We start from the raw sequence: 65,510 nt of genomic DNA, 5'->3' as shown, positions 1-65,510 counted from the left end.
TAGGAAGCCGGGGTCATACTTAGTGCAAACCTGGTTCTAAATGAATTCTTATGTGAACCCATGACTCCTCACACAAGAGGTTTTATAGATAAAGAAGTTGAGGTCCAGAGATAAGTGGCTTGGGGCAGAGCACATGACTAGCAAGAAACCCACTGAAACTTAACGCTGGTAGCTTGGCTTCGTCACTGTACTGTGTTGGTCCTAATTTGTCCTGATTGGTGCAGAGGGTGGGGGCCACATCTAGAGGTCCCACCCCTAAGCCACCACTGTCAGATCACTTCCTTATTACATGTGTTTAGTGTGAGAACCTGTGACCAGCCCATGTAATCTTGTGGCTTTATGTCGCTGAAACACCACGCCCCCCCCCCCCAACACCGGCATCTTTACACTACCTCACATTTGATGACAAATTTGAGAAGGAGGAGGAGAGGAGGGGGGGAGGGAGAAGAAGGAGAAGGAGGAGGAGGAGGAGGAGGAGGAGGAGGAGGAGGAGGAGAAAATGATGATACAGACTGATATTTCTCATAAGCTGAAGTGATTCCTCTCTGTTTCCAGGCCACTGACTAGATGACAGGTTAAAATATATATTCTTGATGGAAATGAAAAAAAAAAAAGCGTGGCTGGGGCCGGCCTTCAGTGTTGTTGGCATGAAATTAAATTTCACGTTGTATTATACACGTGAAGACTTATCATCATCAGCTTGGCCAGGCAGATATGACTGAGTGAGTTATGTTCAGAGAAATAAAATATGGAATAGGGCAATAATAGAGATTAGAAAGTGTAGCACAAATCTTAAAGGGTCTTATTAATAAAAACAAACCTGGAGCCAGGTATTGGGGTGAACGCTGAAAGACCAGAGAGACAGAACCAGTCACAGATAACCTTACCTCGCCAATTCCTCAGCTGATCCTGTTTCCTCAGACTGAAAGTCCTCTGAGTCCTCATCCGAATGTCTCAGCTGAACTGTTGCTCAAAAGCCTCAAAGCTTAACCGGCTCTAGTTCCTGGTCCTCACACCCTAAATACCTTTCTGCTTCTGCCATCACTTCCGGGATTAAAAGCGTGAGTCACCATACCTGGCTATTTTCAGTGTGGCTTTGAACTCACAGAGATCCAGATGGATCTCTGCCTTTGGAATGCTAGGATTAAAGTGTGTGAGTGCCACCATTTTCTGGCCTCTGTATCTAGTGGCTGTTCTGTTCTCTGACCCCAGATAAGTTTATTAGGGTGCACAATATATTGGGGAACACAATATCACAAGAAAGTTTTCTGTTTTTAAGACAGCATCTTTCTGCATAGACCAGTCTAGTCACACTTTTGTGGTCCTGCCTCTGCCCCCTGAGGGTTGGGATTGCAGGCCTACATCACCATACCCCGTGAGATAAGACAGAATTTTAAGAAGCATTATATGCTGACATTTTTGGATGAGTATGCTTGGTACTGCTGCCTCTTCTGTGTGTTTGACCAAAGGGTTCTGATGTGTCGGGCAGGTCTAGAATTCTGGAAACTCCCTAGTAATTTCATCCTCCCTTGGGTCTGTCCGTTCTGTTCTGTGTGCTGGTCCTCAGGCCTTGTTGCCAGTGGGAGAAGTGAAATGTAGGTCAACCTCACAGACCCGAATGTGAAAAGACAAGTCTCACCCCGTGACTCTGCAGGTTAGCCTGGGCCCCCCTCCCTTCATCTCTGCTCCTAAATTGCTTCCTGGAGCTTACGATGGCTGCTGCTCCCACAGAGGGGGGACCCTGAAAACCCAAGGGGAGATGAGAGGGTCTCTCTCAGCCGAAGCCCCCCATTCTAAGGTGTGACAGCTGCCCGAGCAGGACTGGGTTTAATGGCAGTCCTCAGAAGGTTTAATGGCAGTCCTCAGAAGGTTTAATGGCAGTCCTCAGAAGGTTTAATGGCAGTCCTCAGAAGGTTTAACGGCAGTCCTCAGAAGGTTTAATGGCAGTCCTCAGAAGGAAGGTTTAATGGCAGTCCTCAGAAGGTTTAATGGCAGTCCTCAGAAGGTTGTTCGGGGCCGTGAATGAGCAAATGAGCTGCTTCGAAGGGGAGATGGGTCACGGAGGGGAGCCTGGAAGAGCCCCTCCTGTCAGCCCACCCTTCTTGTGGCAGCCACCTGACCAGGCAGCAATGCCTCAATACTTGGATGAAATGTCTTTCTGCCTCACCCTCTTATTCCTAGTTTTTGCATTTGGACAGTGTCCCAGGACTCAGGCTGCTTTCTCTAATACTGAAGTCCAGGAGTGATTTCAGTCCAGCCGAGCTCTCTAACCTGCCCCTCCCCCCACAAGAGCTGTGTGCTCTTGTGCTCTATGCTTTGTCCCTTTTATTAAAAAAAAAAAAAAAAAAAAAAAAAAAGCCGGGTGGTGGTGGCGCACGCCTTTAATCCCAGCACTCGGGAGGCATAGCCAGGCGGATCTCTGTGAGTTCGAGGCCAGCCTGGACTACCAAGTGAGTTCCAGGAGAGGCGCAAAGCTACACAGAGAAACCCTGTCTCGAAAAACCAAAAAAAAAAAAAAGTCTTTTTTTTTTTTATACTTTTAATTTATTCTCCAGCAATTCCATTTCTTCACGGAATTCTATCTTCACATCTCCTATTTTCTTCTCACGGAATGCACATATCTTCTTGGAGTTGTTTGGACTCACTTAGAATCATTCTCTTGAATTCTGGAAGTTCTTCCAGCTCATTTTCACTGGGCGCCATTACTATGAAATTAGTAACTTGGAGGAGACGTGTTGGCCTGTGTTTTTCATGTTTCTGCATGGAGACTTGTGCATCTGGAGCTAATCTGTTGGCTGTGCAAGCCTGTGCCCCTTGCCTCCTCTCCACACTCCCCTCACCTTTCTTCATTCAGTGGACGCATTTGCAATGTTTCTGAGACAATGAAGTCATGTAGGGTTTGTCGTTTTCCTCCGTGGGACTGGTATTCAGAATTGTAGGCTCTATCTCTAGTCTTCCTCCGAGAGTCCATTATTTCCTCTGTAACAGTCACTAGCCAAGGGTCAGCACACCCTTGGCTGGCCCTCACCTCCTTGGCTCTTTGGTGTGGCTCTTTGTACCTGGGTTCCCTACCCTGGGTCAGCTGTGGCCTGATCCTGGCTTCCCTGGCCTTTTATACCTATTGTGGGACTCCATGCATCTGGGAGCCTTATCCTGACTTAGGGGGCCTTCACAGCCCCCAGGTCTGTTGTAGGGCTCCTGGCACCGGGATGCCTCCCACTAGACCAGCTTAGGCCTAATTCTGGCTTCCTTAACCTCCCACACCTGCTGTGGGACTCTGCCACGGTGGTTGGTGGTTACCTTACCCTGGCTTGGTTCTGGTCGCCTCCTGGGGTCCATAGCTTCCTCTACATTGTCTGTGCACACCTGGGGCCTTCCCCTGGGTCAGCTCTAGCTTCTGCCGGGTCCATAGCTTTTGCTCAGTTTCCCCCCACCCCCACTCGTACCTTCTATTCTGAATTTCCCGTTGTCTCTTTTCACCTCCTCTCTGCTTTGCCCCTTGGAATCCAAAACCAGGAGATAAATTTTCTTTCAGTTACAGAGTCATAGCCTGTGAGACTTCCTCCATGAATATCTCCTCACGCTGCCTGGCCTCCTGAGCTCTCTGTTTCAGGCTCTGACAAGGAATTGCAGTGTGCTGTGAGACAATCTCAAGGGGCAAGGAGCCTGGCATTTCCACACACTGTTGGCATGTCTGAAACTCTGCCCGCTGTTTTCCACTGCTCTGGGGTCCAAACTGCCAAGCCTGGCTCCGCCTCAGAAGTCAGCACTTGCCCAGGACTTGGAATAAATGGGACACACCCTTGAATCCCTTCAAGTTGGATTTGCACACATATTTCTCTAGCACATATAAAAAATAATTGACTGCTTTTCCTATCAACCAGAGTGGGGTTTAGGGAAGGGGAGGGCAGATATATATATATATTCCGGGAAATGTTCTTGGTTATAAGGTTCTGCAAAGCTATTCTCCAAGACAGAATAAACTATGCCTGAGAGAACAGAAAAGGACATATAAAGGACTCACAGGTGATCCCTGTGACTGTCTTAATCCAAAAGCCCTCCCACTGAACTTACCCCAAGAAGTGCCAGACTCCAGGAAAAACAGGCACTCCAATGGTTGGAGTCTGTCTTCCTGAGGAACCCTGAGGTATCGCGGGTTGTGGGTTCGGATTTTGCACCACCCTGGGTTTCCTTTGGGATCTTGAGCAAATCTCCTTTCCTAGTCTACTTCTAACGTAAGACCTGGCTGTGCAGCTGAAATCCCTGGGCAGCTGGTAGCACACACTGGTACCCAGGGAAGGTGATCAGTTTTGTCTCTGATGAAGACTGGATTGGGTGGCTGGAAGAGAGAGTGTGTGTGTGGGACAGAGAACAGGTGCTCACAGCAAGAGCATTTCATGTAAAATGAGGCTTTAGGGTTGGGATGATCAAAGGGCAACAGATATGTTTGTTTGGTTTGTTTGGTCCAGGTTTGATGAGGAGATGGGGAGAGAGGCCCATGTTGTCCATCAGTAGTCGCAGAGGAAGATAATTCTCAGAATAACCAGTCAGGAAGACGCCAATCCTCTGCCATATCGCTTTCTTTGCCGGATTGCTGTCTACTTCAGTTACTCGTGAATCGTGGCGACATCTTCAGGGTTGTGCAGGCTTCAGGTCATCAGAGCGAGGAGCAAACCATAGCTTTCCTGGTCACAACACTTCAGCTGCTGCCTGTGCACGGATCTCTCTTTCCCATTTATTCCCACTTCCTCCCCTCCTTGTCCTTGCTGAGAGCCACAGACACTAGCCGGAGTGTGGAGATTCTGACAACTTCTGCACAATTACCTGTGTGTGGACAGATATTCTAAAGCCAAGGTCAGCCTTAGAGAGACACGTCGGCATTTGACCTTCTGTTTTTCCTAATCCTTGTAGAATAATAAACTCCTGCACAAGCAAGTTCTCCTGGTTTAAATACTTACTTACGATTAAATACTTCAAGTGGTGATTCTGCTGTCCAGAGTCTGTGGGCAGCTCAGGGGGTCAGGCTTGGTGGCAGGCACCCTTTCTGGTAAGCCATCTTGCTGCCCCCAGCTCCAGGGACCGCTCTTGCTTTAGCACAGATCTCTAACAGAGTAGTCTTGTCTTTTCACTCCCTTTCCCCCCTCTTCTTCCTCCCCTCCCCTCCTCTCCCCTCCCCTCCCCTCCCCTCCCCTCCCCTCCCCTCCCCTCCCCTCCCCTTTCCTTTCCTCCCCTCTCTTTTCTTTCCCCTGCAGCATGGAGGACTAAACCCAGGGTCTTAGACCTGCTGGCCAAGCACCCTGTTCTGGCCCAAGAGCAGCATTTCTTGTTCAAATCTATGAACCAGGTTGTGGTCCCTATTTATCCTCAAGGATTGCTCAAACTTTGTGACTCAGAAAAGAAAATCTTTTTTCCAATATTTTACAATCTAGAGAAAAGGTATTTTTCTCTCTCTAAGATTTCAACATCCTCTCTTTCTTTAAAAAAAAAAAAGATTTTTCATATCCTCAACTTACCAGTATAATGGGAATATTCATTCTGTAGGCCAGGTGAGATTGAGGCTAAAACAAAAAGTACTTTCCATATTCCCCTATTCTAGTTTTGTGTTCTTGTTCCTTAATAGGGATCATCCCCCTCCTCCTCCATCTCTCCTTCCCTCCTCCTCCCTCCTCCCCCTCCTCCTCCTCTTCTTTTTAGACAGTTCTCACTATATAGTCCCGATTGGCCTCTTGCCTCTGTCTCCTGAGTGCTGGGATCATAAGTGTGTGCTACCACATCCCATTTCCTTTGGATTCTTGAACCTTCAGGTCACTCAAGATGCAATTTCCTATCACTGTTTTGAAGCCACCTTTGTGCTGGGTGGGGAGATCACAGTTGACTGTGACTTCTTGGAGGGTAGATTTAAAAACTAGTTTTAAAAAATGTTTCTAGGTCAACCTAACTGCTCTCCTTTTGGAAAATTGACAATTGGAAAGACTTAATGGCTGGACCCCTGCACTCGGAGACCAGCATTTGTAACTTGAAGACAGCATGTGTGGAGGTGTTACCTCCTAGGCTGGTGTACAGGGCTTCTCTTCCTCTCTTACGACTCCCAAAGGTTTAGTGAAGTACAAAAGGGTATTCAGAGCAATAGCAGTACTTATGCCCAACATAAGCTGTCTCTGAAATGCTCAATGCAGAGTCAATTCTAAATGCCTGTGTTTGTTCATCCCTGTTCTCTGCACACGTCTGCTGTGTGACTGTCTGGGGGTTTGTTCACGTTCTCTGCACACGTCTGCTGTGTGACTGTCTGGGGTTTGTTCATGTTCTCTGCACACGTCTGCTGAGTGACTGTCTGGGGGTTTGTTCATGTTCTCTGCACATGTCTGCTGTGAGACTATTGGGGTTTGTTCACGTTCTCTGCACATGTCTGCTGTGTGACTGTCTGGGGTTTGTTCACGTTCTCTGCACATGTCTGCTGTGTGACTATTGGGGTTTGTTCATGTTCTCTGCACACGTCTGCTGTATGCCTATGCTGTATGCACTAAAATCTGCTTACATGGCGCTTTCCTAAGTCTGTGTAGACTTAGAAACAGTGGGAGACAAAACAGGCCTAGCCCTCAGTCAGGACATTTGGGAGAGAGTCGAAGGAAGAGTGAGTGAGTGCTTGGAAAGGACACAGACCCATCACCACAGGGTCAAGATGCCACCTGCACTGGGCCATGACTCTCCTTCCCCCAAACGTTTCACTACAACCATCACCCTCCACATTCTTTTCATATTTGTCCCTGAGGGCTCGAGGAATCTTGTATCAGAAGCCCCAGGCCAGCAAGTTTTCACCTTGGCCTCACACACCAGGTTTACTTCAGAATTCTCCCTCTCCATCCTCCTGTAAGATCTTTATTTATTTATTAAACAAATTCACCATTGCTAAGATTTTTTGATTGGGCATTTATTTTGCAGGTGTGTGTGTGTGTGTGTGTGTGTGTGTGTGTGTGTGTGTGTGTGTGTGTGTAAGGACATGCTGTGGCGCACATGTGCAGAGCACATCTTCAGGAATTCTCTCCTTCTACCTTGGGGGTCCCAAGGATCAAACTGAGGCTGTCAGCCTTACTGGTGGGGTCTTACCTACTGAGATACCTCACTCATTCCAACATTTATTATCTTATTTATTATTGCTGCATGCATATGGGGTGTGTGTGTGTGTGTGTGTGTGTGTGTGTGTGTGTGTGTGTGCACCATAGCACACCCGTGAAGGCAGAGGACAATTTTGGGGAGTTGGTTCTCTTCCTCTACTGTGGGATCCAGGGGTTGAACTCAGGTCATCTGGCTTGCATGGCAGACACTTTTTCCATTGAGGCATCTTCCTGGCCCAACCTGTGAGACCCCTTTGTTACCACTTCCTGTTTTCTGAAGTTCTCTTTGTAAAACGGCACAGTCAACAGCCTCTGACCCCACAATTCCTCTCTTGCAAGCGGCCCTCTCCCGGCAGGCAGAAATAACACTGCAGCTTCAGACACTCAAAAGGCTCTTCATGATTTTCCTGGGTCAAGAACATTTCTTCTGGAGCACTTGGATTAGCCTGAAGGAACGTTTGTGTCCACGGTCCCCACCACACTTAATCTGCATGAACTGTGCTTATTGGTTGTTAGTATCAAATTTCTTGTTATTCTCTTTGTCTCTTGCTCATGTGAACAATTAATTTTCATTTTTTAAAATTTACTTATTTTAAGACAGAGACTTACTATGCAGCCCATGCTGGTCCTGAATTGGTGGTTCTCCTGCCTCAGACTCTTGAGTACCAGGATCATAGGCATATGTCACCATGTTCACCTTAAGTAATTTTTAAATTTTATTTATTTATTTATTTATTTATTTAGGTGTTTTTTTGTTTTTGTTTTTGTTTTTTTTTTCTGAGACAGGGTCTTACTATGTAGCTCTGGCTGTCCTGGAACTTACTATGTAGACCAGGCTGTCCTTGAACTCGCAGAAATCTGCCTGCCTCTGCCTCCTGAGTGCTGGGATTAAAGGCATGTACCATCATGCCTAGTGTAGTTGAAGTAATTTTAACAGACACAGTTTCCTCAGGTATTCCTTATACAGAATGCTAGAATTTAGTCTGATTGCTCTTGTACTTATAAATACAGAGAATGAGGAGGTGGTCCTTAGAGCTCTCAGTAAGGAAGGCCGTATTTGTACAGTGCCCATCTCATGCCAACTCTACTCTCAGCCACTTTCCTTGGTAATATCAAGGGAAGCAATCATTTTTGTGGGTAGAATAAGTGCCACTTATTGAATTACATGCTTTCTGGATCACTTTTTATAACCACCGCTACAGTTTAATGATGTAAATCCTACTCTGGCTTGTGGATGAGGATACCAAGCCCCAGTGATATGATAACTCAGTTATCCTGCTGATTAGTCTGGAACCGGGGATTGAATTCACAAGGTCTCATTCCCACTCTCAGCCACCATGATGCTTACGTTTTTGTCAACTTGACACAAAGTGGGGTCATCTGGCAAGAGGGGACCTCAACTGAGAAAATGCCTCCGTAGAAACTGGCTGTAGCATATCTGTGGGGCATTTTCTCCATTAGTCGATGTGGGAGGGTCCAGCCCACTGTGGGTGGTGCCCCCCATGGACAGGTGGTCCTGAGTTATATAAAAAACAATCCGAGCCAGCCAGAGGGAGCAAATGAGGGAGTGATGTTCCTCCATGATCTCTGCTTCAGTTCCTGCTTCCTGGTTCCTGCAATGAATCGCTGCCTTGGCTTCCCTCAGTGATGGTCTGTGACCAAGAGCTGTAAGATGAAAAACCCTCTCCTCCCCAAAATGCTTTTGGGCATGTCTTTGTCACAGCAATAGCAAGCAACTAGCACAACCTCCGTACTTATTTTGCCTCATAAATAAATATAAAATGGCCTTAGTGGTTCAAGTCTTCCGATAGAGAGTTCCCATCAGTCCCTAATACATAAGTCAGTCCCTACTGACGTCTAGGACAGCAGTTCCTCATGGAGACCAAACCTGGACTTCCGAAATACAAAACGATCCACTGTTTGAAACCTTGTGAGTGCTAACAGGGCACCACAAATGGGTCACAATCAGAAACACAGGCATACTAAACAGGTACAAAATTACCCTCAGGCTATGTGTGCAGGGTGAGAGACAGAACTGAGTTTCTGTTCAACTGTGTTTCGACTTGTAATCCATCCCTAAGACATTGCATGTATCTGTGATAAGAAAATATTTCAAAACCGGGAGAAAGGCGTGCTCCACATGTCTGGTTCTGAGTATTTCCGATGGGGTCTGCTCAGTCTGTCTGTCTGTCCTGGCTGCTTCCCCTTCCCATGCATGTCTGCAGCATGGTGGGGTGAATGGAGCTGCAGTGGCAGGGGTTTGGTGTTTGGGATCATTTACTGGAGTCTGGCACCAAGAGTGCCTTCTGTCTAGAGACCGAGACACATTTTTGGAATGTGAAAATACGGAACTATTTCTAAGAATGACAGATTGCCTTCTCGGCCCTCCTAGAGAGTTTCTTTTGTCTTCCTGTGCCTGCTCCATCTTCTGAAGCTGTTGGCATCTTGGGAACAATGTCCTTGTGTTCTATCCTGTGTGAGTAATCCTGTTAATGCCAGCAGTGAGTCCTGAATCTTTCCACGATCTCCTCCCTCTGGCCTCTCCCCTGAAAAACATTGTTCATTGACTATTGACTCAATTTTTATTTTTTATTTTATTGAAAAAAAATTTCATAAAATATATTCTGATCATGCTTTTCCCCTCCCCCAACTCCTCCCAGATCTTCCCCTCTCTCCACCTACCCACCTCCACGTCCTTTCTTTCTCCCTCTTAAAAAGCAAACAAAACCAAACAAAAAGCAAACCCCCTCTGTCTGTCTTCCTCCTTCCCTCTCCCTCCTCTCTCTCTCTCTCTCTCTCTCTCTCTCTCTCTCTCTCTCTCTCTCTCTCACACACACACACACACACACACTCCAACCCCCTACAAGATCATAAGCTATAATATACAAAAAAGAAATGCCCAAGCAAATCAATACGAGACAAAAAGTCTAAAAAATACCGCCGAGTTCATTTGGTGTTGGCCATCTACTGCTGCGTGTGGGCCTGCCCTTAAGTGTGGTTTGTCTACCCACTGAGGCTCCATTGAAAACAGTTTTTTCCTTTGGAAGCAGATGTCACTTGCAAAGAGCTTCTTGGCTTTGGGTGGGAGCACCGTGTCCATTTCCACTCAGCAGTGGGACCCCCTCTTGCTTGAACCTGGACAGGCCCCGTGTACGATGCTACAGTCTCTGTAAATTCCTGTGTGCATCCGTCCTGTTGTGTCTGGAGGATGCTATTTCCTATTCTTCCCCTCTGGCTCTTAAAATCTTTCTGCTGCTGCTGCTGCTGCTTCTGTGTGGGTCCCTGAACCCTCGGGGAGAGGTTTGAGGGCAACATCCCATTTAGACCTGAGTGCTCCAATGTCTCTCACTCTCTGCATATGGTTCAGTTGGGGATCTCTGTGTTAGTTCCCATCTACTGTGAGAAGAAGCTTCTCTGATGATGACTGAGCAAGACACTTATCTTTGGGTATAACAGAATATCACTGTCATCATGCTGACTCAACTTATAAATGGATTTTTATAATGGGTAGGGATTCTTAATGTAGGTAGAACATCCCTAATCTGAAAACTGTCCACTATCTTACACCCTAAACAACAACAACAACACACAAAGTGAAATGAATTGTGTTGCCTGTACATTACTTATGCTTGAACTTAGGTGGGGTAAGGTGGCACACGCCTTTATTCCTAGCACTTGGAAGGCAGAGCCAGGTGGATCTCTGAGAGTTGAAAGCCAGCCTGGTCTATATAGTGTGTTCTAGGCTAGCTAGGACTATAGAGTGAGATCTTGTTTCAAAAATAAATACACAAAAACAAAATAACTTGAATTTAAAATCTTGGCTTTCTTGGCTGGGATAAGTAGAAATAAACACAGCTGAATTTAATGTCCTCATTCAACTAATACAAATAACAAATGCGGGGAAATTGTGAAGGTTTTTCTTGTGTCCCCAAGCTCTCCCATTGCAGTCAAGTTAACCTCTGCACTGAGCATGTGCAATTTTTCCAATGTAAACGCATTCCCTCTTGTTCTGCACAGGGGCAGGCCCTTTTCATCTCTTCCTCCCCTGACTCTGAATAGGCTTTGGTTCTCATCCAAAACTCTAAAAATCAAAATCATTTTTTTTTAGGTTAAAATGGGCTCAAGAAACAGATTAAATTCCTCCAACCCTAAATCCTCTGGTAGTCTACTGGGATACTCCTTCACACAACAACATGCACAAAAGCTTCCCTCAAATCCCCAAGTAATTCATTTTGTCCCCAGTGATAATCTTCCTGTTTTTCACGGTATATTGAATTTTTTTTTAAGCTACCTCAATTGTGGTTTCGAAGATCAGCTCCCTCTCTCCCTTCCTAACCTGCAGCATCTCCACTGGGGCTCTTCACGGCTCCCCAAAGACCCCAAGCCTTGGCCCTCAGAGTCTCTCCTTTCATTCTGGTGCTGATGAGCACTGGAGTCTCGTGGTGGTGGTGGTGGAGGGGAGAAATGTGTTTGAAGAGAAAGAAGCCAAGATGCTGAGTGGCCGTTTGATGGACAGCTGGCTGCTCTGGCTATCTGCAGGTCATGGTCACAGTTATCAGATGCCTTATGTGGGCTGGTACAATAGCAAGAGGTGGCATCTATCTGAGCACTTAATACGGCCACTCATAATGCTAATACTTCAGGAGACATCTCATTTAACTCTCTCTCCCTCTCTCCCCCTCTCTCCCCCCCTCTCTCCTCCCTCTCTCTCCCTCTCTCCCTCTCTCCCTCTCTCCCTCTCTCCCTCTCTCCCTCTCTCCCTCTCTCCCTCTCTCCCTCTCTCCCTCTCTCCCTCTCTCCCTCTCTCCCTCTCTCCCTCTCTCCCTCTCTCCCTCTCCCTCTCCCTGCCTACCCCCTCAACTTGGTGATATGCACTTCAGAAGCTGGTTAGGGGGAGCTTGGGAGCTTGGGGCCTTTCCTCGGGACAAATGAGCACCACCTGCTGGCTGATGTCGGTATGACCAGGCCCTCCCTGAAGAGTACAGAGAGACTGCCAGGAGGGGGCGCTGCACCCACATCTCCGGCACCAGTATAACGCTTCCAACGTCATCAACTGCTAGACACCTAAAGCGAGAGAGGATCTTCAGAACCCCGCCCTTCACCGATTGCTTCTTGCCTGTGAGGGACCTGTGGTCTGGAGAGGCGTCCTGTTGGAAACCGGGCTAAAACCCTGCCTCTTGACTTCCAGGTTGGCGTTTCCGCTTTCCAGTTCTCCTTAGCACAACCCTGCCTCCATCTCACTGGCTGTGACGTCAAGTATCTTAGCAGCGTTGAGAAAAACAAGTAAACCCGCTTATATGTGTAACAATCAGCACAGAGCAGAGCAGAGTCTTGGTGCAGTTTGTCTGCACCCGTTTGCATTTGACACTACGGTGAGTCAGCGAATATCTAGCTGGGCTGGAATTAAATTTTCTTTTGAATGTATTATAGTTAAAAATTGCACAGCCACGGAAAAGAATTGCAATTTTCTACAAATAATTAAAATATTCACGGATACGAGGCAGTGTGCAGTGTTAATCTTCAATTCTGTTATTGCTAGGTTAGTGACCCTGGCCAAGTTCTGACTTCATTTTGCCACATCTGTAAAATGGGGCAGTAGTGTTGGTGGGTCTCGGCATAATCTAAACCGTCAATAAGTGCAAACTGTAGTGACCGTAGTAACCGTTATTGAGAATCCATGATTTGGAACCGAAATGTAGTTGTGTCTGTCACACTGGACAAAGTCGCCTTCTCGCTCTGGATATGCAGCTGGGAGACTGGACTTCCGCTTGTGACTGTAGCCGCTCCCGAGACCGCATTGATGGATAGGAACTGTGGACGTGGTGGGTGAGTGAGCGGCTTAGCCCTTTAGCTGTGAGTAAACAGGAAATGAGAAAGGAAGGAAGCGTGCCAGGATGCCTTCTTCCCCAACTGGGAACCCTTCTCATGGTGAGGGTGTGGTGGGGAGCAGAGAAATAATAACAGTCAGAAGATGGTTGAGTGGGTAAGGGTGCTCGCCACCGAGCCTAGGATCCAGCTGGTGGAAAGGGAGACGTGATTCCAGCCATGTCCTCTGATTCCACACATGAGCCTCGAGACACACACACACACACACACACACACACACACACACACACACACACACTGAATTAAATGTAAATAACTTGAATTAGTAACTTGTTTTCTTTTTGTGATACTTTTTTTTTTAAGGTGTGGATCTTTGGACTGGTTGTTTTTGAGACATGGAATGTAGTCTAGCCTCAAACCTAGCCGAGGATGCCGAGGATGGCCTTGAATTCATGCTATTTCTATTTCAACCTTCCTAGTGCTGGAATTGCAGGCCTGAGAGCCTGGCTCTTTGGGCCATTTTTCACGCTGTGCTCCATGTGATGCTGACCGTTTCTAATCTGCTCTTTCTTCATTTGAACTGAGTCTTGCAAAAGTCTAGGTCCTGCATATTCTTTAGCTAATTAAGTTGACCTTATGTTGATTCTGTAACATGTTTCAAATATTTATTTTGTTTAAATTTTAGATTAAACTTGCCTGCAGTTTTGTTGTTTTGTGTACCCCTCCCCCGAATCCTCTGGCGTGGATATCACCTCAGCTCAGTTCTGTGTCTTCCAGCAGCTGTGATGTGCTTCTAGCTGATGGGGTTGAAATGTTCCTGTAGCATGAGTCTTAAAAGTTCTTACTAATAAACTCAAACCTGAGGCAGGTATTGGGGTGAAATACTGGAAGATCAGAGAGACAGAACAAGCCTCATCTATCTCACTTCGCCGGATCCTCAGCTGGTCTTGTTTCCTCAGACTGGAAGCCTCTGAGTCCTCATCCAGAATGAGTCTCAGCTGAATTGTGTTGCTAGAAGCCTGAATGCTTAACCAGGCCAAATGCTTAACCAGCCAAAATGCCTAACCAACCAAATGCTTCTAGTTTCTGGTCCTCACACCTTATAAACCTTTCTGCTTTCTACCAACACTCCCTGGGATTAAAGGCTCACTTTCTGGGATTAAAGGCGTGAGTCACCATGCCTCGATGTTTCCAATGCGGCCTTGAACTCACAGAGATCCAGAGGGATTTCTGTCTCTGGAATGCTAGGATTAAAGGTGTGTGCTAACATTTTCTAGCCTAAGTATCTTGTGGCTTTTCAGTTCTCTGACCCCAGATAAGTTTATTAAGGTACACAATATTTTGGGGAACACAATACCACCACATGTTCCCTCAACCAAAAGCCGTGGCATAAACCAGAAATGAACAGAAATGTAAGCAAACACATAATCCTCATTTTTTTAGTTGCACACAGCACAACATTGAGTAAGTGCTGGGTAAGTTTGACAAATTGGGAATACAGTTGATCAGAGAGCTTGGGAGCCTAAGAATCAGGCAGTGTACAGGAAAATTTATGAGAATATTAAACTGTGCAGCCAGCAGAAAACAGGGCACCCGGAGCTGGGCCTGGATTGATGATCTTCACCCGAGTCGGAGCTGTGCTCACTGAGCAAAACCTTCTCTAGTCAAAGAGACTTAGGGGAGGAATGTTGGTGATAAATAGAATGAATGAAAAAAATAATTAACACCTAGAAGACCAAGGGGACAGACTCAGACCCACAGGGCGGGATCTGTTCTACTGTATCAATGGTCAAGGCACTATGGCCTCAGTCATACTACAGTATATAAACACAGACCCTTGGGGAAAGACTCAGCCTCCATAACGGTAACGAGAGCAAACTTCCCCAAAGTTATGAAATGCCAGTTGCACTGGTGAAGATCATACATATAAAATCAAGTCTGGTAAGGCTTTTGAGAAAGCCATATCCCATACTGACATAAATTATTACAAATATCTCTGGAAAACAACATGGCAGAGTGTGACGAGGCATGAAACACCACATCCTTTGGCCTGGTGACACGTTTGAGACTGTTTCCTGGAGAAATAAATCAACACAAAGATATGGGCTGGAGAGATGGCTCGGTGGTTAAGAGCACTGGCTGCCCTTCCAGAGGACCTGGGTTCAGTTCCCAGCAACCATATCAGAGCTCACAATTGATGACTCCAGTGTATCTGATGCCTTCTTCTCACTTTCACAAGCTTCTGCACACACATGCACATACATACACACACACGAAATAAATTTTAGAAAAACAGAACAAATTAACCATTAAATAGAAATATTGTTTAATCAAACATGACATTATTAAGAATAATACACGTGTGTGTTGTGAAAACAAATAGAAAAGTCATATAAAATAATGTCAAGTGAGAAAATAGCCGACTTTGTAAACACTGACTATAGATTTACTTTAAAAAATTAAAAAATAAAGCTAAGAGGAAATAATTTAGTCTCATTGCATGGCAGGATAGGAAGTTAATTTGAGTTTTCTATTGCTCTGAGGTTTTGTATTTGGCACTTACTACAAAATTGGTTAAGACACATTTTAAAAATTATTTTTATGTGGATGGGTGTTTTGCCTGCATGCGTGTCTGTGTGCCATGTGAAAGCAGTGCGAAGGAGGCTGGGAAAAAGTGTCGGCTCCTCTGGGACTGGAGTTACAGATGGGAGCTGGGAATTGAACCCTGGTCCTCTGAAAGAGCAGCCGGTGCTCTAACCATCAAGCAATCTCTCCCTCAAAGCACAATTTTAAGGCTCTACTATCTGGGGTTGTGGTATCTGCCTGCAATCCAAGCTCCGAGGTGGCTGAAGTAGGATATTGCCAGGTGTTGGGTCTTCTTCCTACACTGTGTTAATCAGACCAGGACTACAGAGTGAGCCGCCGTCTCAAAAAACAAAAACAAAAAAACCTAAAAACCAAAAAGACCCAACAAAACAAAACAAAAAACAAATAAATAAACAAGGTCATATCATAAAATGCCATCTATTAAGAACAGGAAAAAGATGATTCCTCGCCCCCCTCCCCCATATCACATGGCTTCTGACAGCCGTACAGAGCTTAGCTACCATCTGAGTAGGCACAGTACCTCTGCGCTTCACGGACGTACTGCACGTGATGGAGAGGGATGGCGTGGTGACCAGAGCCTTGAGTGGTTAGAGGAGACAGGGTTTCGGGAAGATGTCTGCCAGCCATCTCATCTGGCGCTTGGCTCTGACCTAGTTCCTACGATGGCTTGGCTGGCCGGCTGGTTTGGATGTGAAGCAGCCAGTGTGGGCTAGAGAGGAATGGCGAAGAATTGGCTTCCTTCCACTGGTGAGACTTCCTCCTTCGTGAAGACAGCGTGACAGCCGGGCATCAAGCGTCTGCTTCCTTCTGGCCAGACCTTCTTGCCCCACAAGGACAGCATCTCTTGTGCCTACATGCTCAGAGAACTTCAGACTCCATCGTCTTCCAACATACGGACTCTGCTACAGATGATCTTATTTCATAGTGACCCTTCTTCTTATGTCTTTATAAGCAGAGCACGAAGCTAGTAGGCACCTTCATTTGCCTGCCTCTTGACAGCAAACATCCCTGGGTTTGTGCTTTGACAAAATTCCACGTAAGCCAGGCAGTTCTCAAGGTCCAGGATGGGGGTAGGAGGCCTTGGCCACATCATCTGTTTTAATTATCCCTGTGTCTAAGACCTCGAGTGGAGAGTGCCTCATTTTCACTCTCAAGATGCACGGAAATGCTTCCTGATGGAGGAAGGACAGGTGGGGCCCTCCTGAGTGGCCACCTGAGAGCTCTTAGGCTGCTGTTCCGGAATCATTTCTTCCTTTCTCTTCCCATGTCATTGTTCTCCCCATTTTTCTTTGCAAAGGAAAGGTTCTGGCAACAACGGGATGCCTGTCACTGATGTGGGCTGCACGTGCTGACCTGCTCAACTGTCCTGAGGTGGATGGGAAGTTGTTAGCCCTAGTTCACAGCTGAGGAAAAAGGCGCAAGTTCACAAAATGCTAAGATCGGGTTCAAACCCAAGCAGTCGGTCCCAAGTGCAGGCTCCTGGGCCTGTGCTGGGTGCCTCCTCAGCAGGCCAGGCCTGGCTTGCCCGTGCTCTGGGGAAGGGGTGATGTGGAGGGCTGAGCAGGAATGAAGCGTGAGGTGCGCATGCATGCTCGGTGTGGGTACTTATGGTGTGCCCCTGTGGGCCTCTTCTGCCGTTCAACCTGTACAGATACCGAGTTGGTCACCGGAACATAGTTAGACTTGGTGTTTGTCTTTGTCATCAGCTTCATTCAGGCCACCATGTGAGAGCCACTGCTCCGCCTGCCCTTTGTGCTAGTTAGGTGGTGGCAGAAAGGACCTCTCTAAAATTTCCCATGTGGCTCAGAGCCGTCCATTATGGTAGAGGGTCCAGAGGATATCCTCTCCTATAGTCCAAGATTTGTTTCCTTCCCCGAATGCTGTACTGGACTACATTCAGTTTCTGTCTTTTTTAGAGTGAGGGACTTGGGGATGGTGTTCAGCTCACGTGGCCATCAATGACTAGTGACTAGTGACCTTCAACAGGACCTGAAAGGACATTGGTGGTTTGAAAGAAAATGGCCCCCAAAGGGAGTGGCATTATTAGGAGGTGTGGCTTTGTGTGGCTTTGTGGGAGTGGGTGTGGCCTTATTGGAGGAAGTGTGTCACTGTGGGGGCGGGCTTTTTGGTCTCATATGTTCAAGCCCCACTCACTGTCTCAGACCACTTCCTGTTGCCTATGGGATCAAGATGAAGCTCCTTCTCCACTCTCAGCTCCTTCTCCAGCACCATGTCTACCTGCATGCTGCCATGTCTCACCATGACGATAACGGACTAAACCTCTGAAGCTGTAAGCTGCCACCCCATTAAGTGTTTTCCTTTATAAGAGTTGCTGTGGTCATGATGTCTCTTCACAGCAATAGAAACCCTAAGACAGAAGTTGGCACCAGGGACTGGGATATTGCTGTGATAGGCCAGACCATGTTTTTATTTGAAGGAATATGGACCTTAGGACTCTGGATTAGAAAAGCATTTGAATGCTTTAAGTGTTGCTTAATGGGCCATACTAGTAGGAGCATGGAAGTCAGTGGTGCTGAGAATGATTTGAACTGTGGACTAGCTCAAGAGGTTTCAGAGGAGAAGAATGTTAGTATGTGCCCTAGAGGTCATTCTTGCGATATTTTGGTGAAGAATGTGACTAGGTTTTGCCCTTGTCTGAAGAGTCTGCCTGAGGCTAAAGTGGAGAGTTTTGGATTAATTCCATTGGCAGCAGGAATCTCAAAACAGCCTGGCTTTGTGTCATGAGGTTATAAGTGTTAACTCTAATGAAGATTTATAATGGAAAAGAGCAAGCTGAGCAGGGTAAATTACAAAATGTAAAATTTGAGGGGAAAAGGAGCATCAGGAAGTGGAGTGGAGCTAAATTCTGTGTTCAAGGAGATAATAGATTAAGAAATGGAATACAGGGAGTGGTGACCTCAGGGCAAGATCCCACTCAGCTAAGTTTCCACCTTGTGGAAAGGAATTAAAGAAAAGCTTACAACCAGGTGTGGTGGTGCATCCCTTTAATTCCAGCACTCCAGAGGTAGAAGCCAGCAGATCTCTGAGTTTGAGGCCAGCCTGGTCTACAGAGCAAGATCCAGGACAGTCAAGCTTAGGCAGTGCAGGAACTCATTGAAAACAGGAAGTTGGTGAAGACGTAATTGAATGAGGGGACCATGTTCCAGCTGCAGTAAGCGGCGGAACTTGGCAGCTTTGGCCACACGGTTCTGGAGTTAAGGATAGGAGGAAGGGGCTATGGTATTTGCCTCTGCAACTAAGGAAAGCCACTGAGGCCAGGCATGTGTCAGAGGTGTCCCTGAATGGAGGCCTAGGGAGGCCATTGCATGAAGACCTGAAGCTGAAGACCCCAAGATGTTGAAGATGCCAGAGCCGAGGAATACCTGCCGAGGAGAGCTGCTAACAGGGAGTGGAACCAGCCCAAGAGAAAGAAATGTGTCGTAGTAATCAGAGCTGAAAGGAGTTGGATATCTGAAGAGCATTTTGACATCAGACATAGAGATGCTGAGTTTGGAATTTACCAACTGGTTTCTGGTCTTGCTTTGGTCCAGTATTTCCTCACTGTGCTCCCTTCCCTATGTTTTGGAATAGTGATATGTGTCTTGTACCATTATATGTTAGAAGTATGTGATCTTTTTGATTTTTGATTTCACAGGTGATTACAGTTAAGAGGTTGCATGAATCTCAGAAGATACTTTGAACTCTAGACTTTTAAATATGTTTGGGACTTTTATAGACAACGGGGACTTTTGAAGTTAGCCTGAATGCACCTATCCATTATGATATGGCTTCAAGCCTTTGGGGGCCAGGGAGTGGAATGTGGTGCTTTGAAAGAAAATGGCCCCCAAAGGGAGTGGCATTATTAGGAGGGGTGGGTTTGTTGAAGTAGGTGTGGTCTTGTTTGAGGAAGTGTGCCACTGTGGAGGCGGGCTTTGAGGTCTCACTTACGCTCAAGCCATGCCCAGTGTTGCAGACCACTTCCTGTTGCCTGCACAAGACATAGGACTCTCAGCTCCTTCTCCAGCACATCTGCCTGCATGCTGCCATGCTCCCTGCCATGATGATAACGAACTAAACCTCTGAACTGTAAGCCAGCCACCCCAATGAAATGTTTTCCTTTATGAGAGTTGCCATGGTCATGGTGTCTCTTCCCAGCAACTGAAACCCTAACTAAGACAGACATTTCGACTAGTAGGAGACTCAGGCGGCTGAGAAAATATGGAGGAGACAGGCAAACACACCTGAATAAGCAAAAGAGCAGATCTAGAAAAATGCCAGGTGATTCAAACAAATAAAACCAAAGTTTCTCTCTGCACCTCAGGGTCATGGTCCTCTTGCCTCAGCCTCCCGAGTGCTGGGGTCACCCAGGCATGTGCCAGCATACCTGCCTAACGGCGGATGAATTCAGAAGTGACAGGAGAGAGAAAAAAATAGAACCCAGCTTCCTGGAAATGTCTTTTGAGCAAAGAAACAGAACTGTGATGGTTGGAGCTGTGGGGTTTACAGGAGGCAAACTCAGCCCTGTGTCAAAAGTCAACAAAGAAACAGGAGCGGAAGAGAGGCAAACTGTGGAGAAGCGGCACCCTTGCCTAGGGTGACACCGTGTGACGCGTCGGCCTTGCAGTTGCTTCTCCCTCCTGGGAGGAAATGGGGAATAGCTTGGCTCCTCGGACCCTTTATTTGTGTGACTGCCGATCTTAGAGGTCTGAGTTTTTCCTTACTCACGCTGTCTTGGTGTGTGGAGTGTGACAGGAACCCAGACCATGGCTCTGCACCCTAGACTTTGTCCTCAAGAGCACTGCCCGGGAGGCCCTGAGTTACAGCTAAGCTTCAACCGTAACGGCTCCCCTTCTCCTGGGCAGCAGAGTTGGGATGAGATTCCAGATCCAGAGCCCTTTTTACCTGGACAGGAGGACACTGAGTCCACTGTGGCGGTGCATAGTCCATGGGTCAGCTAATGCTCTGGCCTGCAGGGGCAGGGGCAGGGGCAGGCAAGCTGCCGAGAAGGTCACCTCTGTCCCGGGGTTGTTCACACACCCCGTGGGCTCCTGCAAGCTGCTCTGGTCAGGCTGTGTCTATGCCAGGCCTTGTCCCAGCAGCTGTGCTCTGCCCCTTGGGTTCCCGACAAAAGCAAACTAATGGCCACCTGCTGCTGCCACCAGATGGTCACCAGGACCATCGCTGGGGCGATCCCGCTGGGCGCTGTAGACTCCCACTCCCAGATTTCTGCCCTAAGAAAAGGATTGACTGTGTCGGTCCTCTGCGTGTCACAGGGTTGAAAATGAAAATGAAGGCCGGGCGGTGGTGGCACACGCCTTTAATCCCAGCACTCGGGAGGCAGAGGCAGGCGGATCTCTGTGAGTTCGAGGCCAGCCTGGGCTACCAAGTGAGTTCCAGGAAAGGTGCAAAGTTACACAGAGAAACCCTGTCTCGAAAAACAAAACAAAACAACACAGCACAGCACAACACAACACATCATGAAAATGAAGAGAGCTGAAAGCAGTGTGAAAACAGCAGGAGTGTGGTGCTGACTGGTGGGTCTGGGAGCTTCTGTGCATCCCAAGCAGGGTGGTTAGACGTGCTTCACACAGTCTGCTTTTGATGGGAGCCTTCCGCAAAGCAGCAGCCCCCCAGGAGCGAGCGCTGCTGTGTTCGGAGGAGAAGTCAGATCCCGTTTTCTGTTGGCGCATAGCAGTGTCTAGCCGAGGTCTGGTAAGTTTACCTTTGAAGACTGAGTAGGAGGAGGAGCACAAATAGGTTTGTGAACCCGTGCATCATACACAGAAGCACTCGGAGGAGCTCAAAGGGATTGCCACACCAGGCCCCTCAAAGACTGACTCTTAATTAATTCTTCAGTAATTTCATGTATGACTACAATGTATTTAGATTATATCTGCTGCCTGATCCCTCTAATACCTCATAGACTTCCCCCACATCCCTACATCACTGTCCCAGCTCCATCACCCCCTCTTCCTCCTCCTATCATCCACTGGGGCCAATCAGTGCTACCCTGTGCACATGGGTGTAAGGTCCACCCACTGGAGCATGGACAACCTACCATGGGCCATACCACTGAAGAAATCTGACTTGTCCTCCCAAGGTAGCCATAAACTTCCAGGACCCCCTCATTTAGGGGTGGGATCTCACAAACCCCTTCCTTCTCCATCCCAGAGTGTTGACCGACTTTATCTTGTACAGGTATTGTGCTGGCAGCAGCTTACATGGAAAGTTAATGGAAGATACGGGCCAGTTAGGAAGATAAATTATGCAAGTTTTTCCAGCAACTTCTTTATGTCATTGAGCATGTGAAATTGTCTCTTATGATTAGCTCTGTAGAGAAGGGCAGGGACGGAGAGAGACATTTCCTTGAGCTTCATCTGCTTTTAGGCAAGGAGGAGGAACAGAGAACTTTCTCATTGGCTTCTTCCATTTGCCTTCAGTGTAGCATTACCCTGATGTGAAGGCAGCATGTGGGTGAGTGACAGATTCTGTTACCTCTTGTGTTCAAGAAGGTGGCAACATGTTTAAAATCACTTTCCTTAAACACGTCCTTCTCCTGTCAATTCCAAAAAATGTTTGCTAACCCATTGGCAAAATGCCAAACAATCCTATGTACCCACACATATAGGGTGTGCATCTGGGCGCTGGATATTCTTGGGAGAGGGTTAAACCCAAAGCTGATAGTAGTTGATTAATTTATTGGATTATAGTCGTGACTATCAGATGGTTGTAAGCACATGGAAAGGGAACTGACAGATGCTAATCGGTGCTCAGTACCCACTGTCAACCTAGTTTCTAGGCTCCCCGGGTGCCCTTGGACTCTCCTCACTGTTGTAGATGCAGCCCCTTTATCCTCTCCAGGGAAACCCCAGCCCCAAAGAAATCCCTCTGCTTTCACTACAACCAAAACCCTTTGGGAAACCTTGTAGTAGAATATTATTTTAAAGTGTGTTACTTTTGTTTATGTTGCATTTGTTTAACTCTGTGAAGCTGTGTTACTGTGCCTGTCTAAAACACCTGATGGTCTATAAGGAACTGAACAGCCAATAGAAAGGCAGGAGAAAGGATAGGCAGGGCTGGCAGGCAGAGAGTATATATAGAAGGAGAAAACTAGGAGGAGAGATCTAAGATCTAGGAGCCAGAGGAGGAGGACTCCAGGGGCCAGCTACACAGCAAGCCACAGAGTAAGATTTACAGAAGAGAACAGGAAAAGCTCAGAGGCAAAAGGTAGACAGGATAAGTTAAGGAAAGCTGGCTAGAAACTAAGCCAAGCTAAGGCCGGGCATTCATAATTTAGTATAAGCCTCTCTGTGTAATTTATTCGGGAGCTGGGGGGCAGTCCTCCCCAAAAAAACTCCTCCAATTGTAATACCTCATGATGGCTGGGAGCCTTTAAGCTTTTGGAAGCTCAAAGGATGGTGAAGTTTGGATGAAAAGATTCATGGCTGCCTCCTGACCTTTCTCTAGTTATCCTCAGGCTCTTCTGTGCCAGCAAAAATTCTATCCCCTCTCAAAAGCACAGGTCAGAAGTCACGTCCCCCAGCTACTGTCCCAGCTCCTTCAGACAGAAGCACTGAAGACTTCTGCAAAGGTCTCCATCCTCTTATTGTTTGGCATTTTAGTTCTGATGGCCAGAGGCTCTGGCTGCCAGAGACAAAATCCTCCACATTCAGAACCTCCCACACTCAGTCCGACAACTAGGTCTCCTCCTGGTAGATTCTCAAACAATGTTGTGCTGGGGAATAACTGGTTCTAGTTGGATATAAGTCTTGGCTTGACAAGTGACCTGTGCAGCCCTTTCCCAGACTGTAGAAGGTGCAGGACCTGTGTCTTCACTCTGGAATTTGAGCTTCTCTTCTCCCGCTGGTTGGAGAAGGATCTTAGTTATGGACGTGTGCAGTAGATGGGAAGAACAAGCGATGGGTCTCAGTCTTGGTTGTTCCTGTTAATTACCCAAAGAACTTTGAGAGCACTGATGTCCCAGGCGGAGATGGCTCAGCCTGTAAAGTACTTGCCTCGCTAGCATGAGGACCTGTGCAGTCCCTAGGATTCACATAAAAATGCTAGGCGTGGTGATGGTTGCTTACTATCCCGACACGGGGGAGTAGTCATGCAGGAGGATCCTTGGGGCTGCCTCACCGGTGAGTTAATCTAGTCTAAGTGGTGAGTTCCAGGCCAATGAGAGACCAATGAGATGGTGCTCCTGGGGAGGACGCCTGGCATTGTCTGGCCTATGCCACCCCCCACACACCCCAGTTTCTTACATACGCGAGTGCACCCATGTATGTATACACACACGAAAATTCATACACAATAAAAATTACTTCTGCCTGTTAAATCTTCTGTTAGGTCAGAGATCCTAATTTAACTGGTCTACATGGAGCCTGGGCTGAAGATGTCAGAAGGATTCTAATGTGCTGTTTAGGTTGAGAACAGCTGGTTGGACGGGTGCCCAGCTGCCCCCGAGAGGAGATCCTTCACTGGTAACCCAGGGGAAGTGCAATATCATCAGGGAGGACCTGTGATAACTAAAATACCCTCACTGACCGAAAACAAAGGTCAAGCAGGCAAGCACGCAAGCACAAGACCTTCACACACACAAGCGAGCTGTCATGCTCTCATATAGACGAGGGTGAGAGAAGAAGGGGAGGAGACGATGGTCTTGATCATTGCTGCTGACCAGAAAAGGGAGGCTGAGGAAAAGCTAAGCTTACCTAGAACCAGGGACGCTCCAGTTGGTCGGGGATTGAGCTCTAAAGGGAGAACAGATTTGATTGGCTGTCAGTGGAGGCAGCTACAGGGACATAGGGAAGAGCACTGCTTCTCAAAAGAGCATGCTTCCCTAAAGCACGGGGCAGTGGCTGTCTGCGTTCACAGAGACTGGGAATGGCTGCTTGTCTCCCCCTCAGGGAGACTTAACTGCAAGGAGGGCCTACACACTCAAACAGGGCACGGATGAGCATCTCTGAAATGCTGCGGATTTGACTCAGTGCCCGATAGGCCAGGGCGCATGACTCTGAGGGCGCCTCAGACTATTAGAGACAGTGCAGATGGGATCCTCTTCAGTTTGCAACACTGTGCCTTCTCAGTGCGTATCATTGCTGCATCAGAAACCCCATGTTCTGCAGTCAAATGTGAGGTCTCACTTAAGCCTGAAAATGAGAATACATAAATTCAGAGTCTGATGGGCCTGTCTGGGGGGAATGTTTTCTCACCTGGACATGAATCTGATATGAGATGGGTAGCTTTTTTTTTTTTTTTTTTTAATAACACACCTCTATGATATCTTGGGTTTATTATGAAGAGGGGCCTTGCTCTGTCAGAGGTGGGAGAGCTTGAGGATCTTTGGCAGGTACCCCTCAGAACTTTATAAACCTAGAAGAAAAGGCAAAGGCATCCTTTCTTCTTGACCCATCAAGAATGTTTGATGGCAGCCCTGGGGGAGTCAATGGCATGGAGAGAGCTATGGATGTCACAGGAGTATGCCAAAGCCTGAAGAGTTCATTTCAGCCAGCACGTCTCCCTAGAGACTGTGACTGTTCAGAAAGTGTGAAACGCTTCAGGTTTGGGGTCATAACCAACAGTTGAAAAATAATAATACAAGGGGCTGAAGAGATGACTCAGCAGTTAAGAGCACTTGGTGTTCTTCCATAGGACCAGGGTTTGATTCCCAGCACCCACATGTTAGCTCACAACCAACTGTGACTCCAGGTCCAGGGGATCTGATGTTGTCTTCTGATTTTCTTGAATACCAGGAATACACATGGTGTACTTACATACATGTAGGCAAGACACTCATATATATATAACAAACATAAATCTGAAAAATAAATTAGTATTTTAAAAACAACATAGAGCAGAAAACAGCAGTACATTGTGTATCATGAGGATTATCATTCTTTGATGTCAGTAATATTTGATGTCAGTAATATTTGTCTGTGTTCTAAGCTACAGTGTGGTATTTCTTAATGTAGCCTCTGTTTAAGAAAAGCAAACATCCGTGTCCTTACCAAGCACAATAAATATAACCAGTCTTTCAAGTCTTGGATTGGCTTTTAGAAAAGTCGTTAGGAACATTGCTGTGAAAACCAGAGGTTCTTTTTTCATACTAAAAAAAAAGCCAGGAACAGAAAGTAGCTTTCTGTGAGCTTCTGTTTGAGAAGTTCTGGAAGGGTACAGTCCCCACTCCCGTGGTTCAGAGGCCCGAAGGGCTCAAAAGCCAGGCAGGGGACACCTGGCCGACAGCTAGTCCTCGCTGTCTCGTGGTGACTTGAGTCGCTGCTGGCTTGAGGTTTTGGGAGAAATCAGGTGGCTTCTTCAAAGCTTTGTTTTCATAAGGATCTGATTCCAGAATCCCAGGATGAGATTAACCACAGTAACAGAGAGGGAAAAAAGAGAAAGAAAAAAAGGTAACTATGTTGCAAGTCAGAAGGAAGGGTGCCATGCTCACGGTGAAATAAAAACAAACCCAGGTGGGCCTGCACCTTAGGCTGCTCTTATTGTTAGTGCTGCTGAACCACAGCTGCTCTGGAGTTGGAGTGCAATTTGTTAATGTAGACAGATTTTTCTTTGGGACAGCCAGCTTACAAAGAAACAACACAGGAACTTACTAATTATGAAAGCTTGGCCTATAGCTTAGGCTTGTTCCTCTAGCTCTCATACCTTAAATTAACCCATTTATATTAATCTACATTTTACCTTGTGGCTTTTTACCTCACTTCCATGTTGTACCTCCTGTTTCCTCTCTGTGCCCTCTGGTGTCTCTCCCACACCTAGATTCATCTCCTCTTTCTCTCTCTGCCCGGAAGTTCCACCTAACTTCCTTCTGCCTAGCTATTGCCATTGAACTCTTTATTAAACCAATCACAAGGTGCCTTAGGCAGAGACACATCTTCACAATGTAAAAAAAGATTATTCCACAACAGTTAAGTTTTATGCTAAACATTGTATATCATCATCTCTACTTCAAGTGAATGAGAAGAATGATTTCTAATCTCCAGGGGAGCCATTGTTTAAATCCACAAGCTATGCCAAGCTCTTAACACAGGCACTGAAGCAGAAGGGATTTTTATTGTGGATTAGTTTCTCATGTTGGGCATCAGACTCAGGGCCTGTGCTTGCCTGGTGAGCACTGTACTCCTGAGCTACACCCCCAGGCCCTGGGGATGTCTTGACTTATCTTTTCCTTTTCAGTTGCATTTGAGCCCCAGAAAACATCTCCTGAGTTCCTCCAGAGTATCATCCCAGTGGAACTAATTATGCAACGTGAGACAGCAATGAAACCATCGGATCTTCTTTCAGTGGAGAGGCTGGATATCTATTCTTAGTTTTTAAATCCCCTCACTTCCTTTGTTTTGAGTGGAAGTCTCAAAGAGCCCAGGTAGGCCACACATACACTGGTAGGCCAGGCTGGCCTCACATTCACTAGTAGCCCAGGCTGGCCTCGCGTTCACTTGTAGCCCAGGCAGGCCACACTTATACTGGTAGCCCAGGCAGGCCACACTTATACTGGTAGCCCAGGCTGGCCTCACACTCACTGGTAGCCCAGGCTGGCCTTGCATTCCTGATCCTCCTGCCTCTGTTCCCAACTGTTGGGATTACAGGCATGCCTCCACCACAACAAGCCGGGAAAGTTCTTAGTTATGATAAACGAGACTAATACAGCGAGGCGGCTATTGCTCGGTCAGCCCCGCCAATAAGAACTTCCCAGGGTGAAAACACTCTCTCTGGATTGATTCTCATTTCATCATGAACCGCTCAAGTTCTTTCCTTCTGACGTGCCGAACAAAAACGGCAGCAGTGGGTGGCACAGATCAGAGAGGTATGCTATGTGCAGCTTGATCTGTGAGCAGAATTGCAGCTCTGTGACCTGAGTGTCACCCGGGGAACGGAATGTCTGCGGTCTCGCTGGAACTGCAGCCTCCGCCACTTGCCGGCACCAGAGCAGCTTATCGGGTGTCTGCTGTACTTACTACCTCAGGCGCTGGGCGCCCTTCATTTCTAATGCTATAAATAACTCTTCCGGACTTGCCTCATGCCCCCATTTTAGAGATGGGGCCACTGAGACACAGGACCAGAAAATAACGAAACTTTTCCACATGTATTTATGGTACTTATTTTTTTTAAAAAAAAAAAATCTGATTTTTTATCTTTCCCACTTATTTTAGGGCCCATGTATTCATGGGCAGGGAAAGGAAGTGTGCATGTACTTAATTTTTATTTATTTACTACCAGAGCAAAGCTTAACCCATACTTTACCATGTAGGTCAGGTGTGTTCTGATTGCTAAGTACAATAACACTCGTGTTAATGTGTGATGCAGAAAGAGAGAGAGAGAGAACTTGCTCTGTAGACCAGGCTGCCCTCAAACTCAGAGATCTCCTGCCTCTGCCTCTCAAGTACTAGAACTAAAGGCATTCACTCTTCCTTCTTTTTTAACATTAAAAACACAAAACAAGCCGGGCGGTGGTGGCGCACGCCTTTAATCCCAGCACTCGGGAGGCAGAGCCAGGCGGATCTCTGTGAGTTCGAGGCCAGCCTGGGCTACCAAGTGAGTTCCAGGAAAGGCGCAAAGCTACACAGAGAAACCCTGTCTCGAAAAACCAAAAAAAAAAAAAAAAAAAAAAAAAAACAAACAAAAAAAAAAAAACACAAAACAAAACACTAGCGATCGAATGAACCTGGGTCCTGGCAGATGCCAGGCGAGTGCTCTGTCCCTGACATGAGCTGACCTCCAGCTGCCTTCAATCCCAAGCTTCCTGTGAGCACTTCATTTCCTTGTTGAAAGCTGCAAAGGAGCCAGCGTTCTGTACACACTGGGAGCAGATTCCCCTAACAAGTGAGCCTTGCCCTTTCTTCCAAAGACAAGCTTTGTGTTATTTGTAGAGGCTTTGAGGATGATGGTCTCACAGGGAGCAGGAAGGCGCGTGGTGGACAGTGCTTACACTAATATAAACTAGCCTGTGCCGCTGAGCACTTAGTCACAGGGCAAGGCTCTGGGGTCATTGTACTGTACACAGGTCAGCAGGGGGAAGTGACAAAAATAACTGACTTTTTCCCTTCTGTCAGGTGTCAAGGAACTGGCTGTTCTGAAGACGGCTCTTCGCATGCGGTTGAGAATCCCTTATCAGGAATGCTTAGGAGTTTGAATTTAGACTTGGAAATACTTACATATGCATAAGGAAGCATCCTGGGGATGCAGCCCAACTCTAGACTCAAATTCATCGTGGTTAACGTAGACCTTGCATATACATACGCATAACACACAGGCAATTGTGTTAGCCTCGCACCACAGAAACAGCAGATAGAGGGATTCATTTTAGCTCACAATTTGAGATTTCAACCCATGGCTACTTGAGGTAAGACCCCGTGTCATGGCAAAGAGCTTGCCGAATGAAAGCCGGGATGCAGAACAACGGAAGCAGAGGAGGTGATAAGATACATCTTCGTAGGATGTATCTAGGATGTATCTAGGATGTAACCAGATCCCACCTCCTGCTTGCCCCACCTCCCCTGAACACCGCCGCCATCCAGGGCTGAATTGGTTGAGCTCCTCATGACCCAAACACCACTAAACAACTGGATCCACAAGTTGTGAACAAAGCCTTCAACACGTGAGCCTGCTGAGACACACTTCCACACCCCAGCAGCGGTTTCGTGCAGCCTCTCTGTGCTCCAGCACCGTGGTTTGACTGCACCCTCACTGTGGTCCAGCGGGAATTTTCCACTTGTGGCATCACACGGCACTCAAGATGTTTCAGAACGGAAAGGATTTCTCTTCTCAGAGCCTTGGGTTTGGGATGCTGACCCTCTGCTTCGTGCAAACACTTCTATAGCTGACTGGCATTTTCAGGGGTGGACGGGCAGCCGAACAGTGTCAGCCCTTGGCAGTTCTTAAAAGCGATCTTAACCCCTTCTTTCCCCGTTATTTAATTTGCCCCACTTGTCACACAGGCCGTCAGTTAGGACTGACACCATCCTGTGACAACTACGGGTTTAACTCAGTCTTTTAAAATAGTGCGTGTGTGTGCGCGCGAGTGCATGCGTGCGCGCATTTGCTTCAATGTACACTTGTGATCAAGGCACACAAGTGGAGTTCAGAGGACAGTCTATGGGAATAAGTTCTCTTCTTCCAACACCTGCGTCCTGGGGAACAAACTCAATTGGTCAGTCATGGTCACAAATGTCTTTGCCTGCCCCCACTCCCCCCGTCTGCTGAACCACGTCACTCTTAAGACAAATTCTAACAAACTTCTTCCCATCAAGGGATTTTTTATATGTGCATGTAATGTTTTGATCCGATTTATCTCCAATTTCCTCTCCTTCAATTCCTCCCCATTCCCCATCACCCCCGCCCAACTTCATGTGTGTTATTTTTAAAAAACCACTGAGGCCACCTGGTGCTACCTGCACGTGTGTAGGCACAGGGCCTTCTACTGAAGCATGGGTAACCTCTCGGGGGCCACATCCCCAAAGAAAACTCTCTCCCAGAAGGCATCAACTGCCAATGGCTCCTCAGCTAGAGGGAACTCACTATTTTGTACAATTGATATATCCTAGTAAAAATAGTAATCAATAAACAGATAAACATTTGCTTTTTAACAGAGACATTTTAGCATGATTATAGGCCACAGAAATAATGTGTGTGAGGAAAGAGAGGGAAGCCTGCTGAGCAGCGTGTGTGAAGGTGTGCATATGAGATACAGTCTTAGAGGTAGGGAGGGCAGTCTGTCTGCAGTAATGAGGGAATGGAAGGTTGCCCAATGCAGATGCTGACAGGGTGGAGATGGGATCGCCTGGGGGAAGTTCTGAGTTTGCGCTTGAGTGTTCCTGGAAGATGTGGGCGAAGATTCACGTGACGGCACGGGAGAAGCTGTGCGCAGCATAATCGGAGAATGTGGATGCTAGAGAGGGGCTAATGGTTATTACAAACATAATCAAATTCAGGAGGTTTTAGTAATAAAAAGAAACCCATTACTACTTAGCCCACAGTGTCCAAGACCTTGTGGAAACTGTTCTGATGTTGAGAGAACGGTTCACCTAGTACCTAGGAGGGAATTGCCTTAGAATCTTGAGCCTTGACTTAAGGTCTAGCACAGTTCCGTGATGTGGGCAAGTATACAAAGCCCTGGCTGGGTCACGGGCTGTCTCTCTTATCTAGCCAAGACTTGGGTCATCAGTATCAGCCCTACCTGGGGGCCTGTTACAAACGCAAGCACAGCTGAGCACCTGTAATCCCAGCACTCTGGAGGCTGAGTCAAGACGTCTAAAGTTTCACACAGGACACAGTGAGACAAACAAATAAAACAAAAACAAAACAAATAAAAATAACTTCCAAGTCAAACTAAACCAACTGTGTTAGGCAGTGTTATTAGGACGCATGTATATTATAAAAGGTATTTATTGGATTGGCTGACACAGGGACTGGGGAATCCAGCAATGACTGACTGCCTCCCACAGAGGCTGAGAACTCATAGCTGCTCAGCCCACAAAGCTGATGCCTCTGCAGCCTCCGTCTGGCCCTGGTACTCAGTCCTCACTGGGAAACCGGAGAAGCAGGGGTTTGAGGTCAGCAGAGGTTTGGGGCTGCAGTGATGGACACACTTGCTTGTAAGTGAAGGTGGCTGGGTGGTGCACTTTACCTCAGACCTGTCTATATGTGCGTCATCTGTTGGAGGGTGCTGCCCACTTTGAGGATGGGCCTTCCCTCAATTAATCCTCTCAGGAGATGCCCTCACAGACACGCCCAGAGACGTATCTCCTAGGTAATTCCAAATCCTGTCAAGATGACAACCGAGATCAACCATCGTAGCAAATAAGCAATGCCAGAAGTTAGTGCCTCCACCTCAGACCTGGTGGGGCCAACATCTGCATTTACCACGATGTCCTGGTGGAATATATGATGTGAGTGTTGTGACCCTAAATACTATTGCTCTTTTACTCATATCATATGTTTTCACTTTGTTTATTAAATTACATCAAATGAAATGTTGTGGGCTGGTAATATGGCCTGTGCACGCGCGCGCGCGCGCGCACACACACACACACACACACACACACACACACACACACACACTCACATTCATCTTGTACAATCCCTCACTGCTCTCAAGAATGTAGAGAGTGTAGGGAAGCCAGGAAAGCCACAGCCACATCAGGAGAACAAGCAGGGAATTATTTCTAGGAGAGCTTTCCTGGTCAACGAATGAGAGCAGGGTTCCCCTCCCCCTCCCTTCTCTCTAGCACTACTCCTAGCCAGCTTGGTTCTGGCGGGGTGTTTCCTTGTTGTAGGGAGCCTCTGTGATTTGTAGGGTGCTTAGCGACAGAGCTGGTCTCTACCCACTAGAGGCCAGTATCATCCTTCGGGTTTCAACGGTGACATCCAGCGATGTTCCGACATTGGCAAGTGCAGAGTCGGGCATGGCAGGGAGGGAAGCTTGGCCTCCACCTGAGAGTCAGGGGCTTAAAGCGAGGGTTGTGGCTTCCCTGAGAGGGCAGGGGTAGCTGCATTTCAGGGGTGCCTTCCCACTTGCGGGGTGGGGGGGCTTGAATTTTGTGTCTATTTTATCTTTTCATCTTTACAGCAAACCCAGGGAACAGCATGATTCCTCCTCATTTATGAACAGAGAAACCAAGCTTTAGAGAACTGTCCGGTAAATTGTTTAACAGGGATGTTCAGTCCCGAGTCCATCTCCACCACTGTGCCATGGAGCAGAGGACAGAGGACAGATACATACAGCTCTTCGTGTGTGGGTGTGCGCATGTGTGTGGATGTGCATGTGAGTGTGCACGAGTGTGTGTGTGTGTGTGTGTGTGTGTGTGCATGTGCATTTGTGTGGAGGCTAGAGGTCAATGTCTAGTGCCTTCCTCAATCTCTGTCCTTCAGCTAAGGTCTGTGACTGGTCTGGAGTCCCTGATTCAGCTCAAATGGCTGGCTAGAGCGCTCCAGGGATTGTGCTGGCATTTACATTGAGGATCGAGGTCAGCCCTTCATACTTGTGTGGCAAGCATTTTCCCAGCTGAGTCACCTCCCTGGTTCTGCCTTGTGTTTTCTCTATCTGTGTCTCCATCTATGGGCCTGGAAGCCTTCCCCATCTCTCTGTACGATCCAGAGATGACTGGAGAAATAGCCAATAATTGGCCAGTGGCCAGAACTGATTTTGCAAACACTTGAGTTAGTTGGCTGGAGAAACAAATATCAAAGAGGGACATCTTCTCCGAGGCTCCCACAGGCATTGCCTTGTCCCCAAGAGTCCTGCCATTTGTTTCCCTTAGTTCTTCCCATGTCCTCAGGTGTAAGACAGCTCCCTGTGGCTGCACATGCCTGGATATCAAAGGCTCTGCTATGAGGTGTCTGTGGGCGACTCACACCATCAAAGGCAGCTGGGTGGGGAGCCAAGAGAATGCAAACAGGACCTGAATGGAGTTCACATCCATCAGTCTCTTAGCATCTCCCCGGCTGGAAGCGTCTGCCCTGGTTGCCAGAGCAGCCGAGCTCAGCCTCCCTGTTTGAACATTGAATACTGACTTTGACTGAGCACCTGGGCGTGTGTTCTTCTAAAAATGCCACATCCAGGCAAGGGTTTCCCAACACCTGCACAAGTTCTGTTTCAGATCCCAGGGGTCTGTGATGTACAGCCAGGATCTAGAACTTTTCTGCTGGTCTGAAAGGGCTTGGGGCTGGGTATATGAGCCCCCCTGCCAGTTCTATCACTTAGAGATTCCCAGTTATTTATTTAGCGTCTCTGGGCCTCAGTGTTGCACATCTGTAAAATGGGGATTGTGGTATCTGCCTCCCAACAGTGAAGCTGTGACTGGTAAAGTGACAGTCCCCAGAGGCTCTAATGTGACTCTTGACATCCTGCCCACCCTCCATACACGGGCTCTGAGGCTGCAGCCTTGCCTGACCTGCTGATGGACTCTTGGCTTGCGCCTACCTCTGGTGACATGAATAATGCTACTGTGAACATGGATGGACAGAACATGTTGAACCCCAAGTCTTTGGGGGTACAAATTAGATGTGGAATCGCTGGATCGAATGGCGACTCCAGCTTTACCATTTTGAGGACCCGCCACACATTGCCACACCAGCCGCTCCACTTCACATGCCCACCAGTCGTGGGTGAGGCTTCTTGACTCTTCATATCCACGCTTTGAATTTTCTGCCTTTTTGATAACTGCCGTCCAAGTGGGTCTGAAGTGGCCATACAATACACAGACAGACATGAACAGGACCCTCTTTGCCAGCCTCGGGGTTCTGTATTCACCAGCAATTCTGCTCCAACGTTGCCGCCGCCTCCTCCCACCTGCTCGGGTCACCTTCTCATCCTTAAGGTATTAACTTAGGCGCATGGCCTCCGCACAGCGGCCTCTGGAGCCCCAAAGAAGTTAGCCCCCCTTTAGATCTCTTATATACTATGAGCTTCAATTCCTCTGCTGCACTTGACTTAACTTAAAAACAACCTAGCCAGTGATTGAATGTTTTTGAAGTTGTTGTCAGCTCCAGGGGAGAGGCACCCTCCATGATCATGTACCCACCATGAAAACCCAGATCTAAGCTCAATGACTGGTCCATGATGGGAGCTTAATAAATGGTCTCATGAACTTGGGTACTCCTGTTTCTGGAAAACAGGCTGAAAACGGGTCATGGTGTTGTCCGCAAGGGAATGGATTTACAAGCTGGGAAAGACAGAGGGCAGAGCAGGGCTTGGGCCGTGTGCCTGTGTTCTGATTGGGACCCCCGTGCTTGTATTCCCACAATGCTCCAGGGCTTCTCCTGCTGGACCGAGGGCGGTGCCCAGGGGGCACCCCGCAGGCACGCCAGCCTGGCCCTACCTGCCTTAGGCTGGTCCCAGCTCTCTCACCTGCTGTCTCCTTCACCTGTAAGACCATAATGTCACCCCTCCTTAGCCCTGCAGCAAGTATCAAAGGAATGACTGTGGAAGGCACTTGGAGCTGGAACATTGCAAGCTGTCAGCTGATCTGAACACAGATTATTTATTGGCTTCCATTCTGATGTTAGAGAGGCAGATGGAGACCCGAGGCCTCTGTCAATCGCTCCTTCTGCCTGACTTTTGAAGACGCTGGTCTCTGTCCCTCTGGTGGGTCCAGAATGAGCAGATCTTAATTTCTATGTTTTTATCATCTCTCTAGGATCCTTTTCCATTGCATGAGGAGTTACTGCAACCACGTTGCCCATATCGCACCAAATAGGAGAGTCGGGATAGGTGAGGGCTTTGCCCTCTGCCTTAGATGCTCTTGAAGTCATTCATGGCTCCTCTTCTTGTCCCTAGCAGCTAGAGCTGAGGCTTGGGACCCGAGCAGAGTGAAGGAGTTTTTCTGCCTCCAGGTCCTGGCTTTTCATAGATTTAGACATAGGTCTTAGATCAATGGAGGCTTTTCTTAGCAGCTGTGGGGACTCAAGGGCGTATGGTCTGGAGGTAGCAAATGCCTGGTTGATGGTTGCACTGCTGATGTCCTGGGCCAACAACTGATTTTGTTTTGTGACATGTGTCTCCATTTTATATGAGTGGGGAAAAAAATCAGTTAATACTAAAACCTAATAGGAATAAAGTAATAATTTAAAGATAATGGTTTTATTGAATTATGATTCCCGTGTTCACTTATTTGAAGACTATCACTTTATAGTACATCCACAAAATACTACCGCCATCACTAAAGTCAGTTAAAAAGCAGCCTGGTCACCTCTGACCTCCCAAGCCCCTGAGCAGTTACTCCCTAGTCCCCTCCCACCTCCTCCAGGCCTGGCCTCATGCAACACTGTTCTACTTTTTAACCCTTGGATGGGAAACTCTTCTGTAGTCAGAATTGAATCTGCCTTTCCCAAAGGAAAGTGCCTGCATAATAACCTGTGTTTGTCATCTACTGCTGCATAACGTATTATCCCCAAACGTATTGATTTAAAAAGCACTTTTTCTCACAGTTGGGGGTGTGGGGCAGGGATCCAGGAACAGCTTAGCCCAGGGCTCTGCCTCAGGACCCTGCATGAGGCTGTGTGGATCTGGACTGCAATGTTGTCTGCCCGGGGAAGGGTCTGCTTCCATGGCCATTCATATGTCTGTAGCAGGATCCAGCAGCTATGAACTGTGAGGCTGGAGGCCTCACTCCCCTACTGGCTGGAGGAGCACTCTGTTCCTTGCTGTATAGGCCTCTCTAACATGGCAGCTTATTTCATCATAACTGACTCATGAAAGAAATGTGCTTACAAATCTTTTGTCATGTAGCCACAGAACTGACATTTGTTTACATTACTATCCTGGTCAATAAATAATAAATTACTAAAGGGGATGTAAGGTCATGAGTAGGTGGTAAACACTTGTCATCTTTGGATCATGACCAAATAGTTGTTTCTCTCTCAAGATGTTCTATAGACTTTAGGCATCAGAAATCCATACCACTCTAAGCATGAACAGGGAGCATATTGACCGTGGCAGTTCAGAGGAACGTTGCGGAGACTCCCAGGATGGAGTGACCCATCAGGCCTCTAGTCCTGCAACCCAGAGCTCAAGGCAAGTAGTTCCTCTGGCTCCTGTGGGCATCCCGTCACCTTTGTGTCTCCTCTTCACTCTCTCTTAGCTTGGTGACATGTGACACTTGATGCAAGCCCTAATTGGGCTTTGACAAAGAAAAAAGACAGAGTTGTACCAGTTGTTTATTCTCATGGTCAAGAGGATGGGGCTTTGTGCTTAGCTGAACATGGGTTTCATGAAAGTCCCGGGAAAACCACAGCCAACACCTCCCAGGAAGGTGCTGACTTGAACCACGTCGGTGCTTTGCACATGGACAGACAAGCTGTGCAAACAGCCCTCACATTTTTGGAGACTTCTCACAGGACAAGACGGTGCCATAGCCTTCAGTATGGGTTGCATTTAGAAACATGCATTGGAGTGATATTTCCCCCGCAATGTCTTTCACAGAATCTTGGAGTTAATGGTATTGCATCCCAGGTCTAGAATCTTAGCTTGCTGGCAAGTAGAGTCACATCTAATTTTTCCATTCTAGAGCTTGTCTCCTAACGGCTTGGCAGTTGAAAAATTAATAGTAGAGACACAAAGGCCAAAGATGACATGGAAAACAACTTTCCATTCCACGGGCTCATGGCCAAGGTTAAATTATGATAGCAAAGGAGAGCAAAGCGTTTTACGTCCTGCCTTGTCTGTGACTCCTGGCAGATTGGTGTTTGTCTTCTGCTTGTAACCTCTCAAGTAAGGAGTGAATTGTCAAGTTCATGAAAGCCACATGTGTTCAGAAACTCATCCATCTCGGGGCTGAGGATAAATCTTGCTTTCTGAACTGTATAAATATAGATTGAGATAAAAATCAGTCAGGTCCTTAAGTTTTGTAAGATGTAACATTGTGTTCCTATTAAATACGTACATTGACATTGAAGTTACCATAATTCTCATGCAGAAGAGATACACAGACTTCCATGCCCATTCTGCCTGGGAAGCATTCACAGCCACTGTGAGGAGTAACTCATAGCCCAGTGCTCTTACTCTGTAGCTCTTTCTGGGTGGCCCTGTGGGGCTAAGTGCATGGACTACCTCCCTATAGCCTGGCTTAGGGCTTTCTCTTTACTAGGTGGAAAAGTGAGTCACTTCCTCACTTCATAACTGCAGAGCATAAAGGAGTAAAGGTAAAACTTATGAGATATTTCCTGGAAGCGATCAGTTGTGTCGTGGTCAGGAACTTGATTCTTGACTCAGAAAGACTTGGATTTTACTGTTCACAAAGGTCCAGCTTCAGGACCGTGGGAACCAAGCTCACACCTGCGAGTCTTCATTTTTCTCATCTATAAAATGGCACTAGTAAGAGAACAAACCACATAGACTTGCTTAATATGATCAAGATAACCCAGGTGAAAATACTTGATACCAAATGGGCACATTGTTTTAACACCATTGGAGCTAGTGGTAATAATTTCAGGGATCATCATTGTTGGTTCCCTGTGTATGTATTTTTACATCTACTGGTAGCATAGTCCTCCAAACAAGAGCAAAACACCACCACAATAACCATCACTGCCATCACCTCTGTCATCACCATCATCACCACAATAACCATCACCGTCATCACCATCATCACCACAATAACCATCACCGTCATCACCTCTGCCATCACCATCACCACAATTACCATTGTCGCCATTGCCACCACCCCTACCATCATCACCATCATCACCACAATAACTATTACCATCATCACCACAATAACCATCACCATCATCACCACAATAACCATCACCATCATCACCACAATAACCATCACCATCATCACCACAATAACCATCATCATCATCACCACAATAACCATCACCATCACCACCACAATAACCATCACCATCATCACCACAATAACCATCACCATCATCACCACAATAACCATCACCATCATCACCACAATAACCATCACCATCATCACCACAATAACCATCACCATCACCACCACAATAACCATCACCATCATCACCACAATAACCATCACCATCATCACCACCACCTCTGTCATCACCATCACCACTGCAATAACCATTGTTGCCATTGCCACCACCTCTACCATCATCACCGTCACCAACACAATAACCATCATCACCGTCACCACCACCTGTGGCAACAGCAGCAACAGTGCTGTGGGGACTCTTGGCAGAGGCGTGGAAACAGGTATGAATTGGGCTTACATGTAGGATTTACCAGTCAATATGCTGACTCTCGAGTATAAACCAAAGAAGGTGACACCTGTGAGAGCATTGGAGGTGGGAAGGTCTTGAAGGCCCCACTCTAGGTTGGCTGTGAGAACATTCCCCACCCGGCCATCTTCCATCTCTAGGAGACAAATCTCACTATCCCTTTGGTCGGGTTGCTCTTCATTCAGACTGGCCGGAGTCACCTCACTGCTGTTAAGTCTTCTCTAATTTCCTTCAAACCAAGGCTCCTGGGACCATGATATGGGCCCACTGCTTACAAACGTGCTCTTTCTAGAACACTTCCAGAGCTGACAGAGACAGAGAGCACTCCCACGTCCAGGGCGCACAGGCAAACCAGAATGCGAATGCGCACTCAAGCGTTTGAGCCTTTGCATGAAGACCGGAAGAAAGATCGGCAAATAAAAGTCTTGTTTGCTGTTGGGGAGCTTCTAGAAATTAGGCCAAAGTTTCTAGAAAGTTCTTTCTGCCTTTTCCCAGTCTAGAAAGCTACAGATCAATAAAAGACTGTGTCTTCTCAAGTTACTGATTTTTCCCATTACAGCATCTTCCCCAGATGGACACCATTTCCCATAAGTCCTTACTCAGTAGGGAAAAACAAGGGGTAGCCAAAAACATTTGGTGGCAGTGGTTGACCTTTACCCCTGCTTGTATCTTGCAACCTACTTCTGCTTCCTCCTGACTGATCTGGGTGTGACACCAGTGCCCATCGCCTGTGGAGCCACAGGTCCTACAAGGCCAAGCTGCCTCTCAGGATATTTCTGGCTGCTGCTAACTCCATGGCTTTCCAGGTGGGGATGGAGGGCTCCTGGGGACCAGCTAGCAATGTGAGAGGACAGAAAAGATGGGCTTATCCTTCTCTTCCCTCACCCTCGGCCCAATGCCCGGCCTCAAACACTCTCAGGCTGCTACGGTTTTCAGTTTTTTAGCCTCCTGGAGCTTTAGATATAATAAACGTGTCCAGGGGATTTTGTGCCTCAGGTCATGCTGCCAAGGAGGGAAGGAGACTCCTCCATCCAGAATCTATGTTGTGAAGATACCTTGATGCCTCAGCATTAGTCCTATATGTGTTTGAGCTCCACAGTACCCCATGAGCTAGTTGTTATGGGGACCCCATTTTACAGACAAAGAAACTCATGTGTTTCGAGTAGCCCAGGCTAGCCTCAAATTGATTGTACCTCTCAAGTGCTGGGATTAGAGGCACTCACTCCCACAGGCAGCGTATGCGGTGCTGAGGTGGAACTCGTGTGTGCTAGGCAGGTAGTCTACAAACTATGTCATATCCCTGTCCCCTAAAGCAGTGGTCCTCAACCTTCCTAATGCCGTGACCCCCTAATACAGTTCTTCATGTTGTGGTGACCTCCAACCATAAAATCATTTGCATTGCTACTTCATAACTGTCATTTTGCTTCTGTTATGAATCATAATGTAAACATTTTTGGAGAGAGAGGTTTGCCAACAGGCTTGTGACCCGCAGGTTGAGAACTGCTGCCCTAAATGATACTTACTAAGGTTGAAGAACCTACTCGATGTATAGAGGTGAAGTCTGTGATATCCAGGACGGGCAAATGCAGATCCTCTTACTCCGAAGCTACCACACTTGCAAAACCTAGTCCTTCGATTGCCCTGCCAAATCATGGTGGGAGGTCTGTTGGATCTGGAGCTCAGGATTCAGGGACTTAACTCTGACAGATGCTAGCTGTGAATCACACATCCTCTCTAGTTTTTTCCTCTGCAAAAATAAGAGCATCTTCATTGCCAGGGTTGTTACGTAATCACTGAGGGTTACTGAGAGCTATAGAAACCTAAGACACCGTTTGCTTTGCGCTGGAACTGGGCTGTGTCCTTCAGGGCATTTCGGTCCTAGACCCTCCCCACCACCTTGGACACTTTCTGAGCTGCTGGAATTTTGGTTTGACCATAGATTTTTGTTTTCCAAATTCCTCATCTGATCCAGGCTGCTGAGGTCGGAACAACTGTTTTCTGAGTTTCTACCCATGTTTACATACAGACCCTCTAGGCCTGGTTCATTTGCACCCATCCAGAAGGAACGGTGGTTTAAAATCCAGGGAAACAAGCAACCTAGGAGCCTCCTCGTGGCCTCAGACACACACCTGAAATGGGTCTCCTATCCCTCCAAAAATCTGACCCAAATGGTTCTCTAGCTGTCCTCATGGCTGAGAATTCACTCCCCCACTTTTGGTCTCTCTACAGTTGGGTTGTTCATAAAGCGAACAGGGCGGCACATGATGGCTCAGTCCGGGAAACGCAGTTGGCAGGAGGGGCACAGACTCCTAATTCAAGCGCAGCCAGGACTTCCCACCAGGGTCCTTGGAATACACCGCTGAGCACGGAGAAGCGCCAGTGGCCTCTGGGCTCCGTTTCTTTTGCAGCATGAACTCCAAGCCTTTTCCTTCAGGTTCAGCCATCATCTTACTGCTGTGCTGTGCTTTGTTTCTGTCGTAGATTAGAAACTCATTGACTGAGATCTGAGGCGCCACTCAGGACTTAGGATGTTTATTTTCTTTAAGCAGTTTATTGTATTTAGCTTCCAGTTACACAGTCGTGTAGTAATAAAACACTCCGGTTATTGGAATGTTTTTCCAAGATAAATAACTTGTAGTTGAAAGCCTAAACTCAGTAAAATTTTTGTTTGTTTATAACTCAACATTTGAAAACACGTGTTTCCAGAACAAAATATCACAGAACAGAGAATGTGTGCATGGCAGAGGAAGGACCCTGGCCTTAGAACAAACCCTTGGCTCTCCATTTGCTGGCTGTGGGCCTGTATGGAAATCCTCAGTTCTTTGCCTACAAAGGGGACATAATCTCATCACCCTCACAGAGTCACTGGATGGGGTGGGTGAAGTAATGAGTGACAACTGTGAACCAGCCCAGTGTGGTAGCCTGCATCTGTAAGCCTCACACTTGGGAAGCTGAGGCAGGAGGATTTTCAGTTCAAGGCCAGTCTGGACTACATTTTTTTTAAAAAAATGCGGTTCTTCATTAATCTTTTTTTTTTTGGGGGGGGAGGCTCAAGACAGGGTTTCTCTGTGTAGCTTTTGAGCCTGTCCTGGAACTCGCTCTGTAGAACAGGGTGGCCTGGAACTCAGATCTACCTGGCTCTGCCTCCCAAGTGCTGGGATTAAAGGCGTGCGCCACCACCGCCTGGCTTGTTCATTTATCTTTATGAGAATCAGTGTGCTATCACTTCTTTCTGTGTTCTATCACACAGAAATGATGATTGTTAAATAAATGAAAGTGAATGCTTTTGGAAGTACCTTTAGAGATCAAATTTGAAATGTGCATGCTTTTTCAAGGCCCACATCAGAGTGAATTCTTTTTTTTTAATTCACTTACCATAATTATTAAATATTTACCATGTATCAGTCATTCACTGTGGTCATTACAGTGACCAGTAGTCACAATCCTGCCTTCACAGGACTCTTTCATCTGGCTAGATAGTAGAATTATAACCTCCCAGTGAAAATTTTCAGTGCTTTAAGACATGGGGGCTGGAGAGATGGCTCAGTTGGTGGGAGCATGTATCGCTCTGATGGAGGATTGGAGTTTGGTTCCTAGCACCTACATCCGGTGGCTCACAATTGCCTGTAACTCTGGCTCCAGGGAATCTGACACTGCACTCAGGTGTACATCTCACACACAGATCACACACACACACACACACACACACACACACACACACACACACACACACACATAAATAAAAATAAAATCTTAAAAAAAAGATTCTGGGGTCCCATAGCAATGTCACTTAGACCTAGGTAAAAGTTGTTTATGTGGTTGGCGTAGGGCTGCTTCCATGGCAACATATGGTGCTCCAGTGGGAACACAGTCTAGGAGAGTTAAAAAAAGAGTGGTATGGTCTGACAGTGTAAGGATCGCCCCCAAACCCTGGCTAGTGCGGTCAGTGGTTTCTTTCCCCTTGGTCCCCTCCTGGACTCTTTCAAATATTCTTTACATCATTCATCTACTGTGTGTGTGCACGTGTGCATGTCTATGTGCGTATGTGGAGTCAGAGGACAGCTTATGGAGGTCTGTTCTCTCCTCCTTTCACGTGGGTCCCAGGAATCAAGCTCAGGTCATCAAATGCCTTTACCCATTGAGTTATATCACTGGCCCTTGACTGTACTTCTTTAAAAAAAAGAAAAATTAGTGCTTTCCTCCAAATTTGCAATGTATTTATAACTACTTCAAGTTTACTTTCGTGTGTGTGTGCGCGCGCGCGAGCACATGTGGGTGCCTGTCAGAGGGCAAAATGTTGGGTGTCTTCCTCAACTGCCCACCATCTTAGTTTTCACTAAACCTGGCTCATGGATTTGGCTAGAACAGCCGGCATCTCGCCCAAGGGATCCTCCTGTCTGACTCCCCAGCACTCGGGTTACAGGTTCACGCCATGTGCACAGCTTTGATGTGGGTGCTGGAGATCTGAACTCAGCTCTTCATGCATGCGTGGGAAACTCTTTACAGCCTGCACCACAAACCCGGGCCTGGTCAATAGTGCAAACTATAACACAGTATCCCAGTGTCTCCCCCCTGTTCTTTACGACACTGATGCCATTCTGTCGACTTCTTTGTAACCTATAATCACCATCTGCATTGTTGCTTTAAGTGTTAGGTCTGTTAAAAATTAAAAAATAGGGGCTGGAGAGATGGCTCAGTGGTTAAGAGCACTGGCTGCTCTTCCAGAGGTCCTGAGTTCAATTCCCAGCACCCACATGGTGGCTCACAAGCATCTGTAGTGAGATCTGGTGCCCTCTTCTGGCCTGCAGGCATACACGCAGAGTGAACACTGTATACATAATAAATAAATTAAAAAAAAAAAAAAGAAATGAGAGTCTCTATTTACTTCCACTTATTCTCTCTCACATCTGGTTTTTCTGATTTTCCTTCCGTTTGAAATCTTTCACCATGTCTTATAAGGCGGGCAACCACGAATTCTTTCGTTTTTGTGAGAGGTCTATCTTACTTTTGAAGAACAGTCCCGCTGAGTACGGAATCCTGGTTGGTGGGTTACAGTTTTCCCGTGAGCACCTTCGCCATTTCACTCTTTGCCACGGGTGTTGAAATCTGGTGCAGTCTTCCATCCCTCCCGTGAAACAGGCCAAGTGTTCCCGTCACCGTCTCTTCAAGGTTTTCCTCTTCCCTTTGGTTTCCTGCAGTTTGGATGCTCCTGAGTGTCGGGTCTTTGCATCCTGTCCTGCGTTCCCTGAGCGTTCTGTGCAGGCACCTTGGTGCCTGAGCTCAGTTTTGAAGGAGCCGTTTCTAGTTCGAATGTCTCATGAGTTCCTGTCTTGTTCTCTTTTTAGTGTTCCCACTAGACAGGCTCTGCCCTTTGTGAAGGTCCCGCAGCCTAGACTCTGGGCCATCTTTTCTCTTTCTTTAGTTCTGAACTCAGGGATGCCCTCAGCCAGTCGGGCTGCTCTGCTGGACTGATGAGCCCACCCTCGGCTCTTCCTTTGCCACAGCGCTCGTGACTCCTGGTCCTTCCCTGTCATCTGCAAGCTCCCCCCCTCTGATAAGGTGCCCATCTGTTCCTACGTGCTGTCCATTTTTTTTCTTGCAGCTGTTACATATTAATCATACTTGTTTCAAATTCCCAGTCTGGTCCTTCCAGCATTTCTGGAAGGTTCTGATGATGCTGGCTTTGTCTTTTTAGACTGTTTCTTTTCCTTTTATAATGCACTGTATTTTTTTTTTTTTAAGCTGGGCATTGTATACAGAAAAAAAGGCCCCGAGTTGGACAGGGTTTGGGGTTAAGTTTTATACTCATTGGCTTGGGCTGCATTTACTATTTGGTGTAGCTGGTATGTCGACTGGCTAAAATGTCCTTGGTTGTCCTTGATTCTGTTCTCTTAGTGACTTCTTAAATATGATGTAGATGTAGTTCCTTCCGTGCACAGTCCCCTCTTCAGTGTAGGAATCCTGCTGAACTGCTAGTCGCTGGGGTGGAGAGGGCACATTTGTTAGTGAGAAGTTACCATTTGGATTAGGATTGTCCCTCAGAGGCCCCTGTCTCCAGCCTTGGGAAGTGGCAGAACCTTTAGGAGGTAGGGCCCAGTGGAAGGAGGTTAAGTCACAGAGGAGGTGCTTAAGGGTGGGTGTATAAAGACCCTGGTACCTCTTCTCTCTACTTTTGCTTCCTGGCTGCAGTGAGGTGATCAGCCTCCATCACCATGATGCCACAGGCCCAAAGCAATGGAGTCAACTGATTATGGACTGCATCTCTGAGAGTTTTCTCTTATTAATTTGATTATCTCAGATATCTTGTCACAGTCATGGGATGCTGACAGACAGACAGAAGGCAGCCTATGATTACGTCTCTGTTGTATTGTGTGCCTCAGTTGGGTTCTTTTTTCTTTTCCTCCCTCCCTTCCTCCCTTCCCTCCCTCCCTCTTCCTTCTCCTCCTCCTTGACAAGGTTTCTCTGTGTAGCTCTGGCTGTCCTGGATCTCACTCTGTAGACCAGGCTGGCCTCAAACTTATAGATCCACTTGCCTCTGTCTCCTGAATGATAGGATTAAAGGTATGGGCCACCATGCCGGGAGGATATTTTTCTTTGTCCAGGTTGGTTAGGCTTTGGTAAAACTCTTGTTGGTTAGGCTCCTGTAAAACGGTTCCTTTAGGGGACAGGACTTATTAAGGGGAATGGAGAACCCTGCCTGGATCTTAAAATGGTTGACTTTATCTACCCATGAAGAAGCCCAAGGCCATTTTCCTGAGGTTTTCATAGTGAGAATTTGACAAGATCCTGCAGGTAAAATTTATGAACATGCTGGGCTTCCCTAGGACTGGACACCCTTGTGGATTTAGCTTTTATCATCCACCCTGAGGGCCGCCATCCATCACTTACAACGTAAGTGCTCTTTCTCCTCGCTCCAGATGCAGGCCTCTGTCCCGGGGCTATAAGCCTCTACACAGTGTTCATCTTGCTAGTTTATAGGGCTATCATATGACCGTAAGACTCCAATAGGTGTAAGCATTTCTGGCTTTAGTTTGTTTGGCTTTTATTTACTGTGAAGGTAGAAGATAACCTCTAAAAATGCTGGGTCAGAAGGCAAAAGTTATGGTGTGATTTGTGAATGGACCAAACTTTACACATAAATACACCAAGGGAATCACATAACCATTGGCTATGAACTTTGGTGTGAGTATAATAATTACAGCAATGACAGTATAATAAAAAAGCCATTAGTGCTACCTACACATAAGCGCTGAGCATTACCCTGCCCTGCAAGGGGGGGCCCTGTCCTCATGGCACATACCTGTCCTGTCTCTCATGGGAGAGAGCACCAATAAACATGCAAACAATTAATCACTGGACACACCCAGATGAAGAAGAACGCGAAGAATTTGAGGACAGCAACGTGACATAGCAGGGAAGTGGCTTCTTTAGGGAATCATCGGAGAAGACCTGGCAGAGGGTGCCCGGCCAAAGAAACAGAGAGCAGGGAAGGAGCGTTTGTGGAGCGGGGGTGGGGCTCAGTTGGTAGAAAGCACTCTTCAGTGCCGATAAACCAGGCATGGTAGCACATACCTGTCCTCCAGCTCGGGAGGTGGATGCTGGGGAAGAAGGAATTCACATCCTCAGACGCATAGTGAGTTTGGGGTCTGGGCTATCCTGTCTCTGAAAAAAAAAAGGATTTAAAATTAATAAGAAAGAAGAACATTCTGGTAGCCAGAAGGAAGAGCTAAAGCAGAGTCTGGGATGGCCAGCCCACGTATGGGGGAGGATGGTTATAAAGGAGGCAGAGGGGGTCAGGGGCCACACCCATGTAACACTTTGTCGGGAGTTTAGACCTTGTTCTGAATGCCCTAGGAGGGCGTGAGAGGGAAGTGACAGGGTCCATGAATCTCATTAGCGTGAGCGAGACTCAGACCCCGTCACAGGACCCTGGAGATTTTGAGCTACGTTCAGGGTCACCAACTATTCCCTAGGGCTCTACTTCTGTGGGGTTGTGCACCAGGGAGGGAGCCCACACACGGAGCAGGACCCCCGGTGCAGCTGTGTTGTCCACTGCAGCACACTACCGCCGCCGTCTCCGGGGTCCAGAACCTTCCTTCAGTGGCTCTCAGATCTGAACTCGCAGACTCTCTTTCAGGTCTGGCACCTGCCCTAACCACAAGCGTAAGCTCCCTTGGATAACTTCCGTTAGCACGCTAGCAACAGTCTGGTCCTCCTTTCCAGATGGGTGGGTGTCGTTTCCTCCTCCACATAACCAGACAGTGGGTGGGCCTGACCCAACTCCTGAGATGCTTTCTGTCCTGGGTGACTAAGGAAGGCCCCACCTCATCTTCCTCCACCGGGGCTGGCTCTCCTGGGGACACTGGAAACAGATGGTAAGGGCAGGAGTGCTGTGTCCTCCGCAGTCCCTCTGTCCTCTGTTCAGGACGGTGGTGATGAATCAAAGCATTTCTGACTCCATCCCTCATAGCAGGGGACTCCGACCGATGGAGTGGGGTGAGAGCCGGGAGAGCGGGGGCTCCCGAAGCTGCTGGGAGAGGCCTTTTCTGTGTGTGTCATTTTCCGTCTGTCTTTACCTGTGAAAATGAACTCCCCTTCCTACCGATACAAAGGTTCCCTTTAAAGTAGAGAGTAAAATTATCACACCCCCCGAAGACGTCTCTCGTCCTTCATTGTTGGAAATCTAGGTCAGTGAAAATAGGTGAGAGATAAAATCGGCCAACACACTGTCACAAGAGAATGAAAATGCGACCGCTAAAGCTAACCTGAAGAAAGGGATGAGTCCACAGATCACAGGCTGCCCCCGAGTCTAGGCAGCCTTCTCTACGGAGGGCGGAGGCTGTTCTCTTTTCCTTAAAAAGAAGGGTTCTTTAAAGAATTTTATATGTATTTTGATTGTCTCCATCCCTCCCCACAACTCCTCCCAGGTCCACCCCCTTCCCTACCCACCCCACTTTGTGTCCCCCCCCCACCCCTTTTTTCCTTTTAAAGCGTCAGGTCTGATTTGTGGTACCCATGTCCTCTTGGGTGTGTGGCCGTTCACTGGAGTGTGGTCCACCCACGAGAGACCACAGCCTTAAAGAGAACCAGCTTTGTCTTTTGTAGCAGCTACCAGTTACCAGCAGCTCCTCTGTGAGCTCGCGCCCGCTTCCACTCCCTTTGTGCCAATCTTTTCCTTCCTGATCCGATTTATTCCACTATTTTTGAGGCTACTTTGAATGGTATTGGTTCTCTGATTTCTTTCTTTGTATCTTCTCAGTGTGTATAGCAAGGCTACTGTGTGTTCCTTTTGAGTCCTGCTTCGCTGCTGAATGCATTTATCAGCTATAGGAGGTTCCTGGTGGGGTCCTTGATGTGTAGAGTAATACCATCTTCAAATAGAGTATTTTGACTTCTTCCTTTCCTATTTGTGTATCCCCTTGATCCCCTTCCCTTCTTACTGCTCTGGCTGAGACTTGAACGGGACAAGGAAGTGAGCATACCTGTTTCGTTCCTGACTTTAGTGGAAACCCTTTACATTTGGTCTGTTTAGTAAGATCTTGGTGTGTCAACGTCTTTATGTTGGGACGGGTCTCCTGTATTCCTCGTCTCTCCAGGACTTTTATCATGAAGGGATGCTGGGCTTAGGAAGAGGACTTTTAGGGGAGCTGCAGATAGTTAACCCCTTTAACCTGCACTGTCTTACCAATTCCTTCGGCTAGAATACAGCTCAGGGTACTGAGCGTCGAGGCCTTTTAACAGCAGAAGGAGTGAAGCCCAAATGTGTGGTTTTGTTGGTTTCTTCTTTTCCCAGCTCGTCTCCCACGGTGTTTGTGGATGTCAGGGAAGACAGTTGTAGTGCAGTCTTTGACAAACAATTTTTCCTGCTCCTGCCGCCCGCCTGCCGTTGGGCTGAGTTGCACGCTGTTCCTCACAGACACTCTCCCGTTGGTTGCTGCTCCCTAGGTTTCCCAGCCTGCGGGTGAGCCTGCATTCTGGGTGATTTCTCTCATTGCTGCCCCCATTTGCATTTTTTCCTAAATCAAATCTCATCGTGATACTTTTTATTCATATTTCTCTTCTCTGTAGACCCATAAGTGTGACTTCCCTGTCCTCAGTGATGTCTGCTGCACCTCCCAATTGAGAACCAGCTCAAAATGGTATTAACCAAATGTGTAACCCTTGTTTCTGCCATTAATGAAGGTGCTCAGTGAAACTGGGTCTCTCAGACACAGGGGCTTTCCATTGGCCGCCGCATCTCCTCCCCCATTAGACACCGTCCTTCTCATTAGCTGGTTTTTGCCAGCAGTCCCTGTTAGCACAGTTCAGGCTTTTCAATTATCCCGCCCCAATTCCTCCTGGTGCCAACCTCAGGTCCACTCACAGGAGTGTTCCCGGATGCTGGTGCTCTGCCTTTTTAAACTGTGAAGATACACTATCTGTAATGTCACCGAATAAACAGATTTAACTGACGGGAAAACTGAACTTCACGTGACGTATGGACATTTCTAACCTTGCATTAGAAAAATTATTTTAAAAATTAGAAACATTTGACTGTTTTCGTCCATGTTCCATTGTTTTTGTTAGCTCTCCTCGAGGGCACGTGAACCACTACGGGCTTCTGAGGAATTAACCCAGAGAGCTATGTAAGAAATGGATCTTGTCGTAGGGGCTTACAGTAATGACAGTCTCCTACAAGACAGCGTGGACTTCAATTATTCAAAGGCTTCACACCGTCTGTTCTGGCTGCAGACATATGAATACAGGCTGGGATAGCTGGAGAAAGCCTAATGCCGCACACGGTTCTGAAAGGACCCTTTGAAACATAAAAAGGATTTATCTAAGCAGAGAGACGGGGAGGGGGAGGGAAACACTTGGGCCGAGGTAGAGAGAGTGACCGCCATGTGTGGTGTGGAGTGACAGCGTGGTTACAGCCCTGTCTGACTGAAGAAGTAAACTGACAGGCTTCAGTGTGGTTCAGATCCACTCAGCACGACATTTGTGCATGTGTGTGTGTGTGTGTGTGTGTGTGTACAGATGTGTGCAAGTGTGCACACGTGTGTGTACAGGGAGGCCAAAGGATACCATCTGTAGTGCTCTGTAATTGCTGTCCAGCCTATTTTTAAAGACAAATTTCCTCACTGAACCGGGAGCTCACCCATTCAGCTAGATTGGCTGGCCAGCATGTCCCTAGGGTCCCGTGTCTCTACCTCCTCAGGGCTGGGATGACAAACATGTGGCGCTGTGCCTGGTCTTTATGTGGGTGCTGGGGATCTGAACTCAGATCTGCATGTTTTCTTGGCAAGCACTGTATTGAAGGAGCAGTCTCCTCAGCCCCAACTAAACACCAGATTTTTTTTAGATGAATCTTGAAAGATGCGCAGGATTTATCTAGACAGGAAAAGCAGGAAATGCAAGGCTGAGAGAGGGACCGCTCCTCACTTGCTGTGTGACAGCGTCATTGTGGCCTGGCTTACTGAAGGAGTCAATGGATGGCGATCGCATGCTGCAGATCCAGCACTCCATGTGACATGTTTTGTTGTTGGATCTTGAACTCACTGTGTTCAAAACCAAAGTCAGACCCCCAAAATGTTTCTCTCCTGTTTCCTGCAAGAAATGTGAGTGTCACCATGATTCCACCAGTTCTATAGCCATCCCTTGCTGTGGGATGTTCTGTATGGCAAATGTGTTGCTAATTAGTCAATAAATAAAACACTGATTGGCCATTGGCTAGGCAGGAAGTGTAGGCGGGGCAAAGAGGAGAATAAAGCTGGGAAGTGGAAGGCTGAGTCAGAGAGACGCTGCCAGCCCCCACGATGAGAAACAGAATGTGAAGATACCGGTAAGCCATGAGCCATGTGGCAAGGTATAGATTTATAAAAATGGATTAATTTAAGCTGAAAGAACAGTTAGCAAGAAGCCTGCCATGGCCATACAGTTTGAAACCAATACAAGTCTCTGTGTTTACTTGGTTGGGTCTGACGGCTGTGGGACTGGCAGGTGACAGAGATTTGCCCTGACTGTGGGTCAGGCAGGAAAACTCTAGCTACAATCCCTTGCCAAGCTTTTGTCCAATTCCTTCATTTCTACTGTGCACCTTTCTCATCTCCAGTTCAGGCTGCAGTCCTGGGCTGGGATGTGATTCAGAGGTAGAGGGCTTGCCTGGCAGGCATGAGGTCCTGCCTTTGATCCCCTGCTCTGAAAACTCAAAGCCTCCCGAATGGGTCTCTTGCCTTAGTACTCACCTGCCTCATGTTACAAATGGGGAGAATTGATAATTCAACCATTTTCTAACAAAAGAAACAAAGCATTTCAGTGGCTTAGCCTTGCACATGGGTTCAGATCCAGCCTCCATGTTATGGTCTAGAAGCCTATGCATGTTTAGGCTTTTGCCTATCAATTCTCAGTTTTGACCCCAATTTAGTGTACTTCAGTTCAATGGTGATACTAACCCAGTGTTCATGGATCGGTCATCCATTGGCCCCATTTCAGATATAGATGGAAGAGCTCCAGAACAGCAGTGGAGTCTCTAGTCTGCCCATACTTCTAATTAGTCTGTGACGAACCCAGGGCTTCCTGCAGCCTGCTAGTTTCAATAATACTTGACTGGAATGGCTCAGAACTCAGGGAAGTGCTCTGATTTCTTACAAAGGCTACACCTCAGGCAGCAGTGAAATCATCTCAGAAGGTAAGGTCTGGAAGAGTCCAGGGCTCAGAGCTGCCACACCTTGTCCCTGTGGGGTCAAGGAGCATCATCTTTCCCTGCACATGGAAGTGGTCACCACCCAGTAAGCATCAGCAAGCTTTAGTGTCCAGAGATTTTATCATCTTTTGTTGCTTAGGCGTGATTGACGCAATCATGTGTCAGGTGATCAAATTCAATCTGCAGTCCCCTCCCCTTCCAGTGCCAACCTTCTAGTCATCTGATTCCTCTTTCTGGTGATCTGTCCCCATCTTGAGGCTCTCTAGGGGTCCCCTTGAGTCACTTCTTTAGCACGACGAAGACTGTTCTGGTAATTAAGCAGCCCGGGCTTCTCTGAGCTAAGAACCAGAACAAAGACCACATTTGTTCTTTATCAGCGTCTTTGTCTTCGTCCCGTACCATCTTTCCTTAGCTCTGTGCTGCAAACCCATGACCTTCCAAGTCCTTCCTTTTACTCTGATGGCTTCGCCAGCTCTCCCTCACTCTCATGCCCAGCTCCTCCCAACCTGAGGATTGTCGAGTAAGAAAGGCTTAGAGTCCCTCGTCCGTCTGTGTCCCCGCTGATATTCCCCACAGAGCTCACTTATCTGCCTCGTGACTCCAATCTCAGTCGGCGTCATATTGCATTTCCTACATCGGCTTTGTGCTTGTTTTATCTTCCATACAATAGAGATTCCCTGAAGACAGAGTCCTGGTCGCGCTGATCTTCTTGTCTGCCAGCATAAAACCAAACATAAATATTTGTCACGCTGAAAGCCAAAATGGTGAAGAAGAGAGTAACAGGGCCAGATCTTCAAAGGTGGAGAGCGCTGATTGCTGCCAAGTTCAGCTTTGATCAGAACAGCAGTCCGGGCAGGTTGCCACATAATAAGCATGGCAGGTGTTTGGGGATGTGAGCACTAGGAGGATGTCGGCGGAGTACCCGTGCGTGGTGCTGATGAAAGAACTGGTCGGGGAGGCTGTGGGAAAATCACCACAGGAGCCGTAGACATGGACGAAAGCCTGAGACTTCACAGAAGGATGCCTTTGAAATTTTTCTCTTCAGTTTTAACTTTCATTTTGAAATAATTTCTGTTTAAAGCTTGGGCTTTGACACTCTGAGAAATGTGAAAGCCTCATGAAGAACATCTGTATCTCTTGCCCCTAGAGTGACTAATGATTAGCACCCCATCTCATTTGCCTATTCTTCTCCCCACGTTTGTGTGCACACGCATTCATCTGTACTTTTGAAATCCTTTGAGAGTGTTATTAAACATCATCCTCGTTCATTCCTGAGAACCTCAGAGTGCATTTCCTGGTAACAAAACCACTTAACAGACACATAGCTCTTATCAAGCCCAGCAACTTAGTGATGCAGTACTAATCAGAGTCCCGGTCCAGGACCCAATCTAGGGTTACACGTTATAGTGAGATGTGCTCTCTCTCTATGATCGTTTAGTCTGGAGCAGTTTCTCAGTCTTTTCTTTATTCTTATGATGTTGACATCTTGGAAACGGACTGGCCACGGTCATTTTCCTTGTAGAATGGCTCAGCTAGGCTTTGCTCATATTCCCTTATTATCGGACTGGGAGTGTGCATTTGGAGCAGGAATACGACTCTAGCATCTCATGTTCTCAGCATTAAGCAAGAGGTGCGTGATCCCATGCTGTCATGTGTTGGTGGCGTGAACTTTGATCACTTGGTAAAGGTGGCCTCTGCCAAGTTTCTCTGCGGAAGATGCCTAAATTTTTCCTTTTGTGATAAATGGGTGAGTTATGCAAAGCCTCCATGTTTAATGTACTGTGAGACCATGCAAATATTTTATCTTCATCAAATTTTTACCCAATAGTTTTAGCTTACATTGGCAGTGCTTCCTAAATCAGTCATGCCCATGAAAGATGCAAAATCAGGATTTGTAGCTATCATTTCCTTGGCATCTGTTGGTTGGCGTTCTCCTGTAAGGAAGTGTTTACATTTTTTGTTGTTGTTGCTTATTTTGGGCCCACGGATTCTTTGTTAAATGGATCATACTTAACACCTGGTGTTATTTGTTTTAATGACCCAATTGCCCTAATTTATCAGTCTGAGGCATTACAGATACACTCATAGCTCACTTTTGGCCTAATCCCTCCAGACTATTTTTTCCCCTTTCTTTGTAGTGCTGAGGATTAAACCCAGGCCCTTGTGCCTTGCAGGTGGGCACTTTATCTCAGAGCTCTATCCCTAGCCCAGCCCATCATTGTTCAGCCTTCCCTTTTCACAGCAGCATATGCCAATTCCTCACGAGCTTTCCTGCCCTCATTCTGCAGCAGCTATTTCTCCCAAGTCCCAGTTCCCCTGAGTGGGGAATAATATTTAAAGCCCAGGGCCTGGGAGCCAAGTGTGTTTCGTGCTACTGAACGCTATTGTTTCCTCAGCCATTGCCTTCATTTTGTTTCTTGTTGCTATGAGAAAACACCCTGACAGAAGCAGACTAAGGGAGCAAGGGTTTATTTGGCTAACAGTTCCGGGTATCAGTCCGTCATTGTAGTCAAGGTCGTAGGAACTTTAAACAACTGGTATCATCCCATCCACAGTCAAGAGCAGCAAGCAACGAACTAATGCATGGATGCAAGTGTTCAGCTCACTTCCTCCACTCACAGAACCCAGGATCCCTGCTCAGGGAATGGTGCCACCCGCAGTGGGCGAGAGCCTTCCACCTCAGTTAATGTAGTTGAGATAATTGCCAAGAGACAGCCCCACAAGCCACCCTAATCTGGACCACCCTTCACTGAGACTCCTTTAGGGCAGGTCTAGATTGTGTCAAGTTGACAGTTAAAACTAACCACTGTTTTTTCTATCTAAAGTAGAGGAGATCTAGCTCAGGGGCCTGGAATAACAGCTGCCCCTCTGACCGACAATTCCTCCCAACTCGAACATGGAAATTTTCATCCAAAACATTTTTATTGATTTTTTTTATTCTTTGAAAATTTCACACATATATACAATATATCTTGATCCTACGCACCCAGCCACTCCCCTCAACTCATCTCACATCTCTAATACATCTTCCCTCCAAACTTGGTCTCCTCTTCTTCAAAACCTGATGAGTCCAGTTAATGCCGCCCATACAGGTTTGAGTGTGGAGTCATCAACCAAGGCACGAGCACCCTATCAGTAGCCAGTCCCCAAAGTAAAGTGACTCTCCCACCTCCAGTGGCCATCAACAGCCCATAGCTCCTCTGCTAGAGCAGAGGCTTTGCGACCCCCACCCCATCCATCTATCCAAGCCACTTTCAGAACAAACATTTTAAATGTTTTCGTGGGGCTGGAAGGTGGCCCAGTGTGTACGATTCTGTGTGAAAACATGAGGACCTAAGTTTGAATCCCCAGAACCCACTTAGAAAACTTGGCACAGTGGCACACGCCTGTGACTCCAGCACTGGGAGTGGAAGGAGCACACAGGTGTAAGCCTGAAGCTCACTGGCCAGTGGAGTAGCAGGACTGGTGAGCTCAAGGTCCAGTGAGATACCATGTCTCAAAAGTATAAAGGTGAAGGGTGGTTGATGAAACACACCTGTGGTGGTTTGAAAGAAAATGGCCCCCAAAGGGAATAGCACTGTTAGGAGGTGTGGCCTTGTTGGAGTAGGCGTGGTCTTGTTGGAAGAAGTGTGTCAAAGTACAGTCAGGCTTTGAGGTCTCATATTTGCTCAAGCCGCATCAATGAGACAGACCACTTCCTGTTGCCTGTGCAAGATGTAGAACTCTCAGCTACCTCTCCAGCACCATGTCTGCCTGCATGCTACCATGTCCCACCATGACTATAATGCCACCATGTCCCACCATGATGATAATGGACTAAACCTCTGCAACTGTAAGCCACCTCAATGAAATGTTTTCCTTTATAAGAGTTGCTGTGGTCATGGTGTCTTTTCACAGCAATAGAAACCCTAAGACAATGCCTAAGGTCAATCTCTGGTTCCTCATGCATATGCATACACTTATGCACATTAACAAGTACACCCTCCTCCAAATAGCATGCTTTTAAAAAGTATCCAGGACTGGTTTCTACCTTTAATTCTAGGAAACTGAGGCAGGTAGGTGGATTACTGCAAGTTTGAGGCCAACCTGGGCAACATAGTAAGTTCAAGGCCAGCTTGGGCTACAGAGTGAGACTTTTTTAAAAAAAAAAGTTTAAATGATGGGAACTGGAGAGATGGCTCAGAGGTTAAGAGCACTAGTTGCTCTACCAGAGGCCCTGTGTTCAATTCTCAGCAACCACATGGTGGCTCACAACCATCTGTAATGAGATCTGGCGCCCTCTTCTGGCCTTCAGGCAAACATGCAGGCAGAACACTGTGTACATAACAAATCTAAAAAAAAAAAAATTATAAATGATGCAACATCCCTTGGCAATCTTTAAATTCTACCTTTTAAACCACTCAGGTTGCCTTTTAAACTCATGCGCAGCTTCTAAAACCTGCTGTAGGCTGAGTATCCTTTTAAGACAAGTACTAGCAGGTGGCAGCTTCCCTCTCAGAACCACCACCTGCCAGACGGTGGACACATGTGCCAGGCCCTGTTGGAGACTTTCTGGACTAGTTTTACAGAGTGTAAGCATCATCTGTAAGTGAATTAGTGCTGACCCGGTATGAGCGGGGGAGGGGGGGAGCATTCGAAATTCTCCACAGTCTAAACAGTACAGTGTTGGCATGTGAGCTGGACGGGATTAAGTTCAGACCCCCAAGATTGATTTCCAGTGACTTACAGCTCCCAGGAGATGCGCACCTTGCCTTCTCCTTTTTTACCCCTTGACAGAACGATGCCTTTACACTCAGAGTGCCGGCACACTCGTGCACACAAACCCTTCCTCTCCCAAACCTGCCTGTCTCCGCAGAGATTTTGACATACTGCGTCTAGTTCCCTTTTCATGACTTACTGGAAGCACAGACAAGTTATGAATAAAAGGGGAATTCCCTTTGGCTGGGTTTCGAGCCCACCTGGAAAGTTCTTATGGACTTTTAAGCAACCAGAAAATTGAATTAGAGAACAGAACAGCCATACTGTGTCTACTCAGGAGCAAACATCTGTTCCCACGGGTGCCAGGGGAAACCCAAGCAATGATTTGTTTTCATCTCCTGGAAAGAGGCAAGTGCGGAGCTGTGGGCAGCCAGCAGCCTCCCTCTTGCTCACCAGTGGAAATGACATGGCCTTACAACACCCATTGACGATTGGACAGGAACACACAGTTTGCTTCCTTTGGAGGCAGGATCTCACTGAAGCCCAGGTTGAGGGGTGACATGTGTCGAGAAGAATCTCTGGGTGAGAAGAATCTCTGGGTGATCAGCTTGGGTCACTGGGGACCTTGCTTATGGACATTGTCCACGATAGGTAGTACAGTCATTCAGGTTAGGACAGAGGGCTGGTTTAAGACACGCTCAGCACGTTAGCTGACGTGATGGTCAGTGCTGGGAAGACAAATACTGAAGGGAAGGCACAGTGATGTTAGCTGATGATGGGCGGGCTGAATAAATCGGTACTTCATGCTGGCTCCACAGGACAGGGCCCACTCCAGAGCTGGGGCTATTCTTTCATATGCTTTTTTTTTTTCTTGATTTTGATTTAATTTTGAAAAACTTCAGGCCCAGGTAAGTTTCAAGGAAGGTATATTGAACCACTCTATAACTTTTAACTATGTTCACCAGCTTCTAGCCTTTGGTTGAATTTTGAATGTGTGTGTGTGTGTGTGTGTGTGTGTGTGTGTGTGTGTGTGTGTGTTATAGTATGCATAGATATACTTTTTTAAAAGACATTTGAAAGACAGTCACAAGCTTGCTACCTTTCCTTCTCAACATTCCATATCTAAGGACAAGTGCATTCCTACATAGCACAAAACAACAAACTAGGAAATTTAATTGTTACATGACCGTTATCTACCGCACAGTTCATATTCAAATTTCTCTGAGTATCTTAGTAACATCTGTCATAACTGTTTGATTTTTTGAAGACCTTTATTGAGGATCATTTTCCCCCTTTGTAGTCCTGGGCACAGAACCCAGTGCCTTGCATGACAGCCAAATGCTTTAAACTGGGAAATTTGTTTCAGGAATATAGGAACTTTTTCAAAAACGATGTATTTCCCCAATATTATAAAAGACAAATTTGTACGTCCGGCAGACAATTAACTCCTCTCTCTCTCTCTCTCTCTCTCTCTCTCTCTCTCTCTCTCTCTCTTTCTCTCTCTCTTTCTCTCTCTCTTTCTCTCCCTCCCTCCCTCCCTCCCTCCCTCCCTCTAACACAGGGTTTCTCTGTGTAACAGTCCTGGCTGTCCTGGAATGTAGCTAGAGTTTTCCTGCCTGGCCCACAGTCAGGGCAAATCTCTCTTACCTGCCAGTCCCACAGCCGTCAGACCCGACCAAGTAAACACAGAGACTTGTATTGGTTTCAAACTGTATGGCCGTGGCAGGCTTCTTGCTAACTGTTCTTTCAGCTTAAATTAATCCATTTTTATAAATCTATACCTTGCCACATGGCTCGTGGCTTACCGGCATCTTCACATGCTGTTTCTCATCGTGGTGGCTGGCAGTGTCTCTCTGACTCAGCCTTCCACTTCCCAGCTTTATTCTCCTCCTTGTCCTGCCTACACTTCCTGCCTAGCCAATGGCCAATCAGTGTTTTAATTATTGACTAATCAGCAACACATTTGACATACAGAACATCCCACAGCACTGGAACTCACTTTGTAGACCAGGCTAGCTTCAAACTCACAGAGATTCACCTGCCTCTGCCTTCCAAGTGCTTGGAATAATGGCGTGTGCCACCACTGCCTGGCTACATCTCTCAGCCCTATCAGAGAAACTTCTGTTTGCAGTAGATGATAATTATCACAGAGAGCCAGAGCTAGCCAAAACATGGGTAAGAAGAAATTGCAGAATGCTCAGCCCTAAATAGAACATGTACACTGCACCCCCCTCCCAAGGGGGCTCAGAGATCATTGCGAAAGAGGAGCCAGGAAGAGTGTGAGAGCCAGAGACAGTGCGCAGCTACAAGGAAGTGGAGTCTTCTGGACACTGCAGGGCAGCTGCGCATATGAACTCACAGTGGTTGTGACACCATCCACAAGACCTGTGCAAGCCCATGCCAGACCAAATATCATCACGGAGATGGGCGGGAGAGGAAGGGACGTGCTGGACATGAAATCCCACCCCTGTCTGAGGAGCTACTGGCAGCTGATAGTTGCCGGGAGGGGGAAGGGCAGTTTTCTCTAAGATTGTATGTAGCCCTTGGTAAGGTGACCCTGCTCTAGCAGAAAGTCACTCATCCAGGACTATCTGGGCAGCAAACATTGGTCTTGATAGGTGTTTTAGTTACTTTTCTATAGTGGGGAAGAACTGTAACCAAGGCAACTTGAAAAAGAAAGGGTTGACTTGGGCGTACAGCTTCAGAGGGTCAGAGTCCAGGAAGACAGCAAAGGCGTGGTGGCAGGGGCAGGTGAGAGCTCTCAATGATTCCTAAGTGGGAGGAAGAGAGCTAATTCAAAATGACAGATGCCGAGCATGGCTTTTGAAACCTCAGAGCCCACCCCCAGTGATACAGTTTCTCCAGCAAGGTCGCATCTTCAAATCCTCCCCAAAAAGCCACTAACGGAAGACCAAGTATTCAAGCATTTGAGTCGATGGGGCTATTCTCATTCAAACCCTCACAATAGGTTTAATTTCAAAAAGACACAAACTGGGTGGAAAGGGAGGGGGAGTGGGTCTGGGAAGAGCTGGGAGTTTGAGTGAATATGATCAAGCAAAGTCCTCAAAATTCTCAGAGAACTACTAAAAATATCTTTTTTTAAGTCTATATGTAATGGAAATTTCAAAAACGCGAACTGAAAAGAGAATCACCTAGAGACTCATACCTTAGAGGGAGACTGTCAAGTTCGTCTTATGGATTCCCTTCATTTTCCTGTGCTTAAACACACATTTTGTTAAGAATTGGTCAGTGGTACACATACTGTTTGGAAATCGCTTCACTGAACTACTCTGATCATTATTCTCATGTGTGGTCAAGTTTTTGTATACAGTCACAATTATGACTCAAGCCAGCTTCCAGAAGATGAACTGCTAGTTTAAAGGACACTCAGAACGCAAGAATTTCCACCACCAGTTTGCCTTTTGTGCAGTTTCACGTTCTTACCAGCAGGTAACACTGAAAAAAACAATTTTTTTTTTTTTTTTTTTTTTTTTGGTTTTTTGAGACAGGGTTTCTCTGTGCAGCTTTGCGCCTCTCCTGGAACTCACTTGGTAGTCCAGGCTGGCCTCGAACTCACAGAGATCCGCCTGGCTCTGCCTCCCGAGTGCTGGGATTAAAGGCGTGCGCCACCACCGCCCGGCATGAAAAAACAATTTTTAAATAAGGTTTCACCGTGTAGCCCTGGCTGGTCTGTAACTTAGCATATAGACCAGGCTAGTCTTGAAGTCACAGAGATCAGTCTGCCTCTGCCTCCTGACTGCATGTATCATCATCTTGGGGGCAGCATTGAATTCCTAAAAACTTGGAAAATTGAAGTATAAGACATCTGTGGGAGCTATGTGTTAGACCTGCACTGTCCAGTGTGGTAGTGACTGGCTGGCTATGTGTAGCTATCGAATACCTGAGATGTGGCCAGTCTAAGCAGAAACATGCTACAGGAGAAAAATACATACCAAATTTCTAAGACTGGACACAGAGAAATAAGGTAAAGTCCCTCAATAATAATAATTCTTTCTCTGTGGTGTGTAGGTACGTGTGACCATGCATGTGTGTGTGTGTGGGGGGGGTGGCTAGCAGAAACATGAGCAGACTTCCTCTGTCTCTCTCCACCTTAGTTTTAGAGACAGGGTCTCTCACTGAATGTGCACCTCAGCAATTCAGTCAGACTGGCTGGTCAGTGATCTGCCTCTCTCTGCCCCCAGGCACTCAGGTTTTAGGGGTGTGCTACCACACTCAGCTTTTTACAATGGGCTCTGGAGATCTGAGCTCTGGTTTTCATGCCTTTACAGCAAGTACTGAGTCCACTGAGCCATCTCCTCAATCCTTTTATTAATAATTTTACATTCATATTGAAATAGTAATATTTGGGGTATATTGCACTAAGTACAACACATTATTAAAATTAATATTACTTACTTCCTTTCACACTCTTAATGTGGCTACCAGGGAATTCTTAAGTACATGTGCAGTTTGTATTGTATTACATTGCACTTCTATTGGCCATCATAAAGTTGGACCACAACATGGCTTCATCGTTAGTAAAACCTGCCACCATCATGGTACCTGATTTTCTCAGTTCCTGCTTCTGTCCCGCTCACTTACCTGCCTATGCCACAGTTATTCCTTAGAACCAGCGTCCCTCCTTCAACACTCCAATACTGTCTCAGGAGTAAGCAATAAACGTGTGGAGGTGCCCGTTTACAACATCAGTGTGGTTTCACATTGAGACTGCTCTATCAGAACCTACTGTTAAATGTAAACTCCAAATTGTAATTTAATAATTTACTTGTTATTTTAGAATGTATATGAATTTAGGCTTTCAGCCTTGTGACTGATTCAGCATTACATCCCTTTCAGAGGGTCCACCCAAGGCAGGCACAGATGGAATACCCATACGTGAGAGTCAGGGCATCAGTGGGAATTGGTCAGATCTGTGCCTCTCTATTCCATTCTATTCAGTGACAGGAAGGTGATGGATTGGCGTCCATAGTTTTATACTAGAGCAGTCAACATTATATAAATTTGGGAAGGAAGTTCCTGAGGATACTCTAGGACTCTGTCTTCTATCCCCGTTGCCTCTACTTCTGAAGTTCCGTTTGCTCATCTTGATCTTCTCACATCCCCAGCTTTCCCTTCAGCCAGTCTCTAACGTCCACACTGACTGTACCCAAACACACCCCGGGCACACACACACCTCCTCACCCGTCACAGATGCTGTCCACAGGTAGGTGCTTTTCTCCTCCACCAGCGGCTTCCTGTTGTTACCAGATCAGAGTGAAATGCAGGCTGAGTGGGGAGAGAGAGGCCCGTGGGTCAGACACGTGACTCCTGATTTCTTTTCTCTGTTCTATTACTGGCTCACAGTTTGTTCTTTGAGTCCCTTTCTCACTGTCTCAGCTTTACCGTTACAATCACAGCAAGAGCAAAGGTACACCTTGAAGTATTTTGGGCTCAGTTATGTGCTTATTTGGAATGGGGCCCAAACCTTTCCTTCATCCCATTCTTACAGTCAAAAGCTTCTGTAAGGAAGCCATCCAGTAAGAGGAATGGAAATTAATTCCTTTGTTCCAACCTGTCAGCATCATGCCTTGGTTTTGTTGTGTTTCGTTTCGTTTCGCTTTTGGATTACGCTTAATTAGGGGAGAACAATGTTTCTAGCCCTATGGAATGTCCCACTTAGGGTTTCCTTAAAAACGGCATGCATTAAAGAACTGTTATAATGTTTTAAAAAGAATGAGCGGTCTCTGTAAATGCCTCTCCCCTACATTTTGATGAATAAGGGGTGTATCTTAGGAGTGTAAACCGAGAACTGAAGAAGTGCCATCTTGGTTCTATTACTGTTTTGACAACTAGATGAACTTGAGTAAATATTGTCTACACCTTAATTTTTGCAGCTGTGAACAGGGAGCCCCATGCTCTCCTTCCTTCCTAGGTCATGTTCAGATGTGCACTGCAATAAACCACTGCAAAAGGAAGAAATTGTACCTTGAACTACAGTAATCTTGATTGACACTTAAAAGTCTTTCCCAACCCCAAATTATATGATTACAAATAATAAAGTGTTCTTACTCTTTCTAAACACCATATTTTAAAATAACTGGCAAAATCTAAAACCCTCTTTTTGTTTTGTTTTGTTTTTTTGGTTTTTCGAGACAGGGTTTCTCTGTGTAGCTTTGCGCCTTTCCTGGGACTCACTTGGTAGCCCAGGCTGGCCTCGAACTCACAGAGATCCGCCTGCCTCTGCCTCCCAAGTGCTGGGATTAAAGGCGTGCGCCACCACCGCCCGGCCTAAAACCCTCTTTAATGTTATAGTAAGCTGTAGTTTTTGCATAGCACTGACTTCCAGATGATATGTCTTTGCTCACATTCAAAGCTAAGCATACGCTTGGGTCATGCAGATTTAATTTTTTAAATGTATCTTTATTGTTTTTTATTATGTATGTATGTGTGTGTGTGTGTGTGTGTGTGTGTGTGTGTGTGTGTGTATGTACACATAAGTGCAGGCGGCAGAGGAGTCAAGAGGCTTTGAATTCCCTGGAGCTGGAGTTATAGGTAGTTGTGAACAACCTGATGTGGTTGCTGGGAAGTGAACTGAGGTCCTCTGGAGCACCAGCAAGTGCTTTTAACCACTGAGCCATCTCTCTAGGCCCACACTTAATTTTTCCTAGTGACACTGTTGGATGAACACGGTTGAATAGACATCTAGCAGCACTGGGTGAGCCAAATAACTACAAGCATCTGGAGTCTCCTTTGGGTGAATAGTAAATTTAAAGAACAGAACAGTTTCTTAGGGCCCTTCTCATCAACGAGACAAAGTCACGATCAATGAGATGGAAGATTCTGAATCAGAACATCACCAAGTCCTGAGTTTTGGTTCAAAACCATCAGAAAGAGGATGGTTGTGCGTCATTTACATTTTTCATTTTCAGATTGACTTTTTCATCCAAACCGTGACTGCCCAATCTTGTTTACCTTCCAAATGTTTGAGAGTGTTGTTATATTAAAAACAACACAAGACCAAACCCCCAGACCAACTGTGGAGCTTAGAAGTCTGCAGATCTTAGCTGTGTGGCTATGGATAAGACCTTATCCCTTACAGCAGCACAGCACCCCATTCATGCTTCTGACACCTCACTCAGGGACCCCTTGGCACCCTCCTGCTGTCTCCCATCACAAAAGGCTCAATAGGGTGTTGCCATGGTGTGCACTGCTGCTTAGGTATCACCAGGCGGAGCCCCCTGGTGGGCACTGTCTGATACACTGGATCCGTCACAGCTGAGGTTGCACCCCGACTTGCTGTTACACTCAGTTGGAGCAGTCTTTAAACAGAGTCACGAGTGCCTCAGCCTTTTTTAGAGACCTGGAGAAGAAGCTTTGGTGAGTTTTCACTCTCTTGTTTTCCTGTGCTCTCTTAATTGGACCTTAGGGAGGTCATCCCTGTCAGGAATAGAGGCAGAAAGGTCCAGGTGGGGAGGTGACATGCCTTCGTACTTAATGGTACCTATCACTCTCCTTGCAACCAGGTTTTGATCCTCACAGGAAGTCTGTTTCCTCAGTGTAAATTGCCCCCTGGGACTTGAGAATCTCACCAGCACTTTGTATTTCAAGTCTCTCCCTAGTTCACCAAAACACCCGATCTTCCTCAAGCTTACAAGCTGCTGAATGAGGACTTCCTTTGTTCTGGTGGAAAACTCTCCCAGACCATGTTTGGGAGTTAGATGTGAGGTGCAGGGACAATGTGAAGAGAGTAGACATGAGCAGTGGAAACAGGGTGGAGAGGCGTCCTGCGTGGCATCACTTTTTTGCAGAACGACATCTTTGAGTGGGCCAGGGACCACCGAGCCCACCACAAGTACTCAGAGACGGAGGCGGACCCCCACAATGCCCGCCAAGGCTTCTTCTTCTCCCACATTGGGTGGCTTCTGGTTCGCAAGCATCCAGATGTCATTGAGAAGGGCAGGAAGGTAGATGTCACTGATCTGCTCCCTGACCCTGTGGTCCAGTTCCAGAGAGAGTGAGTGATAGCAAGGGCCCAGCGGAGGAGACGAAGAGTGGGGGCAGTAATGACCCCCTCACAGTCCCCACAAGCTGGGCCTTATTCTCAGAATTGCTGTGTTTATTAAGTCCTGTCCATGGGCATGTTCGTTTGTAATTTCAAGTTCCACATGTAATGGGTTCCATTAAGCTCCGTGTCTTTTCCTTGCATGACTGAGTTCATGAAATTTCTTTCCCCTATCTTCTGCCTGAGCTTCCCTGAGGTGGTGGAGGTAGTGGAGGTGGTGGTGGAGGTGGTGGAGGTGGTGGAGGTGGTGGTGGTGGTGGTGGTGGTGGTGGTGGTGGTGGTGGTGGTCTAACCTTAAATAGTCACACACTTAACTCCAACACGACTGATTCTCTCCAGGTGTCTTGCTCAGCTCTCCCACAGCCCTTACTCTGCCCCACGGACACGTGGCACCAGCAGGTTACTGTGTACAGAGAATGAGCCCCTATAGTAGGGTGCCTCAAAGCACCCACGTGTCAGCCAAGTGCATTTAGTTGACCACTTGCAGGTGAAACTGCTTTCAATCAGCACAGGAAGAAGGGCTGCCTATCGATAGGCTCAGCCCGAAGAAAGAAAGCAGCTGTGAGACTCAGAGTTAGGTTTTAAGTTTTCATTGCTGTGCCTAAGAGAGCCATGAGACGAAAATGCCTCTGACCTGTAAGCCTCTCACCCGAGGACAGATACTTCCTAAGAGGCTGGAGGTCGCTGTTCATGCAAGATAACAAGCCACATGTTCCCACTTCCCTTAACAAGTTTGTTCCACCCAGTTGCACTGATGTGCTTGATCACACATAGGCAGGAGTGTGTACATCAGGATGTATGCTTGCCCCGATTGGATGAAGGCAGGAAGTATGTAGGCTTCTGGGTTTGCCTTTATCAGTACCTGGCCAACATAGCTTGTAGCCATTTTCTGGAAATTTCAGAATGGACCTGGCCAGTGTCCATCATCCTGGCCAGTATTTAATTCAAGCTTGCTTCAAATTTGGCTCAAAATTGTGGTAGTGGTCTTCTTCTCTCCTGGTGGGATTAACACACCCTTCACCTTTTAGTCAGAAGGCTGCCATGTATAGTAATCATGTTAGTCTGGGTCTGCCACATTGGGCAAAGTATTTATAAACAGGCTTGTCGCTCCTAAAGCAATGGATTTACGTGTGAAGAGGACAGCTTTGGGGCCATGCCATGCTCAGGGCTTTGCAATAACATGAGGAGTCAGTGGTTACTCAAGACCGTCTCAGACAGGCAGGACTCAGCTGGGGACCTTTCAGTACAGAATCTGTTCAAGCTGAAACTGGGAACAGAAGCCATGCCTTTGTCCAACCCAAGAAGCCTTGCATGAAAGGAAATGTGTCATAGCATGTATTCATGAGCTGAAGAGACTGCCTTGAGCCAGGGTCATGCTCCCACTTGCCAGCGAACAAATAAGCCACTCTGTCTCCCTTTTATCATAAAATGGGGCAACAGAATACTTGCTTTGTGAAGTGGAAGTTTGAGAAATGGTTGGTGTATAGTCAGAACATCCCCCCCCCTCACCTCAGCTCTCCACACACACACACACACACACACACACACACACACACACACACACACACACACACACACATCTTCCCTGGTGTCATTCCACAGGCAGCTGCTGGCCTGGATGCAAAGCTGTTTCCCTCTCTGCCTCTGTGGCTTTTCTGTAAGGTCTCTGATCCTTCAGGCAAACATACCCAATACCACAAGGCAAAAGTGTTAGAGCAGAAAATAACAGTGTTCTCAATTAGCAAGGAAGTGATTTCCTGATTTTGAGTTTTCACCATGAAAGTAAAATATTAAAAGTCATGGAGCCGGAGATCCAGCT

The 65,510-nt window shown here is 47.0% G+C and overlaps 1 long non-coding RNA gene across 1 annotated transcript; it reads left to right on the top strand.

The window, feature by feature from the left end:
* The first annotated feature begins 11,937 nt into the window (after window positions 1–11,937).
* Window positions 11,938–33,994, top strand: LOC128108650 (uncharacterized). The gene is made up of 2 exons (XR_008217567.1): window positions 11,938–12,484; window positions 28,613–33,994. It is a non-coding gene; the product is annotated as an uncharacterized LOC128108650 (long non-coding RNA).
* Window positions 33,995–65,510: the final 31,516 nt, after the last annotated feature.

This window comes from Peromyscus californicus, unplaced genomic scaffold (assembly GCF_007827085.1).
Source record: "Peromyscus californicus insignis strain IS unplaced genomic scaffold, ASM782708v3 Scaffold_13__1_contigs__length_99412109, whole genome shotgun sequence".
Classification (NCBI taxonomy): domain Eukaryota; kingdom Metazoa; phylum Chordata; class Mammalia; order Rodentia; family Cricetidae; genus Peromyscus; species Peromyscus californicus.
The sequence above is the reverse complement of the archived record's forward strand: the minus strand, read 5'-3'. Positions and strand labels throughout refer to the sequence as shown.